The 72,089-nt window shown below is 39.6% G+C and overlaps 1 protein-coding gene and 3 long non-coding RNA genes across 5 annotated transcripts in view; 1 reads left to right on the top strand and 3 right to left on the bottom strand.

The window, feature by feature from the left end:
* LOC128910587 (uncharacterized) overlaps window positions 1-2,309 on the bottom strand; it is a 25,007-nt gene extending 22,698 nt beyond the window's left edge. Inside the window, exon 1 of the long non-coding RNA XR_008466778.1 lies at window positions 2,144-2,309. This is a non-coding gene — a long non-coding RNA (uncharacterized LOC128910587). The remainder of the gene's footprint in view (window positions 1-2,143) is intronic.
* Window positions 2,310-13,564: 11,255 nt separating this feature from the next.
* On the bottom strand, window positions 13,565-35,569 carry LOC128910586 (uncharacterized). The gene is made up of 9 exons (XR_008466777.1): window positions 35,368-35,569; window positions 35,151-35,252; window positions 27,478-28,897; window positions 26,938-26,977; window positions 26,207-26,300; window positions 25,469-25,564; window positions 20,867-21,076; window positions 17,708-17,797; window positions 13,565-14,305 (listed from the first exon to the last, which is right to left on the bottom strand). It is a non-coding gene; the product is annotated as an uncharacterized LOC128910586 (long non-coding RNA).
* Window positions 35,570-36,631: 1,062 nt separating this feature from the next.
* Window positions 36,632-50,802, bottom strand: LOC128910588 (uncharacterized). Its single transcript, XR_008466779.1, has 3 exons — window positions 50,605-50,802; window positions 40,536-40,614; window positions 36,632-36,741 (listed from the first exon to the last, which is right to left on the bottom strand). It is a non-coding gene; the product is annotated as an uncharacterized LOC128910588 (long non-coding RNA).
* LOC128910585 (uncharacterized) lies at window positions 50,245-66,726 on the top strand. 2 transcript variants are annotated; one of them, XR_008466776.1, is made up of 4 exons: window positions 50,245-50,358; window positions 62,134-62,176; window positions 64,802-64,965; window positions 65,669-66,726. XR_008466776.1 is itself a non-coding variant. In XM_054203998.1 (3 exons), the coding sequence occupies exon 3, from the start codon at window positions 65,691-65,693 to the stop codon at window positions 66,318-66,320; it is 630 nt and encodes a 209-aa protein (XP_054059973.1). In that variant the 5' UTR covers window positions 50,245-50,358; window positions 62,134-62,176; window positions 65,669-65,690; the 3' UTR covers window positions 66,321-66,726. The 2 variants fall into 2 exon arrangements, 1 of the variants encoding a protein (XP_054059973.1); XM_054203998.1 differs by lacking the exon at window positions 64,802-64,965.
* Window positions 66,727-72,089: the final 5,363 nt, after the last annotated feature.

Raw genomic sequence — 72,089 nt, 5'->3', positions numbered from 1 at the left:
CCCTCAAGGAAGAGACAGCTGAAAGACAATTTCACACAAACACAGCCCTTACTTGTAAGCAGCTCAAATCCAGTAATGTCATCTTTCACCTTCTATGCACTGTCCAGTCACTTGTGCGAAGTGATGAGTGGGGCTGTGGATAATATACACCCAGTTCTCTCCCCTTTTTGGCACCACCAGAAAAGAGAAGGAATTGCTTTTATTGGTTAACTCCTTTTGGTGAAACTCCCTTCTTCAAAGCGCCCCTCAGCTGTTAGCATCGTGTACAGCTACATTTTGTGGTAGACGAGCTTTCTAGTTTTCAATGTCCCATATGTACCTTTGGGAAATAACTGTAAAGAAGGTATTTACCAGGTATGGGTCTCACAACAGCTTTCAGAAAATGTAGCACCGAATTCATGCCTTACTATGCATTGTCGTGCTCAGACGAAGGAGCCAAAGAGGCTCCTTACTACAGAAAGGCTGGCAGGCTTTTAGGGAAACTTTTCCTTCCTCTGCCTCTCACTCCCTTTCTGTAAGATGAGAATCATGCTGCTATCCTGCTTTGTAAGACTTTTTGAGAGAAAACAGTCACGAGGACGATGGGGGAGGAAGAACATTAGAACATTTTCATTTTAAGTGACCCGCTATGAAATAAGTGCAGTGCTAGAGCAAGCAGGGAAAGGAGCCGGGTTTGTTATCCCTCCTTCCACTCCTCGCTGCTGCCAAACGAAACAAAAACAAGAGAAGGGGGAAGCTTAATGCTGAGAAAGAGTTTGCACACACTCGGTTTTCGAAAGCGTCCACTCCTTTCCTCTTCAGCATCAAGGCCCCGTGGATCAGCCCTCCCGGCTAGGTACGGAGAAGGTGCCCCGTGGGAGCCCAGGGCGCAGGTCTGGTGCGGGGTTTGCTGCCGCCCCATGCCAGGCACCGGCAGCCACGGGCTCTGCACGAAGGCTGGCTCCTCTGACATGAAAGCAAACACCTGCTGCTCGTATGCCCGACACCAAACCTTGATTCCTCAGCCCCTCTGCCACCCAACAAACAGAAGAATCCAAAAAAATCCCGTTTTCCTACATGGAGATAAAACAGTGGTGTAAAACAGGGGGTACAAAAAATCATTTAAATACCAAAGACCTGCCTTGTCCTTACCACATTTTCTAGGAGATGGAGCACAGATTGCCCCCTTATCTCCTGCCTTACCAGCAGTATTTTTCACAGCACAGAAAACTGTGAAGCACTGTGAAGGGCTGTTTTATTTAATCTTTCTTCATCTTAATGCTCTGTTTACTTTTTGGTGGTGGTGGGTTTTTTGTTGTATGTGCTCGGGCCAGGAGAGCATCACTGCTGAAGGCGTAATTTCCCCTACGCAGTGAGAGAGATCAGTAGGAGCGCTCTTGCTGTCAGTCCCCGGGCCTTGGCAAGAGGATTGTGTTGACAGGGGCCCCTTACCCTACGCACCACGGGAGCACTGGAGAAACTGCCAGTCCCAGATCCTGTTGGTGAGGCGGGGGAGCCAACAGCGCTGTGCAGGTGACTCATTTTAACGGGTGGCACAAGCAACACGCACGACAAATTACTTTCTGTTTGGTCTTGCCAGGGTCCACAAGCATCACGCCCGCCTCTGCTCCCCAGGAGCTCATTCAGCGCAGTGTTTTGACTACGTTAAATGACATTCTCAGGACAGGGAGAAAACTACAGCCAGTGGGAGCAGCAGGCAGCTGTGATGGGGAGCCCTGTCACCTTCTGGATGAAAGAAGGTCACAACAAAATATTTCATAACCCTGGGTATTATCAAATATGAATTTGGTTCAGTCCCCACGGGAGGGGAAGATTCGTGGGGTTCTCCTTTGAAAGCAAATGTTTATCCCCGATTGCAACGCATAAATTACTTTATGGGTCCAAAACCCTCAAGGGTGCATCTCAGAGTCATATAATGTTTCCATGGGCTTCTCAGATTTACAATAGCTGATAGATGTGTAAAATTCCAAGTAGCCAGAAACTCCCTCGAGAATCCAAATGTGCAGATGCCGTAAAGCAAAAATTATCTCTGCTAATGTTACCATTAATTTATACTCAGAATTTTCCCCTGCAGGTTTATCTTTTTTTTTTTTTTTCCTTTTTTTTTCTTACTGGCTCCCACGTTTGTGGAGGTTACACCTACTTTTAATTAATTCAGGCCAGTTTTGGTACTCTTCTCAAATGAATGTGGAGGACGTGAAGTGCCACACTCTCTGAAAAACTGAAGCATATCAGTGGGTTCTTAATCCAAAGGCCCTGAAAGAGGAAAATAAAACCAAAATTGAAGTGGTCTGTGAGGCTGATACAAAGGAATCATCTTGCCTAAATTTTATTATTTCCTTCAACAAAAATATTTGTAATCTAAATGAATATTTATGCAGAATTACACTTCGAATAAACTGCTCTGAAATAATGAAAATGCTATGCCGCTACTCCAGTCAGCAAAGCATAAGCAGCAAAGCCAAACTTCTTCCCTTACTACAGAGACCCATTTCTTGTTGGTCGATCAGATTCAGAGAGATAAACACGTGCTAATGTGTTGGTAGCTACAAACACAGATCAATGAAGCTCTTTCCTTGATTATTAAGAAAAAGGGGAACGTGCCCAGGAATCTTGCAGGAACATTACAAGCCCAACCATTTCGAAATGCGCCCTTTGGTGGGCCAGTCCCTGGGTGATGAGGGGCAGGGTTTCAAAATGAGGTTTTAACCGTGGTTCTTGGGCAGCTGCTGCTTGAGCCCATCACTTGTCCGCCTTGCTTGAGCCCTCCCCCTCCCTCGTCTGCCCAGCCCTGCTCCCCAGCGCAGGGGCAGCGCGGTCAACTCCTGGCCGCGGGAGCCAAGTCCATCACTGGGGGACTCTCCTGAACGTCTGTTTTCACAGCATGGAACCCATTTCACACCACCCCTCTCCTTCAGGTTTGCCTTCCCCTGGGCCCGAGTAACACTGCTGTGGCACTGGCTTCAATAAGTAACTTCTTATTGTGTCTAATCATGTGCAAATGTGTTAAAATTGGTAGTTTTTAGCAAACAGTTATGGAACATATTACCGTAAGGCATTTGTTCGTGGCGTGACAATGATTGGCCCCATGCCACTTAAATGTTTTATTTAATAATGTGGGAATTTCGGTGTGTTTTCCTTTCATTATTTTTAACTTGAAAACAGAAACAGAAAGCCCCTTCTTTAAAGTTAAAACTTTACCGCCTAGAGTCTGTCAAAAGCAATATAAGCATCTGGATTTTAAAAAGGGAGCTTTTGCAGGATGTTAATTTAATATACTGGCATATTTCATGCATACTTTTTATATTTTGTATGCTTGAAGCTATCTCCACAGTGACCACCCAGGAACAACAGACTTTTCAAAATTCAAAACTTACGAGCGAAAGATGATGTTCATGTAACATTGTGCATTTCAGGTAATATCTGCCAATCTTGGAAACCAAATGCTCTGTGTAACACTTCAGCTGTTCGCTGCAATGCATTTATATAAGGCATCAGGTAAAATAAAAGGGTTTACATTATAAACAAACTAACCTTTTGCTCCCAGAGGGCTACACTTCCCAAACATTCCACTTTTAATAAGGTATGCTACGAATAGAAACATTTTCAATCTTACATTAGTAAGAACTTTGCAAGGTAACATCTCAAGCCCACTTTTTTTTGGCTAAAATGCCACATTGCATTGTATGTCATGTGAGAGGAATTAATAACCAAGTATGGGTTGCTATTCTAAATCGGGGACTTCATTAGAATATGGAAAAACATGCATATATCTTCTCCTAGTTTCTTGAAAAAGTTCTGCTGAGCTCTTTTGCAGCAGCCCCTCAACTGGAAGAAACGCATTTCAGGAACACACACATTTCTTTAGAAACGCAGTCTAAAAATAAAATATGTTCAACATGAAGCAGTTCTGTTTGAGCAAGCCCATACGTTTCCGTAAATCAAGTTTGGAAGCAAAAAGGAAAAAACAAAGATTTTATTTTCAGCTAAACGCTTTCATTTCAGAACTTGATCCTTTTATTTTTTTATTTTTATTTTTTTCCCTTTTTTTTTTTTTTTTAAATTTGCCTGTCTACAACTATTCTGTAGTCTTTCTTTGGTTAACTACGTTAAAGCTCCCATTTCATACAATCAGCATGGCAAACCCATCTCGCATTCTCTGACTGACTGCCCCATAAAAGGCAGTTGGAGAGAAAAGTGAGAATATGTTGACAAATAAATGCTTCTAAGAATGGCCTGCCCTGACTTTTAAGGTGAATTTGAGTAACAAATACACAAGACAGCCCCAACACCCAAGTTACAAGAATAGAATAAAACAGAAGAAAAAAAGGGGTATTTAGCATATACAGACAGACCTAGAGTGAAATATGCAGCATTACATTTCATGCTTCATGACTGACATAGACAGAAATTTTTGTTAGTTAGTTTTCTTTTGGAACCTACTTTAATGGTTTTACTGTCGTTATTCAGCGTCTCTTGTTTACTACATCACATTTTATTTTATCTTTTCCCACTATCATCCTAACCATTCTCCTCAAAGAAGGACAAACTGTAATGCAAAAACCCTACTTTCAGAACGGCAGAGGGAAAGGCAGCATTAGGAAGAAAGACCTGGGGCTGCTGCCTATCCACCAAGTTTACCACCCTTTTACCTGACAAGTAGAAGGTATGCCAGCTCCGCCACAACCATTTCTGGGGTCAAATAAAGTAATTTTCAAGGCTCTTTCAGTTTCAGCGATGGAAGCATTAGCTGGAGAAACTGGGAGTATTTTGGAAGCTGGAGAATCAGGAAGTGGAAGGGTTACTTGATTTTTACATTTTCGTTTTATGTTTTAAACCCAATTTGAACTCAGGCACTGAGATTCATCCCACTTGAAATAACACAGTAGAAATAATTGCGCTTACTCGGAGCCACTACGGGTGCTGATGGCCACAATTTAAAGTACCTAATGACTGTGGTGGGTAGATTACCAGGGGGAGGACCACTCACTGCTTGTGCCAGAGTGACTCTTTGACCTTTTGTGGAGCACCTGAAGAGCCTTGGATGTTTCCTGCTTAATCAGCCAGTAACAGAGGACAAACAGAATAATTTTAAATTAATTACAATCACCATCGGTATGTTCATGTATTTGAACAAATTAGAGAAAAACAACTCCCTGCAGTTATTTCAAGTTTTAAAAGAGATTATTGTGGTACCTTAAAGAAAATAATTTAACATATATATTGTTTTAAAAAAACAATTATGTTATAAAATAAACATTGGCAGCAAAATGCTAAAGCAGAGGCATCCAGACTCTCTCTAAGCAAAGGCTGCATTAACAAGCTGCCAGGAGCCTGACAGCTGCATCTAATTTTCATAAAAGGGAGCAGATTGCTTTAGCTGCCCCCCCATAGGAAGGTGAGGCCCAGGCTTTATCCTAGCAGGCACGACTGCTGCCGCCCCAGCCATCCCACGCACAAGACGGAGCAACCTCACACCGCATCCTGTGGTCTACCGAGCCCCTCTCACATGGAGCGGTATGTTGGCATTTTCCTCCCCCCGTCCCACTAGCTTGGGAGTGAGGCTGGCACAGACATAAGGGCACTCCTAATCCACCCGTACTCCGTGGATACAATGGGATAGGATGGAAAATAATTATCAACTAACGCAAGCCCTTTTTATGCACTCTGAGGAGAACGGCTTCCCTAGATGTTAATAGGTCTGCTAGATATCAGTTTCAAAAGTCCACAGAACTCAGGCAAGAGGGCAAAAGTTTAGGCAAGTGGAACTGCAGTGCACATCTTTCAGAGGATTTATTTCTCACCCAAGTCTACAAAATATTATTTATGATTCCGCGACCGCTACCAGTTGCTGATGATGTCACACTTGGCTTTTTACATCTTTTCTGCCACCTGAATTTCAACTCCAAGAAATCCTACACTGCAGTGAAAGGCAGGAAGATGTCAAAAAGCATGTGCTATGACTTATCACGCCCCAAACATGCTGAGAACACAGACACTATGTAATGCCTGATAGAGTGCTTTCGCATCGGGACATCAACAGCTTTTCCTTTGTCAGTAGTGCTAAATGAATTGGAAGATTGCTGTGCTACAGCTTCTCAGTCAGAAGAGCTGTCAGCAGCTTTGCAATGGCCATCTGGGGAAAACAAACGCTTGGCCCAAAGCAAGATGACGTAACAGGCGAGGAGCACTGGCAGGGACATGGTGGATTATATTAAAAACCTATCTTATTTGTTAGCTAGCTGTGGATGACAGCATTGGAGCGCACAATAAAACGCTTTTATGATGCTCTGTAAATCCCTTGGGTTCACCACACTTGTGTACATCTTGAGCTCATCTATTGGCCAGGAATGAAACAGAAGTCAGTTATGTTTCATTCAAGATTAAAATTGTTATTTATGTATAACTGAAATAATAGCTGCTGCACAGTGCAGAAGCTTGTCAACTATATTTTGCATTTTTTTGTCGTGCACCTTTTCAACTCATTTTCCTCAGGCATTTGTTTGGTAAGAGATCATAAATGCTTTCCTTGCTGTGCTGTGGAAAACTAATGCTGCAAGTTAATGTGCAACATATATTACTTTTGTTCTACACAGAAGAAGAGAAAACCCACCACAGCAATGACACATGCCAAAACTCAAGTGTGTGCTACTCCAATTTTATGAAGAACAGAACATTCTTTGTGCTTGGCAAGATTTAATCGGATTAGTAACAAATTAATCTTATTGATTAACAAATAATGTAATAATTCCTACAAAATTACGATCAGCTCATGACTATTTCACAAGCACGCAAAGGTTATTCAGTTGCATGTCTTTTGCTGACGCTGTTAGGTCTTGGCCAACCTACAGTGGCAGACTGGGTGAGATTTGTATCTCACTTGGTAGCTAAAGCAAAATTACTTAGTTCAGTGGAGTTTTTCCTGATTTACATCAGGTTAATGGAGATCAGAAGCTGGCAAACACACACCCTCCCCAGCCCACCCCCCGATTTCTTTCTGGCAAAATCTACGGCACAATGGCAAAACAATATTGCTGAGGGTGCAGTGAATCAGCAGACCAATGTGACCGCATCCCTCTTTTAACCCAACGCTGAGAAGTTTGCACAGTTGTGGCCCAACCATGAGTCCAGAGTCCCTCTGAACTCAAAAACCAGCCTGCAGAGATGCAATAGGCGAAGGAGGCATAACCACGATCCTACTTGTATCTTCACTATTTAAAGAAGACTCAGAAATGGACAAGCAATACAGAGAGTGTTTACTACAGTCAGTGTTAGCCCACTCTCTGGGATGCGATAGTCTGTGCTGAAGAACCTCCGCTAATAGACTTTTCATCCTAGCAGTTTCCAATACATGTGCCACTTTAGTAATAAAATCATGTTAAGTTGTAATGTAGCTAGAGAGGAGAGGTACAGAAATCCAATGTGGGATTTATTTAGAAAAAGATGTTTGCCGTTGAAGTCTGCATTAGCAATCAAGCTTACATTCACTCAGAAAAAGAAGAAGAAAAGTACCTTGAATGGATTTCAGAGGATCACCTCTGTCAACCAGGACTTCAGCAGAGACCCAGATTTAATTTACAGTTTTCTCAACGGGAAGGTGAACAGTATGGCATGTTCTGGAAATTAATTTTTGATGATTAAAGACATTATTTATTACACATGAGCTTGCTCCTGGGCAATTAATGAACCTAATTTTGTATCTTTGTACATTTCAGTATGATTCACTGAAAAAGCTTCTGAAAAAAACACATTTGCATAGCTCTATTTGCTTCGTCTGTTTGCTTGCAGTCACCATAGTTTTCAAACACGTTCCTTTAAGGAATGGCAAAATCCAGGTAATAATTAGGAGCCACAAGTTCACCAAAAATTGCAGATGTCTACAAATAAAATAAAACCCAAAGCAAGTTGCAAAAGAAGCAGGTCTGGACCCTGGCTTCCAGCAGAAACCTGATTCTAAGAGATTACATATCAGGACCAGATCATGAACTTCTGTGCAAATCTGAAATCAAAGGTTTTGGGGTTTTTATTTGTACTCAAAAGAGAAAATAAGGTTAGTAGCAATATCACAGAATAGAGATATTGCATACGTAGCTGAAACAGCCAAGGTCTCAGAGACACACTGAAAGACAGCATCTCCCCTGCTTTCAGAGCAGGCAAGCAACAAGAATTATGTCTCTATCCCAACCTCAAATCAGCTTCCATAAAAAAAGAAGAAAGAACCAAACAAAATCAAACACAAACACCACATGCTGCTTCTCAGACAGTATTAAAAAGACTGAAAATATTTCATTGACAAAGTTGTGCCATTCTTTAGATACTCAGTTAAATTATTGAAAGGAGCATCTGAAGCTATGCATAGATATAGTTTCAGCTGTGTTCTCTATCCAGAAATTAATCATAAAAATACAGAAAACTTGCCTTTTAACATCAAAACTTCAAGTTGTATTTGATAAATGGGCTTACAGGTTCCCATTTGCATGTTCAAATGGTAGGTGATAGCTATAAAATTCATGAAAGGATCTCAGTTTGTATGTGGGTTGCTGAATAGTGATAAAGGGAAGAAGTGGGAGATGCAAAATTTTGCTCTCTTGGCATAGTATTTCACAACTTCCATAGAGCTGCAAAATGGAAACAAGAGAAACAGCACAAAAGTCATAGTTGAAGAGGCAGAAAGCTGTTTAAAAGTATGTATTTTGTGATTGCTCATGTGTTACTTAGAACTTTCCCATAGCTCTCAGTAGTAAATAATTCCTTTCTGCCTGCAAAGCAGGCATGTGATTTCAAAGAAGGCAGGAGACTTAATGCCCTGGTCTGGGACCCAGGTTAGCAAGGTTCTGCTACCGGTGACCTTAAACCACTCATTTCTTCCTCTCCCTTTACAGGCCTGTTCTCCTCCCTTTGCTTGTAACTTCTTGACCATTTATGGTGCTTTGTTCTTCCATTGAACAGCTGTCAGTTTGCTTGCATTCCTTCTCTCCCGTCATCGGGATGGTTCGTGGTTTTCTTCCTAATCGCACCTAATTGGCTGTTTAAAATGCATAATCCTCTTTAGAAGATTACTGTAGCAGAGGCTTTCAGGAAATGCATGCTCTTGTGTTATCGAAGGTCTTTGGCGTAAACGGCTTGTGGCTTTCTACCTGCCCCGCCCCCCCCGCCGCCACATCATTAGAGACATTTGGAAGAATGCACGAGCAGCTTCCAAAAGTCTTCTACAGCATTGCGTTTCCTCCGGGAAACAACAGCGGCTGAAGGGGGAGGTATAGGTTTGGGATGGTGCTTTGGAGTATGCGATGTAATATAAGAACAAACTGGATTAATTAACAGGCATTTTAGCTTAATGAACTGCATTCTGAGAAGCTCACAACATGCATAGTTTAAATAATTGAATTCTATAAAAAATAGAAATAAAATCAAGATTTACAATAAACTACTCATCTACTACCAGTGTTTTTTCCTACCCAAATTCTGAAAGATATGATACTACAATCTACTGAAGTCCTTAATCAATCAAGAGGAAGAGAAAAGGTGAGGAGAAAAGACAGAAAGAGAATTACAGAAGAATTAAGATTCCTAACCTGCTAAAGATCCAAGAGCCACTGTTGGAAAAGGGATATCTTCTATAATAACCACATTTATTATGCATTGCTAGTACAATCCTGACAGGTTTATCAAGTCATTATACAGAAACCCTACCACCAGTGCATGGTCACATACCAAAAGCCCACAATCTAAAATTACATGTTTGGGCATTCATTGGATAAAAATATTTCAGGGGGGAAGATGGGTAAAAAAAAAGAGAAGAGATAAAAAGAAAGAATCTCCTAATAACATGAGAGGAGTCAGGCATATCTGCAATTCTTGACAACTACATTTTTTCAACCATCATTATCTCAACGTTACCCTGTAAGCCCCCTGAAAATATCTTGGAAAAACTATACCTCAGAATCCACTGATCTTATGAAATGACGAGTTTTAATTGCCTAAACCAACGTCCTCCACCGCAATTTCTCTCTTTACAAAAGTTCCTAACAGACTCGAAGCGTCTACGACAGAAACGAGGCAATAGTATGGCACACAACAGCTTTAAACACAAATAGGTTAAAAAATACGCCAAAATACTACAAGTTTTCAAACCAACTTCCAAGGAGCTGGATGTTCTCACAGACCAGAAACAATATGGGTAGAAAGTGAGGTTGTTGTTTTGGAGGAAAGGTTATGATGACACTTAAGAGCAAAATCTGGTTTACCCAAGAATAAGTGCCAATAAATACCTTAAGATGGAGAATTGACCACAGGCCTCCGCAATCACGCTGGAGATGTGTGAAATTTATCGTAGGCCTCCCTGTTATTTACCTCGCTAGAAGAAGCACAGTGCTAAGAAGCGAAAACAAACAAACAAACAAACAAACCGACCAGTTTGGGAGGCCGTCAAACAAACTGAAGGAGGAGATGAAGGCGGCAAGACCTCCTTCAGCATCACGACACGGTCAGCGCAGTAGGCACAGTGGTCCCAGTTCACAGCTCACATATTTGACTTTATGTGGCCAAGTCAGTGGAGACCCTGCAACAGTAGCTCCCACTTTGCGATGCTTATTTATTTGATTTACACCAGAACAGCAGCGAAGAAAGCCAAAGCAATTCAGGGCTCATGCAGAGTTTGTTAATAAAGTGTGGATGGACGCCATTTCCAGGTCACATAATTCAAATCAGGTAGATCCACAATTAATTTTCTTGATAAATTTGCCCAAAGTCATTGTGCTCACCAGCAGCAACCTCCACTGCAGCTACAAGTTAGAAATCGCATAAGTATGTTATGAAAATGAAGTTCTAATGGAGGATTTGAATAAATTGACCTGAAGCAGAGTCACCCATACCTCTCTCAGGGAGTTTCTAAGCAATGTCAGAAGCAGGGAACTTTCTTTTTCATGATGTCTCTGTTACAAGTAAGAAAAAAGTTGCAGTACAGTCAAAAAAAAGGACAAGGTATCATCTGTAATCTTTGCTGCACAAAAGATAAGAAATATTAAAAAACTCCAAATGGCCAGGTGTGCTTAAGAGGCCTGAGAAGTGAGGCAAAGAATATCAGAAACTTTAAAATTTACACAGAGGGATCTGAGCAATGAAAGCACCAGAGGCAGGCATGATTGAAGCAGATTGAAGACAAACGGGGGCTGAACCCACACCACAACCTCAGGGCACCAGGTAAGGTCTTTCTATCAGATGCCAGGCTTTAACAAATATGCAAGCAGCAACAAACTGAGATATCAGACTTGTCACTCAGAATCTTCCAACTTTTCTGTGTTTCAAAACAAGTTTAAATTTTCACTGCAGCACGTCTGTTTTTTCTAGAGTTAGAACTAATCAATAGTTTAATAAGATGCTGTTTGCTCATTTTGTCTACCCCATCTGAACCAGGAAAGCCAGAGACCTCTTGAAAAAGCCTACCCTTAAAGCACTTTCCTAAAGAAATCTGGAAATGTGGAAAAGAAATTAAAATGCTCCTAGTTTTTAAATAAAAACAAACAAACAAACAAACAAAGCACTTGCTGAATGCTAGGACAGAGATTTTTGATTGGATTGACCAGGGAAAAATGATCCACGAAGAGGGTTTAGATATTGAGCCTTGATAGATGGTCACAATAACTCTAATAAAGCAGCTGTTGTTGGCACTACCAAAGTTTACATATCAATTTATGACAGTGTGATGTTTCAATATAGTATTGCTTAATAGCAATTAGTTTTATTTGGAGCGATTAGGTGTTCAGTTACTTACAGAGGCCCACGGTGTTAGGAACCATTCAGAGTTTGTTTGCAAATTTCTGCTTTGAAAAGTCTTTGAGTATTACAGATATTTCTTGCAACAGAAAATCCGGAAAAAAAAAATAATGATGGAAGCAATGCTTGCAATAAAAAATAATGTCAGGCAGTCTAGAATGTATAAGGCCAAGTTATCCAGAACCAAATCATCTAAATGTCAGTGCAGCTACCCACCTACCAGAGAGGAATCGGTTTCAGTCAGAGCTGCAGCACTGGCGCAGCTCCTCCCAAAGAGGGTTTCTGGGGCGTCTGCAGAGAGCAGGTCAGCGGCAAATAGACAAACATACAGTCACCTGGCTTTTCCTATGCACAAACTTCCTGCACCCCGACATCCTGGTCTGTTGGGAGAAAAATGATATGCCCTTCCAGATGAGGGTCTCTCTGTGCAGACAGATCAAAGTTCTGTGCTCGCAGGAACTGCACAGGTACAATGGGGTCAGCACTAGCATGGTATGTCCTGACCACCGCTCCAGGTCGGATCCTAGCCAAAATCCCTTTGGAACAACAGCAAGAGCATTACAATAATGTTACCTGTTGTACAAGAGGGCTGCACGTTTTCCTGTAGAGAACTCTAAATCTTATTCCTGGTTCCCCAACCAGGGGGTGTTTTAATTGTCCCATTAATAAAGCCTTAAATATCAATTGCTCAGATGCCAATGATGTTAAAAGAAACATAAATATGAACTGTCAAAGTTTTAATATCCCAGTGACCGTAAGATACTTTACTGCATATGCACATGCATTTTTGATGGAACTGTACCCGCTTCTGGAGCAGAGGCCCTTCCTTAGTTAAACAAGGTATGAATTAATAAGATTAACATGGTGCTACTCTAGTAATATTTGCCCTTGTGTACCACTCGTGGATAGTATACGGTATGTGATATACTCCAGTCCTCCATACGTTAATTCCGGGTCACAGTTTAATTAGCCCATGCATAATATATTTAAGGGATCTCTATTTGTGATGTGATTGCTTTTGTGTTTCCCGTATCTCTACTCCAGGCTGGGGAAGACCATGCTGGTGCTAGCAAAGGCACAGCAGCCTTTGGAAATCCTTTGCCAGCGACGGGGTGAGATGAGAAGCAGCAGTACCACAATCTTCCACATTAAACTCCCATCTCCCCAGAGCACTCTCGTAAGAGTCTCAGCCAGCCTGCGTTGCGTGCCTACGCATAGATACTGATCCCTAGTGATTTTAGCTACTTCTTTTCCAGCATGTAAACCCAAAATTGTTTCCAACACAAATGTCCATCTTTGGGCTACAGCTGAAGAGTGGCTGATTACTTTCCTATAAAAGTCAGACCTTGCGTGTTACACAGAAAACTATAAGTGCTGACACTGAAGCTTTAAAATGTTTCACAGAGAATATTTTCAAGAAGCAATCCTGTGAGGTCCTCTGGAGTCGTCACAAAAAGCTCACAAATGTAAAAATAGTATTCTACTGGTCTCCCTTCTTTAATTTGTATCTTTTGCCTTGTATAGAGACACGGTCTCTTGACTGTAGTAATTAGGATTATGATTTTAAATTATTCAAATTACTATTATTTGGGTTTATAAATCAAAAGTTGCTTATAGTCACAAAATATGAATTAATAACTCATAAGCATATGTGTAATACTGAAGTTTGTGTCAATGTTTAATTAAGGAATTACTGACGAAATTAAAGTCATCTAAACAGTATACATTAAGTATAGTCAAAGATACAAAGTATCACAAAAACAAAAATCTAAGGAGTTTGAGGGCATGATATCAAAAAGAGAAGTATATCCATATAATTATTCAACACCAAACACTAATCCAATGATAAAAGCACTAAGGGTTTAAAGTAATTTGGCCAGCACACAGAAATCGCTTTGCTACAATAATCACGCGCTCAGACTAATTGTGCACCTGATTCTAAAATAAACCTCACAGCTTAAAACATTAAGCAGAGGGTTAAGACACTGATTCTGAGGGTGATAAGATACAATTATGTGTTCATTGTGTTTTAGATAGGGTTGTTTCAAACCTCAGGCTAGCTTGGTCTACAGCAATCCAAGAGTCAGACGGAGAATGTTTATTGGACATACGGAGACAGACTTTTCTTTTCTGGTAGTACTACAATTTGCATACACAACATACTGACAGGGTAGCAGGGAAAGAAAGAAACAGAACGGTTAATTGATGTCATTCATACATACCTTAGGCTCATTCATTTCTTTAATATCATTTTAAGTTAGTCCCCACCACTTTTCTGTATTTCTGTGGTCACTGGTGGCGTTTCTTTCTCAGACAATATTGTCCTTTACACAACCTGTGCCTTGAAAAGGTCTGCAGGAAAAACCAAGCCATCTAGATTGCTGAAGATGTCCTGTCCCTCCTCACAATAACAAGTTGTATCCGAGCATACAATTTAAATCATGTACCTCCAATTATAAACCATAAACCATATCTTTGCTTCGCTGTTTTCAAATTCTTCTGTACTGTCTTCATTCCAAATGAGTGCCACCTGTTTCCAATAACAAAATACCTTATTAGTCAATTGCTATCAATTAACCTTCAGCAACCACACACTGCATTACAAAAGGATTATGAATGTAGATCAGATCACAGTCCATCACAGGAAGGGAATTAGGTGTATACATAATCAAAGTCCATTACACCATATACTGTGTGTAAATTACCACAGCAGGGCAGCATCAGTGTTTTCACTATATCAGAAAAACCCTTGGTGCATACTAATACTTGTTGGAGCTTCTCGTGTGATGAAGGGACCTGGCAGTAGTTAGTAATCTGACTGTGGTATTTGAATTTAACTGAATTTTATTCTCCTGTCTTTCATCCGCATCTCACGTCAGGACACATGATGCATTTCTTGTGCCTAAAGAGAAATATTCTTCCCCACAAACAAACAAACCAACCCACAATCTATTAATGCAGATTATTTACACTAGCATAAAGAATTACGAACCTGAGAACACAGAAGGAGTTATTTCACTACAGAAATTAATCCTACATATTTATACACTATACACGAAGAATTCCTAGGTTTCTCCTTAATTCTCATGTTTTCTTGGTATTCAGATGTCACATTTTCTTTCTGTTCTTGGGTCTGTCAGATCAGCAGATATGACTGAACTTGTGGTCCATCCTAATTCCAGTGCCATGATGAACCACCAGCACCAGTGGAGTCACAGCTGACAATTAAAAACATAACAACTTACTGTTGAGAACTGGCAAGCGATGCACTCAGCAATCTGACACTACTTTATTTCTAAAATGCTGCCTCAGCTCCTAAGCTTCGTGATCCCTGTTAACACCAGTACAGATTGGGAAGCTGAACTCAGACGTAATGACTGCAAGCTCTTAGAGATCATAGCCCTGTTACTAGACACCAAGCTGAATGGACTGCAGAAACAAGTGACAGCAAAAATGTTATTAACTGTTCCCAATAGTCACTGCTTTAAGATACAGATTCAGCCCAATATTCTCTTTCTCTGGTCCTTTGTCATAAAACAACATGCATGAGAAAAATCATCCTTTCTCTCCAGCTGTAGATTTTTGTGTCTACCATTGTCTTTTCTTGCTCTATTTCACTCCTGACATTCCTGTGTTTTCCCAAATATTTGTAGTGTTGGCTGGTTTAAGGAAAAATCAAAATCAAAGTTGATCTCCTAAGGACTAATTTTAAAGTAATACAGACTTCCTGTATTAATGAACTCCCTGCTTAAAGTCTAACCCAGACTCATGGAAGCCAGGGACAAAGGCCACTGAAACCAATGGGGCCTCGATCTGTCCTATATTCAGGAAACCCTACTGTGTCTTGAGGCAATACCAGCTGCTTAGATAATAATTGCTCTTTCACAGAGCCATGACCTGTAGACTTGTCTCAGAGGAACCTTTCTCCAGGATTCCCTGTTACGATTTGTGCATTTTAGAGTGGAAATATGTCTATGTTCTCACATCTACTATTGCCTCTTCATCTTCAAAAGCAAAACGAAACTGCATCATTGGACCTGATCCTGGCAGACTTAAGGCTAATACATTTTTCCATCCCACCACACACTTGTGGCTTCCGCAGTCATAACTTATGTGTAAGTATGCAAGTGCATGGAGACAAATGAACCAAATTATCACACCAACCACAATGACCTAACCCCAGATGAATGCAAGCCAGCGAGAGGAAAAGAACACTGTATTTCTTAGGAAAATGCTGTTTCTTAAGGATCAGTTTCATTTTATCAAGGCATTTTTGTTTCTGAAGGAAGAAGCAAAAATGCAATTAGAGGAAAAAGCCTAACATATGAATGTCATATGTATGGTGAAGCGCAGATAATATAGTGTTCCGTATTTCATCCTACTCCTCCTTAGCTTTCTGGTATAGTGCAAATGAGAAATTTAAACTTTGGCAAAACATCCACAAGCTTCATTAAGTTGTAGCACTGTTTAATTAATAGTAGATTTCAAAGTTGCATCGTTCTCTGGTCTCTTGTCATATCGTTTGTAACGGGATTTCCTAACAGGAGCTGAAGAAATAAGGTTAAAGAAATGCAATGACAACTCAGACTATGAATTTTGGCTTGTACTTTACAACCACTCGGTATAGGGGGGAAAAAAAGTATATTACATGCTTTCTATTGGTTTGCAGCTTTGTTCTTTCCCCAGTGCAAACCCATACAAAACCCAGTTCTCAAATCCTCTGCCTCTGGTTCTTGATCCCGTTCTTTACCTTGCGTAGTTCATGTTCCCTTTGCTTCCTCCACGGCATGGCCAATCCAACCTCTCACTGCCTCTTTCCTCCCAAAACCATTTCACCCTGGAGCCCTCCCTCCCTGTCCTGGTCCTTCCCATGAGCAGCTGAATGGAGGCTGGCACTTGAAAGCATCCTGATACGTTACGTCCCAATTTCAGAGTGCTTTCTTGCGACAGTGCTGAACACACCTGTGGCAGTCAACGGACTGCAAAGGTACATAACTGGAAGCAGACTTGTGGATTTCGGGAACCCAACATATGTTATGGAGGCTACTGTTTAACAGAGGTAGTTCCCGTGCCCCAACTGATGTCCCTGTGATCCATCACAATGCCCACCAAGAACCAGTAAAGTGATGTCCTTGCTGCTGCTGAAATCAAAGGCAAAGTTACCACATGTTTTGGGGGTGCCGGTTCAAGGCTGGGAATACAGTGTCTGCTTAATTAGCCCCCCATTTGCCAACTGCCTAAACACTTTTCCAGACCTGCATTCCCAATTTACACCACTGTAAATGAAGGAAGAGCTATGTACTCACTTAGTCATAGTAGACCTAGAAAGACTTTCTCCATAGTAGACCTACAAAAATAAATTACTAATACTGAAGAATTTGATCTATGTAAAACTAATTCAAATGCCAGGAAACATCATACGTGCAATATACCCAAAACTAGGCTTCAGCCTGCAAAGAAACTGGGCAGAAAATAACATTTGTCCCAAAGTCCCACCATGTGATGCACTTCCCATTGTCTGCACATGCGAGTACGTTGGTGTTTCCATCCCAAAGGCATAGATGACAAGAGAAAATATACAGGAGCCTGTACAATAATCCTGCTAAAAGCTCTGAAGAGAAATCTCACTGATCATGCAATGCTCTAGCTTATTGTTTGGCCATGGAAAAATACATTACAACTTTATTCCAGCATTAAAACCGCTAACTTACTTTGGACATAACCCTTTCCATAACCTGTCCCCATTAAATTATTTTACTACTACCTTGCTCAGAGCATTCATCTCTCTATTATCCATAATTATTTCAATGTGCTCCCTTTTGCCCTTTTGTTACCACTAAGACAGCTATAATTACAAAGCTGTTTCTTGTCCTAGACATCCTTGCATCACTAAGAGCAGTAGACCTCCATCAGGCCACGTTGTTAATCTTACCTATAATGACAGAACTTGTAATATTCTGGAATCAAATCCGTTTTACAGCTCGTTTTACAGCTCCGGGGTTAGTTGTAACAGTGACAGCTCCTGTGAGATGAGATTAATACATCTTTTACAAAACATGTAGAACATTTATTCTGATAAGGTTTTCTGGTAGTTTTAATGTCCTCCGCTACTTGATTTTTTTTTTTAAATATAACTACAGTATTCCACACAGTGCTGCAAAAAAATGTTAGTTTTCATACTGACATCTGAAAAAAAACAATTCTCCCCTTCACTCTCTCTTTTTTCTTTTTTTTTCTTTTTTTTTTTTTTTTTTAACTACTCAGAGACTTAGAGAGTCATTATGAAGGTTTCAGTTTTAATTCTTCTTAAATCTGGTCTACAAGAAGAGATGCCTCTTATAGATTTCCTGACATCTTAATGACATGGACTTTTAAAGATGTTTTTTCTTTATTAACTATACTGGAAAGGAAACCAACATCAACTGCTTCTAGGGGAGAAACAAAACAAAAGAAACCACCACCAAAACAGGGATTGGACATTAAGAATTTTGTAAGTCTGAATTTAATATGCTTGTTTCCAGTGGCAGGCGGCTTTAGGAACCAATTACACATACCGTAAGTACATTGAAATTGCTGCTGTGACTTACATTTATGGGGTGTGATACGAATAAAAGACCAGCCTGAATTTTGAGCAGACAGGTTCTCGGCAGCAGATCAGAATCTCTTTGAACTTTGGGGGAATTAGATGTGAGCTGACATTTGTGGCTTTGGTTCATCTCCACAAGGTTTCCCAAAACCAGAATATCAAACCCAATTTCCTCAGAAATTGAAGTTGGTCTGATCTACCTCTGAACTTCATGGAGGCAGTAAGTGAGTAAGGTTCAACAAGTGGTTTACTGAAGTTGAAGGATTTGAAAATTTGAAAACACCATCCCAAATGTGAAAAAAAACCATTTATGGTTACACAAGCAAGAAAGTTTGTGGTTTATACAGGGCAGAGTGCACGCAAACATTACAAACAGGTGTGGGAAAGCTCGTTTTAAATATCTTGTACTTTCTTTTTACCAAAATACTTCTGTGTGATTTTTTTTGTGTATCATAAACCAAATTAACAAGATTCAGATACTATTAGCTCTACTGGAACTTTTTATAGCTGCTGTATTTGAATACGCCAGTGCTAGTGCACTGATGCCAGCAATCTTTTTGACTCTGTTTCCTAGGACTATTCCCTTAATCAGCATAATAATATCATCGGACTGGTTATTATTCATCCCAAGAAAATCCTATTGATTTCACTGGGGTAGTATTAGACTTTGAACAGTTACAGATGCTGGATTATACTCCTGGCAGCTTCTTATGGATCTCTCCCATCCTCCTCTGGTTTCTGCCCTCCATGGAGCTTCCCTCAGTAGACCCGTGTCCTCTATAATGGTTTCACCCAGAAGCCTTCACCCTACCCATTAGAGACCAGGTGTTCTTTGGGATGTGAGTCAGGCCAAAAGACAATCAAAGGTTGTTCTAACATCTATTACTTGAAATTGTGCCTTGTTATGTTGAAGAGTCAATTAGCTGTCAGATATGCAATTAAATCAACCTATGTTGTGTCTCATTAAATCAGATATGAAGCGAGGAATGATTTTTTTTTTTTTTTTAAGACAAAGATTATCCTGGTCTGAAAAACACCTGAGCAGCTTCAGTGCATAAAATTTATCCTGGAGCTATTTGGAATAAGATTGCCAAAATGTCATGTGTCCTTTGACTCATTGACTTTAATGAGAGCTGAGTGGCTGAATCTTTATCTACTGCTTAGAAATTTGGGATCAAGGGAAAGGCATGTCTCAATTCCATGAAAGCATAGTATTGCATGTATTTTAATTGCTCTATTCGCACTTACTCATCAAGACAATGCTGAAACACAGGACTAAAAAAGGTAATCCCCCAGAGGAGTGATGGACAATTCCTTGTATCACTGCAGCAAAAGCAGTTTACAGAAACAGTCAAAACACACTTGACCAACAGCCTCCCAAGATGGAAACTGATACAGGAACGAAACATTTATGAAATTCAGAATTTTTACAAATTTCACAGGATCCAATTCAGAGGATCCTCAAGATTTCACTTTAACAAAATATCTGAAGTCTCACTGAATCCCATACCGTAATTCCTAAATACCATTTGAAACACTTTGTGTTTCCAGCGATTTCAAGCTCCAGCAGATGTAAGACCTAGTCAAGAAGCAGGTATCAAGAAACAGGGAATGCTCTCAGAGAAATGTGGAAGGCAGGCAATACTATAAATTATAATTTAACGTAAAAATAAGAAGAGAAATAATATTGGAAACGTAGATCTGCACTATTCTTCCCTCTTTATTTTCATTATTTAAAAAAAAGGGGGGGAAGGGGTGAAGACATCTAGAAGTCTCTCTTGCCTGCCAGTTACTTCTAATAGTTTCTGATTATTGGCTTAACAAGCCCCAGCTGACTGATAAGGACTGAAAACAAATAGCTACCGCAAGTAATTAACAATGGCTAACTGGGCTTGTTTGGACACTTGTTTGTTGTGGATGTCTCTTTTTCACTATTTTTGTTGTAAAAACACATATTTGAGAGCCAAGAAGTCTGCCAGGGTGACTGACAGGGTCCAACTAGTCAAAGAGGTCTCCATGTGCCAGACATTTTTCAAGACTTATTTTAACCCATATCAATTTCAGTATTGAGTCATCTGCAATTGGCTGTTAATGAAAATCACAGAATCATAGACTCGCCTAGGTTGGAAGGGACCTTTCATATCATGTAGTCCAACCATCAACCTAACTCTAACCTCAAATTCTGCTATAAAAGGCAACTTCTCAGGAAACAAACATAAACCAAAGACAGGGATCTGGGAGTGAGCAAGGAGTACAGCAATGTGAGGTATGAGCACCACATCCCTCTGGTGGGAGGGAGCCAGGGGTTTGGGGAGGTTGGTTGCCTCCCACATTGCTTCAGGGGCAACATAAAAACGCCCTGACCCTTACCCTCAAGAAGGTTGTAAGGTTGTCATCTAGCCCTCAAGGTTTAATTCAGACTAATTTAGCTCCCGCTGTGCTCAGAGGGGCTCATAGTTGTTCCTGATGTGCTGTCTTAATGCCATGAAATAGCATTTACATCACCTGTATGTTGCAGCTCCTCAGTGGTTCCAGGGGAGTCACAGCAGCGGAATGCAAGTCTTCGTTGCTGTGCTGGATTGCTGGCTTCCCACCAGAGGATATCCAACAAGCAGTCGGGATTGTCTTCTCCAACATAAGAGGCAGAAATGCCAATTTGGGAGGCTTTTCCTTTCTCTAACAGGAATCCTCAGTCTGACAGTCATGTTAAGAGAGCTGTAAATACATGATATAATAATATGATATTTCTGCAGGTAACTGAAGCATTACAATAGACTTTGTTATCTGATGGTGGTTGATGCAAGTCTCCTGTAAAACCGTGCTCAGGCAGGTCACTTGGATCATCATGTTTTTCCATTTTGGGCTTTAGCCAACCTATCTAGCAAAATGTTTTCTGACAGGCTCCTTGGCACATAAAACTTACCAGTTCGTGGTATATCGGTGGAGAGTTACATCTAGGATAAACACAATGCCTTTGTGAGCTTTTAAAAAGAAGGGCTAAGACAAACACATGGGTCACCTGCAGGAGGTTACCAACACCAGAGCTTTCCATCTGAAGCCCACAGCTTTTTAGTGTGCCCAGTGCATGTGGTCACAGGAGATTCCTGGGATCCCTGTTCTCAAGAGAAAAGCAGGAGGTTTATAGGTCTTGGAGTGAACACAGCAGAATAAGAAACATGGGTGGTATGATTTCAAACCATTGGTGCACTGGTTTGCTAGGTACGGCACCAATAATGTCATACAGCTGAATTAGTGCCTTCCCAGACACAGGCATGGGCTGTGAAGCTGATCAAGAGTGCGGTAAGTAGCTAAGGGATTGGGAAAACATGGGTCTATACAAATGCTCCCAAATCCCAGGTGCAAGTCAGATTGTTGTGGTTTGTTGGGTTTTTTTTAAATAAAACATGGTTAACTTTTAAAATTGGAGGACTCTGGTTCCCACTGTTGGAGGTAGACATTGGAATTTCATGAAAGATGATTACAGAAATTACAGGGAAAAACTCTCCCTCCCAAACTGAATTGGACTGGTACGAGTAAAAAAAAAATGAATCTTGCATTTCCCCTCCTGCTTGTGAACAGCGGAGGCTGCTTTTGCCCCTCCGGCCCAAATCTGCAGCTACCCATTTATCCTAGGGTTGACTGAGGCTCAGAGAAGGGTTAAATCTGTGTGAAACCTCCCAGCATCCTCCCCCCGCATCTCCTTTCCAAAATGTGTTTCACTTCTGTATATTTCTAGTCATACTAAAATCAAACAGCTCTTTAGCTCCATTAGAAAGACAAATTCAGAGAGAAACCCAGCTCAATTTTAAGACTGGGGATTTAGACAGACTCACATCAGACATTCAGATGAGCTTAATTCAACTTAAAATGCATGTAATTTGGCCATAATATTTCTTCCTCTTTTTAGCTCATCCTTATATGATGTCAAGAAAAATTTAGAAGACACACAGCAGACTCTAATGATGTGTTCCTCAGTTCGTGGTCTCTGCTAGTATGAAATCTCTCACAAGCTATTACTCTGTTTAGCACGCCCAAGAGTTTCTCGTGTACCTTTGGTAAGTCACTACATTATTTTCAACCTTGTATGACTCGGGTTTCTAAATGCAAATGTCTTAGTAAACTTTGCAGTTGTCTTAACCTATCCTCAAAGTAATCTTCAGATTAAGAGTGAAATGAAAATTCAAGAAACAAACTGTCCCTCATTTGCTAAAAAGTAAGCCTTTCACTGCTAAGATCGTAACTTTTAATTAGGCAAGAAATAAATAAATGAGAGTTGGGCAGACTATAAAACTGTAATTACCTTTTAAAATTACTGCTAACAAGCAAATTAGCCACAGCACGGAATAGCAGCAGATCAATAACAACAGTAAAAGTAAAAAGATTTTGCTGATCGTGTATTGTCTGTGGATGCAAACTGTAAAAGAGGTCCCCGCAGGCCTCACAACAATAACCTACAAAAGAATGAGACACAAAGGGTATCGAGCTCAAAGATGCTTCAATTTCCCTAGGTGGTGAGCACTCGTCCCATCAAACCACCTATTAGTCACAAACTCATACAACCAAGAACTCTCAAGCCTCTTGAGGTCTCCTGTCATCTTGAAAGAGGTAATACCAATGAGAGGCACTAGTTCCTCTTGAAGCATGTTTAGTTTATTGTTTTTCAATGGCTCAAGCAATTTACGATGGTGATGCTGCCAACACATATAAATAAGTTTGCACATCCACTCTTCAGCAAAGGTCTGGACGCTCAGTGCAAATTAGTTAACTCTGAGAATTAAAAACAGTAAGTGGGCAGAATCACAAGATTTTGCCACAGAACAACAGAAAATGTGTCTTTTCTTCACTTGCTTTAAAAGTTGTTGGCTGACATATTGCAGCAATTGTACATTTACAAATGTTTTGTATTGCTGTATATTTCATTAAAATAATTATAACTTTTCTGTATCTGACTTTGCTACAGCACACTTTTAATTCTTTCTGAAAACCCTGAATGATACAGCTATGTTTTGTAAAAAAGTCCATTTTTCAATACTGAATACTGATTTGTATTTGAAAAGTGAAAAATGTTTCTTTTAGATATCTGACAGTAGGATTTCCTTTTTTTCTTTTACTCACTATACATTGTACCCCAAATAATGGAAAGAAATTATCTCACTGAAAATAACCTGTTTAGGTATCCGATGCCATTGGTACATTTTCAAGAGCTATGTTTGTATGTTTGCATACGTATACATTTTAAGCTTTATACAAACCATAACGATAGGTTAATTTTGAAATAAGTTAAGCACATATAACACAAAATACCCTCTGTCAAAATGTTTGCTTATCAGCAAAGCAATAAACAGGCTTAGGAAATCTTTCAGATAGGATATTAACTGTATTTAACAGTGCATATAAACAGTTACACGGTTTACCATCAGAAACTGCACGTACAGACCATCATTTTAAGGGTAAAGATGTGTTGTACGGCAATGGGTTACAGCCTACCTATTATGTAGCCATTGTGTATGTGAAGGCTGAAAGGTAGGAATAAAGTTGATATCCATGATGATATATAAGGTCTGTTCTACTATTCTAATTATTCATTACAGCCATCCTGCTTATTGTTATGCCATTAATTAGTCAGAGTACGTTTTAAGTGGCTGTTCTATTAGTTGTCTTTTCTTGTCCAATTTACAGCAATAGCAATCAATGTTTCTTCCATACAAAGCCCAACCAGCATTCAAAAAACTCCTTTTAATTACCTTGAGTTGCGAGTTGCATTCCAGAACACCAGAAATACTAAATGCTTTCAGCTTCACCAGATACATTTAAAGATGATTCACTGTAAATAGCTTTTAGGCGATTTATCACTCCAGTATTTGAAGTCACGCACTAAATGGGAATTGCGTAGAAAAAAAGTAGTGCATGGTCACATATTTAAAGACAGCGGTCGTATATTTTAAGATATTTTTTCTGGTGACATACAAGGAAACCTTAATTCTGCTACTGCTACATTTTGAGCACTTGACTTTGCAAACAAAACAGACTGTACATGTATTTGCATGTTTTATGTGTTTTAGGAGGAAAAACAGTACAGTACATTAGCTGCAGTCAGAAAAGAGACTGTAATTTTTAGATGACACATACCCTGTGGAAAGCTGCCCACACGAACACAGCAAGAAATAGCTTCAGTCCACTGATCCCCTCTTTTACTCTGGATAAAGCCCTGTGCAGAACTGATGTGGACAAGATGGGTCTGTTCCTGATGGGATTAACTCTGCCCCCCATGCTACCAGCCAGGGGGGTGGTGGAGCAGCCTCCCCAGCAAGGGATGCTGCAGGACCAGCTAACGCAGCAGCCAAACTCGGGACATGGCACTGGGGGAGAGTCCCCAGGCATCCACAGACACCGTGGGCTGGAGGAGAGCCCTTAAAGCCTGGTCAGGCAGACAAGAACCTGCTAAAATTCATGGTGAGGGGAGAGGTGGATGAACTAGAGGAGCACAAATGTCCTCTAGATATGAAAAATGTTCACTAGGTCTCAGTCAGTGGGGCAAATAATAATTGTGAATCAGAGGCTGGTATTGCCTCCACCGCATTATTCAAGGTATGCTTCATTTCATTTTTAATATAAATATCTGTGTTACTCTGTGTGCCTGTGGTTTCATATTCCCAAGAGTGAAACTGGGGAAGAAATACCTGTAAAGGTGACTACAGGGCTTAAATTTTAAGTCCCTAAAGCCTGGGAGCTTTAGGTATAGGCTTGAACCATATGTTTTATTTATTTTAGGAAGGGTCCCCTAGACATATTATTGAACCAGCCTTGGTTACTGTTATTGATATCTGACATAAGGTTATACTTAATCACTAACATTTAGTACCACTGCTATGAGGAATCTGAAAAATCCAGTCTGACCAGCCAATCTACCATTATGGGAAATCCTTTCCAGACCCCAACAGGCAACTGCATAAATAAAGCACACAGCAAAATATCAAACCAATGAATAAGCTGTCATATAAACAAGCCAAACAAGCTAGTAAAAACCACACTAGCATGTAAAGCAGGAGAACAGAGATCTCTGCCATCAGAATGAGACATATGAACCAGGACAGCAAATGTACGTACTTGCAAGGGATGAGGCGATGGAGGGGCAGGCAGAACAGCTGAATTGGAGCTCTGACTCCCACTCGGTGGCCACACACTGGAAGCAATAAGCAGCACCTTTTTAAAAACAGGAAAAGAACAAATATATGTTTGTAGTATAGGACTTGGAAATGTGTGAGAAAACGGACAATGGCCTTTCTTGACTATTAAAGTTTGGTGAAGGGAGTTTTTCACTATTTCTGTGCTGGACCCACGCATGACCCATTCGGCAAGCAGGGTTTCATCTTTATAAAATTAATCTGAGTGCAGATTTCAAAAGCTGGCAAACGTTTCCATGGATTTGTAACTACTGAACCTATACCTTTCAGTGCAGTAAGGGAGATTTTAGGGGAAATCCTAACCCATCATAGCCAGCTGAATATTACATTTTACTTTTTCATTCCTTCAGGAGAGACAAGCACACTCTTTATAAAAAGAGGAACTGAACTGAACAGATAAGTGGCCAGTTCAGCAAGTGCTACAACTCTTACACAACTTGTGACAATTAAGCTCAGTTTAGGTTATACTGGATTCACATTTTCAAATTTTAAAAAGACAAGGAATTTTACATTGCCGGAGAACAACTGATCCTTAAGTCACTAAGGTGAAGTTGAGTCCACACACATTTACACCAAGAACGTGCTTAGCCCAGCCCTGTATCTATTCAGTCCCACCATGTAAGTTCCAAATTAGCTCATTTCCAATAGCTGTATTAAATACCATTTATTTCTCTTCCAGCTTCAATGTTGCTGAATCTGCATTCCAGCTGAGACTCAATAGACATTATATCCAGTTTAGCCTTTTTTTAGCCTTTCTGCAAACATGAGAGAAGTAAAAATCATGCTGATCATGTACACCACAGTTACATTAAAAAAAATTAACAGACTAGTAACAGATGCTTTAATCACAGTGTTGCACACAGTAACCATCCCCTTTTCCCACAAGCTAAGTCTGTAATTACTATGTATTTGCATGGGGGACTCAGACATGTGGCTGTAATGACAGTTTTTTGCCTTATTCTTCCCCATTAGTGTTGCTACATTTTTATTTTTAAAGTAGAAAAAAGAATACACACAATGTCTAAAAAAACACACATTGAGTATTTTCTAAGAAATTAGTGGGCAAATCTGTCAATGGAAAGTTATTATGTGCCACTGAGTGTGGTTTTAAAAAATAAAACCGTCTATGAGATTTGTGATATTGCTCATGTGTACTCTACTCCTCCAAAAGGAAGCTAGCTAAATTTTTTAAGAATAAGTTTCACAAGAGTATTTTTTTTCTTCTCACTCAGAAACATGTTTAATTTGGGAATAAAAAATGTTATTTGACCTGTTGTGATGGATCAGATGTCTGAGTCACTACACGAACCTCATTTCAGTTAAAATCGAGTCTCTGCAAAAAGGGGGAAATACCAGTTTAAATCCATGGCTCCTGGTTGACGATTTCCTTACCTTATTTCCACCAGGAGGCAGCGGCAAGAGTTGCACGGCACTGCAGAGAGACAGAAAACAAAGATTGTCTCTTTGTAGTTCTGCCATCAAGTTTTATGCTCTTCTTCCCCATTCATCTTTAACCCAAATTCCCAAATGCCCGTCTGATTGCCCAATGATAGTTAGAAGCCTAGATAAGCTCTAAAAGTACCTTCTGAGCATTTAATTTTCATCCTTACATCATGTAAAATTCCTAGACTCAGTTCAAGACCAGTATGTGGAAAACAGGGTGAATACAAGTTGATTAAATGGCTAGTTGATGAGTCAATTATGGAGAAAAGGATTTCATGAGGGAATGGACAGAAGTTGTAATGAGAAAATAAAAGGGAAAGATGTGGGGTGGATGCCAAATATTGAGAAAATAATAACCTCTTGTGGCATTTAATTATTGTGCTTTGGTATTATTTTTTTCTATTTCGACACTGGGATAAAATAGGGGAGACAATATCTACCCTTGTCAAAATCAGTTCTTGTGGCTTATGGTAGATTACAGCCACCTACCTCTATTTGAACTCTTTGCCAATCACAGTTGGAAGTAATAGGATATTACAATCGCAGAAGTAAGTTGAAAGCATCGCAGAGATGACTTTGATTTATACTGGTCAGCATAGGTCCCCGACACCTGTACCAGCAAGGAGTTTGGTATCATCTGTTCACACAGCTTGGCTGCTTGTCAATGTATGAATATCCTTGAAGAGTCATAAACGAGGTCAGGTAAGTGACTTCCTACACGTGTTGTGGAACTTGTGTATTGCAGCTGTTAATGTTTCCCAGCCCAATCTTGGACGCAGCAAGATGTCACCAACTGTTCAGCTTTTGATTCCATTGATCCTGAGCAATTCTTCTGCCCTTCTAGCTTTTGTGCCTCCTCTGTACCTGGTTCTTTTATCTCTTTGGTTTTTTTCCTTTGGTTGTCCTCCTTGGCAGGAGCTTTCTCATCCTTTTTCACAGCTTTCTGTGGAGAGCCTCGTTAAACCTTTCCTCGAGTCTCATTTTCTCTATATTTCACACCTTATCACTGGCTGATCTTATCCTTCCATTTAAAATAAATGCATGTAATCTCTCCAGGCTGTTGGCACACATCTACCTTTCTGCTTCAGAGCTGCCAGCCAAACTGAAATTTAACTCTGTTATTCTGACATTGTCTCTGATATGACAAGCCATCATCTCAATACGGCTAAAATCAAGATCCCCCTTTCTATTTTTTTCACCTCTTAGCTTTGAGCAGGGTATTTTATCCTAGATATCTCTTCTTTACATTCAAGTCTTATACTTGCTTTCTGTGATGCATAGTTAGGATGCAGTCTTCACCATCTGCCTGTACAATGAAACTTGGGTATCAACCATATCCTTGGACAAAGCAAATGCAAGTTTGACCAACAAATATCCATCCAGAAGAGTATTACTGCTAAGATAATTTTCCTAGCTCAATGCTTTGCCAATGGCTGCTTTCTCTGTGCATTCACCTTCTCTGCAGTGTCAGACATAAGCTCTTTGACTTTGCTTTCAGAACTCTTCACCATCACCCATGTCCATTCATTATCAAATGATTGACTTCTGCCTTGGGTCTTCAGTCTGCTCCCAGCTCCAGCCTCTCTCGTATTCCTGTTAGCCATAGAAATACCTATCTTCATACTTTCTACCATGCTGCACGTAGAGTTACCCATAACTGCCTGTGAAATTACTTCCTTAACCTCCTTCCAATCCATCTTTAAATCTCTCCTTGACAACAGTTATTTTGGGGGTATGCTCTACAACTGCACAGGGTGCTGATCCTTGTTTCCCAGTGCTTCCTCCTCTGCATCTGCCCTGCATCCACCCATTTTCTCTCTTCTAGTATTTGGGAAATGTTCGACTGCAGGGATTCGTTCTCTATTGGTACAGCAAGTAGTCAAACAGGTTCCTGGCCCATGATTGGTCTCTGATTCATGATGGTAGCAAAAAGAAATAACAATAACAGTAATAAACAATAATAATAGGAACAACAATAATAAAAGAACCTAAGAAGGCTTTAGATATTTCATATTAAACATGCTTCATTGCAGTTTTCTGGAACATGACATAAAAAAAGCACAAGCAACAGCAAGGAAGTATGGGGGGTAAGGGGAGAAACAAAGCCAAGTGAAATAAAAATCATGTCTTAAGATGGTATTTTATACTTTCTTTGTAAACTAATTCTGGTCACTGAAAAAAAAAAAACCAAACCCAACCCCCAAACCCCTGCAATCTAAACAAACAAGCAAGAGCTAAAAGCAGGAAGGAAAAGAAACAGTCATAGGAAATGAGAGGGAGACATACAGATGACACACAGCATGTCAGACAGAAATAATAATACAAAGCCAGGAAATTGTTGTCCCCTAGTGATGACTTTGGCCCACAGTCATGCATAACACTGCTTACCCCACCTACCCATATCGTTTGGAGAGTTAACTATAATGCATGCTTTTATATTTATATTTACTCATTTTTATATGAATTCCACTTGCAGAGCTTAAGGAAAACACATCTTTCTGCAGTTACTTATTTAAGGTGGATGCTGTCTCAGTGCAGAACTAGCTCACTTTTATTGCCTTTTACCTCCTCATCTCTGACATCAATGGGAAATCACCTCCTGTGTAACTACCTAAACACATCTGTGAGAAAAAATTTATGCCAGAAAATAATATTACACTCCTGACCAACGTCCCCCTAAGAAAGGAAGTTTGGTGACGCAGACATTACTTTGTCCCTCCTCTCTGCGCCCACACAAGAGAGACGGATGAGAACCTGGCTTTGAATGCTTGACTTGCACGAGGCTCCTTCTGCTTTGCTGGCACCTTTGTCTTTGGTGGTTACCAGGCAGCTTGTTGCGTCCCTTGTATCTGTCTCTTGGAGCAGATGTTACGAGATTTTTTTATGACAAAGTCCTGTGGAATTTGTACTCATTTTTGAACGCATGAATTTTGAAGAACTCAACTGTTCTTCTATTGAGTTTTTGGTATACTTGGCTATTACAAAAAGCAAGGAAAAGATTAAAATAATAAATAAAAAAAACGTTAGGCTCACTAGCAGATTTCTGGAATAATGTATTGCCTTTAGTTTTAAAACTGGAATGTTTCACAGTAGCATTAGTACGACAAACAAAAGCAAACCCAAACAATTCAAAGGACATTAATTGTTGATGTTCAAACACACATTTAAGAAACAGAAGGAATTTTGGACTAAATAAAAGCAGAAGCAAGGAGAGACAGCTGGGAGAGGGGAACAAGAAGGCTTGAAACTCTGTGCCAACAAATGATAAAGTACAGTTTTTACAAGCCTACTTTCTTTATTCTCTATTCAAATAAAAAAAGCATTTTGCTACTGTCAGTAACGTTTATGCACTGACTAAAGCTAAAAGCACACTGTGTGAAGTTCAGTTTTTTATTCAGCACAGCCTGTGTAAAATATATGCAAAAAAACCCAGTGCATTGTACTCAAACTTAAGTTTCTTTTCAAAAAAAAATAAAAGACGCTGACCTTGCAACCTTTCTGCACATGAGTAGTCACTTTAGGTCAATACTAACCATCCAGGTATTTCAAAGCACTGTACATGCATTCATTTATCAATGGGAAAATTAAGGCACATAAAGACAAGTCCAGCAAATAAGGATTTACAGGATGAGGTCCTAATTTTTGTCTGTCATATTTAAACTGATTTAAAACTAAATACCTTCAAAAGCCTGAGGTAAAATACAGTACATATAAGTTAAACAGGCTTTAGAAAGCACAGAAGATAAGAAGGCTAGAACAGTAAGTTCAGTGCCTGTTTATAAGCTTTGGGTTAAGCATTCATTTATTTTACAACTGCCGAGCCTTTTTCAGCATTCTCTGGCTTCCAAAAAATACATTTTAAACACACTTTGAAAGAAAACACTGACATAGTTGTACGTGTACAAGTACATGTGATTGTATTATATATAAAAAAACTAAATATTTCTGTACAGGGTGGCAAAACTGATATAATTTCATTGAAATCACAAGCCATGGATTAGAATTTAGTCATATCATTAGGTAAAACATAAAAGGTTCAGAAAGACACATTTTAAACATAGTTTTCCTGGCCACAGGCAATGAAGACAGTCTTCCTTCTAGTACCCCTGTACTAAGGAAAGTGTATTTCTTTCTTTAGGTCTTCTTATGCCAACAGTTTTTGAGCAGAAGTTGAAATCAGTGATTTGCTCTGCCTAAAAAATCGATGGCTTGTGCATTACATGCTACAGAGGGGTCCAAGACACACACATGGAGCTGCATCTAAGAAAGCCATCACAGTAGCCCAGAACAATTCCACAATTTTATTTCCATGAATTACACCCCTCCTTTGTTGTGGTTCCCAATAGTCCAGATCCCTACAGAAAACCATTCCTCTTTTGCAATGAAGTGGCACACGCAAAGAAACCTTTTCCTGGTCCAAATATGTGCATTTGTAAGCTTTTAGTGCAAGCACCATGAATCTTGGGTGCTTTGGCTGGAGCAGTAGAAAAGGTAACTTTGTACTAGGGAAAAAAAAAATCCCTCCACAAGCCAAAAGCTGAAGCAGCACGGAGCCAAGCTGGGCAAACGAACAAGTGGAGATGGATCTTACGCGGGGCTGTCAATGCAGTAATGAGGAGAACATTCCAACGGTAAATTAAATCATATTGAAGCTGTATTGCAAATGGCATGTTAAAAGCATGGAAGGAAGGAAGGAAAAACAATCACTATTGGTGCAAGATGGTAAAGCAGCACCAAAAAATGACATGCATTTCACAAAAAAATGGGTTCTATTATTAGCACAGGATTTTCGTACACTTTAAATCAAAACTGGCAGCTCAATATGGGCAATATCAGCCTAAGTTTTGTCCCAGCTAGTAAGCAGAACCAGTACAGATCAAACCAAATTCCTTGTGTTGGGAATGAATGCTGCTCGTCAGAAAAGCATCGTGATGAGCTGCTACAGGGAGACAGCCCTACAATAATCAATCATCAATCAGTCATAGAAAGTGCTTATTCTGCCATTATACAAGGATCTTCATTACTGTATGTGCACTGTTCTCAAGAGAGAAGAGATGAAGGTTTCTTTCAATGATTAAAGCAATAGTTTTCATGCAGTAAAACACATTTAATTCTAGGGAAACAAAAAACAAAAAACAAAAACAACAAAAAAACAGCAAACCAAACCTAAAACGGGAAAAAAGTACCAAACGAGTAGATACAAGCAGTAGTATTAATGAAGGATCCGTGTTCTTCTATTTCTTACTTCATTTAAAAAATGCAAAATTATAACTTTTCCAGTTTAGTAAAGGGGGAAAGGATATTATAATCCACAGAAAAATATTCTTGAAGAATTTAGAACTTAATATTCCCTTTCAAAATGACAGGGAATACTGCACTGATCCAAATTTTGACAGTGGAAACTGACCCAGTGAAATGTGTGCCCCTTCAGAGTAAGCTATTTTAAGCTCCATGGAAAAAATATTGAATTATATTAGAAGGTTGATAATAATATTATTTTAAGGTAAAGGTTAAGTATCTAAATAAAACGTGTACAATCCTGAGTACAAATGCAAAATCAGAGTGCAAAAATGGTTTGAATCTGCAGAAGTCTTTTATATTATAATTCATAACTCTTGAGATCTGCAGATAATAATATTAAATCCCCTGGAAAAGAGGGGTGGAAGGAGAAAAAACATTTCTGCTGTTTATTTTTGAAACATAGGCATTTTCTTTCCCTTAAGTGAGCCTACAACCACCCTGGCACCTATTCTGCACCACTAAATAACAACTGGATGCTCATGCTTGGAAAGCTGGGTGAGGGAAGCAATTTAAAATTTATTTTCATAGTGGAAAATAGGTTTTGCCAAAATAGTTTCAGTTTATGAAAGGAGAGAACAGCTGTATTTGGTTTATAATAAATCTTTCACAAATCAGTAAAAGCAAATAGACAGCACAACTGTAACCCATAAAAGTGGAAAATATTAAACAACAGACAGTGAAGTTGTTAAACTTTCCCACAGATGCTGTTGGTAAAAAGCCTCTGCAGAATACATACATGAAACGCGCGTGAAAAGCGAACCTGAAGGCAAGGGGCATTGGAATGAGGCAGAATTACTTATAGAGGAATATCCTGTTAAGGTGGCTATTCTGGGTAAAGAGGAAGGTGTCTCCCGCAGTTTCCTACTCCCATTACTGAATGTTAGTGCAGAATAATTACTTGCTTGCCAAAAATGACAGGACGTTGACCCTGCAGACTTATTGAATTCGTACTGCTTGCCTCCAGGCCATGTCGGGGGTTATTCAATTTTGCCCGAGGAGGACAATCTATTATGAGAGATGAGTCAAGAAGGCATCTTCTCTGATTGCCCACCAAAACCATTATCTCAGCGTGGAGGGGGCATGAGCAGCGAGCGGACGGACAAGGCAGCGCTGATCCCGATTACCGGGGGACCGGATACAATTTGCATTACGAGCAGCAGTAGAGCTCAGGGCAATCAGCCGGGGACGGAGCCACCGGCCGCGTGAGCGCCGCGCAGCTAATTGCTTGTGCTTGGCCTGGCAACCTTCACCCTCGCGAGGAGGAGGCTGATTGGCTTGATCTGCAACCGGGGGAATATTTTTACACTGACAAAACCGCACGAGTTTTCCCCAAAGGGAAAACCAAATGTTTTAGGTGCGGTATGTTTTTACATCTCTGACACCGCCTCTTGTTACAGCATAATTGTTTGATGTTGGCGTTTTTCAGACACTTAATGAGAGACAGTCGAGGCACAGCTTCATTTAAAAGAAACAGACTAACAAAACCAGCAGAAATGTTCCCGTGGAGGTAAAAAACAAAACAGGGAAAAAAAAACCCACAACCAAAACACCACAAATAGAGGACTAATTTTTGTTGAAATATAAATATGTGATCCTTTGCAACAAACTCGCCCCAACATCAATGGGAATCTTTCCAGTGGCTTTTAATCACTTTAAAGCAAGCACCTTTTTCAAATGAAGGTCCTGTTCTTACAAGGTTTTTACAGGTTCCTCAGCTTTGAAAGGAGCAGTGCTGTATTACATACCTGAACACAGTTGTTTAATTTATGGAACTAATTGGACATGTAAAATAAATCAATGTTTTCCAGTTCTCAAAGCATATGGTCTTCCCAACATTGTCTGGTGCTAGGGAAATTGATCTGACACCTGACTCAAAGCAAAATGAAACCATTGGAAATGTTATGTGGCTCATTTCAATGAGTTGGGTTTTATCTGAACCACATTAAACTCTTTGCTTGTGAGAAAACAGAAACTTAGTGCAGGAATTAATGTGAAAACACAGGTACCAACATTGAAAAATGCAATGAAAAATGCAACAAAACCACCAATAGTTTCCTCAGTTCTGTTCCTAGAAAAGGGGGGAATCATCCTCCTAGCCTTGCACCCGATTTTCCAATATTTTGGATAGTCTAGAAGTGTAAAACTGTGATGGGAAGCTGTTATCTCAACAAAACAATTTTACAGATTCTAACATCCAAGAAAGCCTGAAATTTCTTTGTCTAGATTTGAAAGTTAGTTAAAACCTATGGCCAGTATGCTTACAAGATTAAAGTCAAACATGTATTTCAACACATCCTAGTAAACCTTAAAAAACCACTTTGCACTGTTTTGCTGTCCGCGTTAGCATAAATTATCAGTTTTAAAAAGAGAACAGAAAATTCTAATATTAACCATGGATCACCAAACCCAAGAGCAAGGCAAAGTGGGTATAAACACAAACTAATTTATTCTGCCATGGTGACTGGTCTGTCACTAGCCTGTGGGACAGCTGGATGGGTACAGTGTGTATGTATCTACAAGTTACCAAACTGATTCCTCTTGAAACCACATCTTTGATTACAGTGAGGGGAAACAAAGGAAGATGAAGACATTGTGTCAATCTTGTTTGCAGTGTATAAGAGCAGCCCATATTTAAGGGCTTGGTTTAAGACCTCTCGGTTTATTCAGACCGATAAAGTGAGTCCTTTCCTTGTGAAAACTCAATCCCATAGTTAAGCGCTCCCCTTAAAACAAACAAACACACACAAAACCTGTTCATAGTAACTTTGTCCATTCACACATTCCTTTCACGAAGCAGAACAGTAATCATCAGAGTAGCAACAAGGCACATGAACACAGATATTGAGTGTCACTTGGGCTACCTGGGACATCCCCTTCGTCCAGTTGTTGCAGAAGGGCTCTGATCTCCTACCCGTCCTGAGTCATCTGTACCAGCCTCACATCGATCTCTCCACTTGGGCTATCTATCATGACACAAGGTAGCTCTGTTCAGGCACTTGATTCACATCATACAGAACTAATACAGAACTATTATAAAGCATTATATAATATTAAGCAACCATCAAAAAACATTCAAACCTTGCTCTGAAGATAGTTTTCTTAATTTTCTTCCTGGCTTTTCTGGAGTGAGCATTCTTGTAACATCACACAGCTTCAAAGCACTGGTGCAACTTCTGCCTGAAGTGAACCAAGGGACCTCTGGCCAAGATTCTCCTTGTCACATTTTCCATGTCCCAGAGCGCAGTATATCCCACACATTGCATGAGGAAATGTTCTTGAGCAACATATTACTATAATGAGATAACGATAATAATAACATTTTGCATTCTCAATTGGTGTTTATTCAGTTGAAAGTTAAATCCCCAGTTACATGCATGAAAGAGCTGAATTAAAGAAGACTCCATTTTAATATTTACTAACTTCTTAGTGCCTGACTTGGCAACCGTCATAACATTTTTTCAACCATAGGGGTTTTTGAAGGCTTTGTGTTCTTTGAGCAGGACTGGGGAAAGCTCCGGATGGATTTCCTTTGTTTTGCTTTCAAGCACGCTAATGAAAGAAATTGCTCTGTGGAGCCTCAAACTGACATCCAAAGGCTTCCCTCACCCATGCTGGGCTTCAAGGTACCTTGTCCACAATGGGAGGCAATGTACAGGTAAGGACAGGGGATAGGCTGCCTCTTTTTTCCCAAATCATGCGGAGCAAGACAAGAAGCGATTGGCTGGCCATTGCATTTTGCAATTAATTGCTAACAGCAGTGGAGCGGTGACAGCCAAGAATCTTCCTTGTCAGCAGGGAAGAGCAGCACAAAAAGGCGACCTTCCTGTCATCCCACTCTTCCTCGTTTGGCTTCTTTTGGTCTGCCGGGAGGGCAGGATGCACTACTTGAGGAAAGGAATGGTGCTAAAATGGCTCTGTGCTTTGCCAAAGTAAAGATTACCTTCTTAGCATATTTAGCACAACCTGCTAGTGTTAAATATTAAACCCCAACTATTTTGTGTAGTCTCCACACAAACACCATCTATCCACCCTTTCCACAGAGACCACAGCAATTCACATCTCAGGATCATGTCAGCATCCCTCTCATCTTTACAGGTACTTGAAGATTATTCCCCAGATTAAATACATTTTTAATAATTCATCCCCCATTGCCAGCCTGGCCCACCCTAGAGAGAGATCAAAATGCTTCAGCTAAATCTGGTTTCAGTTCTATTAGAAAATATGACTAATAGACAATATTAGTCTAATATCTAATAGAAAATATTAGAAAATATGCCTTCCAAACTTGTTCTAAAGAAAGATATTTAAATGCAGCTTGTCTTACAAAATAGGTACTATGGGAGAACGACAGCATTTCTGTGGCCCCAGTGGCTTCACTGTAGATGCAGGTATTTTTCAGGTGATATTGACAGTCCGCGGTCCCTGGGGAACATACTCTAGCACAAGATGGATCTGCACAAACCACAGAAAAGAAAAACTGCAGGATAATCACGTACCTTCCAAAGGGCTGTTTACCAGCAATATATGGCTGTTTATGTCCAGAAAGACAAGGCTTTAATGAATCAGGAAGAAGTGCTCCCACTTGTTAAATCCCTGACATGGATATTTTAGAAGTAGGTGCACCAGATAGATTTCTCTTTTCCTTGCTTTTTTTGCTTTCTTTCCTACTAGGGGACCAGCCTTACTAATATCCCCAGCACTGGATTTCTGAAAATTAGTATTTTGTAATATTTCCTTTATGAGAGTCAGATTAACCAGAAATGACAGGACAGAGAACAGACACATTGCTCAACTCTACCCTTTTACTCACAGCTCTCTCATGAAATCATCAACCATTTCGCGTGTGGGAAGATTTGGCTGATGCTGCTGAGCTCCATCCTGCACTGTGAACATACAGCCAGTCCTCCACATTTTGCCGCAGCAGAAAACGGCTCTTTTAGCATTTTGCATAAAATAAAGTTACTCCTCTGAGGAGATTGGTCCTTTTTTTTCCAAAGCAACCTCCCTCCTACCACTGGAAGCGCCTGGAACTCAATCAGCACCTCATCTGGAAGGATTGACTTGAGACATTGATTCTTGAGGTGCTGGATTAAGGCAGCAGGAGTGAGGCAGATTGATCCCATTTGTAGATTTGTCTCTCAGCTTTTACGCTATAGAAACCACTTTTACATTTTTCAACTCCTTGTCTGTGTAGCTTTTAAGAGAGAAAATGCTTTTCCCTGAGGTCGCTTTAGGCTTGCAGATATAAAAACGTATCTGTAGCCATTTCAAGCAGCTGATCAACTTAAAATGGAGTAGAATTTGATAATTCAATGAATTCACTAATTGTATCCAATGCTTCAGTTTTATATGTGGTTTCATACTAAATAAGGATTTTGTTTAACCATATTTTGGAAACAAGCTCTTTTGGGCCACCAACATATTCTACTACATAAATTACTGTTTAGACGTGCTCTTGTGTAAAAAAAGTTGCTTATCTGATGCAGTGCAACAAATCAAAAAAAGCTGTTAAATTTTGCTATATAAAATAATTAGCATGTCTTATTCTTTAAAGAATGTTAAAGCTCTAAAAAGAAAACTTTTCTCCCAGACTCCAAGTTTTACAGAGACCTTTTTGTACCAACCCACAAGAGCAAGTTACCAGAAACTCAGTGGGCCCAGTAAATGAAAAATACCTGGGAGAAATGATCAGCAGCACAGGACAGCAAAGTGTCCTTCTTCAGTGTTTCTCTGCTAGGGAGAATTTGGCTAAAATAAAAAAGAGGTTTGCTTCCCAGCAATCCCTGAGTGCCAATGCAGTCTTCTTTTGGGGCCATCAGCAGTTCAAGAAAAGCATAAACATGTTAAACCTGCCTCTGTAATGAATAAGGTTCTCTGGCACCACAAATGTTACTTCTGGTCATGGATCATAATTCTGAGCTCAGCAGCGTTCACATATATACCTCCATTTGGGACAGCGGCAGTAAAAACTTAAAGGTCTCTGGTTTCCATATGATATTTTCTGGCGTAGATGGATTTTGCTCTGCATTGGAGAATTAGGATTAGAGTACAGACATAATAAAATTTCATGGCTTCTTTCCCAACCTGGGTTCTTCTTATTAGAATCACATGGGGACATGAACTCATCATAAAAATAGTAAATCTGTTATTATTTCAGTAATATTTATTATTCGTACATGGGATATATTGTGAGAAAAATAAATTCTAAAGATCTACCGGCAAAGTGATATTAATAAATCAATCACCCACACCAAGTTTCTCAGACACAAGAATTGCTTAAGCAAATAACAAACTTTAAAAAACAGCTTTTGATTGGCTTGCACTATTCTACACAGCACATCAAAACCTGGTGTGTAAGGTGAAGGCATTTCTATGACAGTGCTGTCAAGGTTTTTATGCATAAAAGGTAGGAGCACATGTAGCTAGAAAAGAAGGCCATCAAACTGACAGATGAAGAGAACCTCAATGAGAACTAAATCTGGGTAGGTGGATGAGTGAAGGAAAGAGCCCAGTTTATAACATCAGGAAGAATATTATCTCGTGGGTTTAGACATAGCTTGGGTGAGAGGACCTAGAGAGAAGCTGGTCAAAGCTGGGTGGGGTGAACAGACCTGACCAACAGGCCGCTATAGGCAAGTCGGGTTCACCCGACTTGCCTGTAGTGACTGAAACAGGAGGCACTGGCAAGAGGAAATAGAAGTCATTGTAAATCTTCAAACCAGAGGCGATGACAAAATGCGTGAGAGGAAATGGCAGAGAAACTGGCCAAGGTACTACTTGAGTAGAAGAAAACAGATCTAGGGTAATGATGTAGAGGTGGTAGTTTGCTTAAATAAAGTTGTCACTCAAAAGAGAGAAATAAAGACAAGAATAAGGTCCTCTGAGTGCGAATATGCACTTCTGGCCTGACTGCAACCACAAGTATTGTAATAGAAAATCAGCTCAGCAGCCTTGATTCGAAACAGAATAACCAGCTTCAGTACAACAGGGAACAAACCTTTTGAGCTCTTTTCCTCTCCTTAACTGGTTTCTTTGACAGTGTTTTCACTCTGCCCATAGCAATTCTCTGATGTTTTCTCACAGAAGTTTTCTCTGGGTTCTTGCAGCACCACTGAAGCACATAAAGTAAGACTGCTGAGCCAAATCATCTCTCAAAACTAGCTGTCCAGCCTTGGTTCCCAAGGAACTATTAATTTCAAGGACATGACACAACAGGTTAGCACCTTGCACTAAGATAACCACAACTCAGTAGATTTCTGGAGGATGCGATTGACTTTTCTTAGTCAGACATGTGGGAGAAAATAAAAACATCACTCTGTGTTGTTTTCAAGACAAAAACTGCAGACTTGTTTCTGTGGATTCCCACGTGATGCCTCTGAAGGTGCCAAATAACGCAGTGACATGTCAGGCTGTACACACTGACTGTTGTGTTTAGACTTTCCATGTTGTGATCAGGTCTGAAACGAGTGGCATGACACTCAGTAGCCTCTAGCTATTGGACAACCATAGACGAACTTGCAAGAACAAACACTAGTCTTCGGACAAAGAGAGACATTATCTAACTCTTCCTAGGGAGTATGAACTGTACACAGGAAAGGATGCTCAGAGTGATAAGCAGAAATAAGAAGGGAGGCAAAGTATTCTAAAACGTGTTTTAAACTGAGACCCCACAGGGCAGTGGCCCACAGCTTAAACATCAACGGTGGGAAAACGTGATGGGGAAGGCGAGTGTGCTCTGTTATCTGCGGGTCATTTGCAGATGCTACAACAACATGCAGGCTGCTACCTTCCCAAATAAGTGTGCATGGATGGGGGCAGGGGTGCACCCTCCAGCCTTGCAAATGCTGTGTCCTACGTCCTCCAGCGTGCCCGACACCTGTCAGAGTCCGGAAAGGAGGTCACCTCCCTTTTCTGCCACTGGCAGGTCTCAGAGGTCCATGCTGCATGGTGGGTTGTGGCCCTGCTGCAGCCCCTGCATCAGCCCCGGCCTGACTCTGGGAGCCCGGAGCGGAGCAAAACTGCTCCCAGCACTGCCTCTGCTGGAGCATCCACTACAGCCAGGGTCAGCTCCTAATTCATGTTTGTCTCCCAGGGCCCAACATACTTTCCATTTCAAAATTTATTTGCTACAAGCTTTCAACCTTCTGCTACCGTACAGACCCTCAGTACATTTGCCATATCTTACTATGAATTTTGAATGGAGTTGAATTAGTCTAAAGCACTATTTTCTGCGTTGTTTCTCTCACCTTTGTCAAGAAGCTGTACAAATTCTCACCTCACCGTCGGAAATATTCTTCTCTTCAGGCTGACCATTTCTCAAAGAACCTTTTAAAGAAAAGAAAAATTAGAAATAAAAATTCTGTATTGTGATCTAGCAGATATTTTCCTTTTCAACATGGGAGCACCAGCATCACTTGCTCAGTTGTTGTTGCCTAATGTTCATTTAAGCATATGTGTGAGAAAGCTGGCGTATACGACATTACGCTAACATTTGGCATCTGGAACAGTGTTGCAGAAATTAATAGCTCCAGCTTGCAGATAACATTCATATTGACCACTGACCTATTGAACTGTTATATTTAGAAAGATCATTTAAAGGAAAATCTCATAGGCTATTGAATTTGAAGCTGTTCCAGCTACTCTGTGAGGCTTTTTTTTTTCCTTCCTCTTCTCTCCCCTGCAGTGGAATTCTCCAAGGCAAATGGAGTAAAATATTTTGCTGGAGGGGATACTTTACTTTCAAGATTTATTCCTTTGCACCACAAATATATCAAGGAAAAAAAAATCAAAGACAATAGCAAAAATGTTGAAAGAATTGGAAAGTTTATTTTCAGTCTCAGCATGAGAGTTTGACAGTCAAGCAGGGATTGTTTGTTTTATCATGTGAGGGGAGTTAATTTTTATGCTAGGCAGCTACGATCAAACTGAAATAACTCACATTATTTTATTTTAATATTAGTTGTTTCTCCTTTGATGCCATGTCAAGGGAAGGACTGTCCTTCCTACTTATCTCAGACATCTGCTACAGAGGAATTGTCTGTTAATTATCTTGACAGATACAACCTGCAAGCTTGTTTTGATGAGCTGTGATCTATACGATGTAAAATATATCAAAGCATTATGTGTACGAGCCTGTTTAGCATGCTAGCAGCATGTATTTATAGATGCTTGGTCTCTACTTTCCTCCTACCAATAGTTTGTATGTTGAGCTAACACTTGCCTTATTTGCAATACGATGGTCAGACCACCATACGCACACCCTATTACCATCTGCTTTTCTCCGAGGGTAGAAATATGTATTAGGCTATTCAATAGTCTGTAAAATCTAAACCTGAGGGAATATTTTGCTGGTCATTTCACCTCGTTCATTCTCCCCCTCTTTATTCTCTTCTTAAAGCATCGTGTGCAACTTTTCTGCCCTTATCAAATGTTGATATTGAAAACAAACAAATACATGCTATTATTAAAGAGATTCTTGCCAGGAGGTAAAAGAAAGATGTGCTCCTATGAGATTTGCTTACATATTCTGCAGATTGTAGCTAGTATAGCTTTACATTTATTGAAATTGTCTTTTCCCTCGAGTTCTAAGAAAATGTGCCTAAAGCTATTATCGCATCTATCGACTCTGTGGGATTTAACGGACGTGGCTCCTGCTCCCAAGTGGTTGGAAAATGACCTCTATGAAGCAAAGTTCAAGCAGAGTGAAAGCTCTGAGACTGAGATTAGAGACCTGTCAGTTGCCTGGTAGGATAAAAGTGTAAAATTATATGTGACGCTCAGTTCAGTCACATCAAACAGCTCAGAAATGTTTACTGAATGAACTACACAGTTGCTAATTACACTTTCCCCTTAAGTATTCACATTATCATGGGCAACAAATACCCAGAGAATCTGGAAAGGGAAAGCTTCTAATAAGTATGCAACAATTACAGCAGGCATGGTTTTGCACCTTAATTTTCTTACAGTGATTATTTATAGTGAAGAGGCAAATTTGGCCTGTCATCGCATACAGTATCTCTGTATCAGATCTTCTGAGAAAAAGATATTGTAAGTTTTAAACCAAAATACAGCACCAGGAGCATATCTACTAACACTAAAATAAACACAGCTTTCCTCACAACATGGTACAAAACATTGCCTTAACCTACTGACCTTTAGTGACCAAGCTGTTCGGTCTGGCCAGATATATAATGTCTAATGATTACAGCAGCAATTAAAAAACTGATGAATCAAAGCATGTTGAAATTGCTCTTCCACTTCTTCCTGGAGGAAGTGCATTAACATTGTATACTGTGGATTTTTTTCATTATTGCAACTTCCCCGTGTTAGAAAACAACCTTCTCTTGATATTCACTAATTCCAAATTTTGTAACATAATACAGAAAACACAATAATGAAAAGTCCTCTTTCCACAGGCAAGGTCCCTGCTCTACACTTCAAATAATGCCCACAAAAATCTCTGGCCACAGACATGATCGAGAGAGCAAAAGCAAGATGCGGGAGGGGCCCAGGGACTCCTGAGCTGAGTTTTGTGGGACAGCTGTGGTACATGGGACACTTCAGGCAAGAAGGGAAGACAAGGCCAGGGGAGGCTCTGCTGCTGGTGTCCACATGCTAGAAGACATGCTCCACCCCATCTGCTTACAAGGCCATTTACCCCAGGCCAAGGCACCAAGGTCATTAATAAAACCACAGAGAGAGAAACCTGGGATGATCCGCTTCCACGGGCACGCAGGCAATGCAGCCCTCGAGCACGTGGCCACACAGAAAGAGAGGTAACTCCTCAGCCTGCTGCCATTTGCACTCCCTAGGTGGACAATTTATGGTTCCTGTTGTTTTGGGTTTTTTTCCTTTCTTTCTTTGAAAATGCATTTTACACAATGGGAGTTTTTTTTTTTTTTTTTTTCTTCTCAGTGATTTTTTGGAGTCATTCTATACTTTGGCCAGGAAAGGATGAACCAATTTGTTTGATGTAATAACTACAGCGGATAAAAACACAATAAAACTCACAGTTATACTAAACTACTGAGCCAGTCTGGAAGAAACTACTGTTTTGCCATCTGAGTACTTCCACTGTCTTCTTAAAGTACAGTTTAGTTAAACTGCTTTATGTTAGCAAGTTTAGACAACAAATTATTTCACAGAAAGATATTTGCTGCAACAGTTATCATCGAACAAATCTAGCTTTATCTCTGTCTCGGAATTTAATGTATACCTTTGATTTCTTTATTCTTGTAATTTTTCTCAGATAAAAATTAGCTTTTTCCTGATCTTTGTTAATTCCAAATTCCGTAACATCATAAAAAAGCCTAATTAACAAAAGCAGAACCTTAATCTTCTACAATATATTCAATAACCTCGTAGCAAAAAAAAATATGACTTTTTTTTCTCTCCACTTTTATATGATCTCTAAAACATGTGCTTAATTAAAATTGATCTCCCTTACTTGAAATCTTTACAGAGTGAATTAGAGAAACATGGCCTCAAACACAGTTATTTGAATTTACATTAGCAGAAGATCTAACCGATAATATGTAATTGCTGTTACATAGTGTCATTTACGCTTAATGCTACTGTCTCAAGCATTTTAATCACAATAAAGCACATGTCGTTTCCTGCTGATTTTTACAGACTGCTTGATTAAACCCCCATAATGTATAAATCATTGTACCCGGCACGATGGTCAGCAGGCAGGACAGGTTAGTTAAAGTTTTAAAGGGGGAGGGGTTTTGCTCTATATGGGTATTCTGGAGTGGTGGGAGTCTGGTGCCGAGTTCTGGGGTCCAGTTCACAGTTAGAGGTCACAAGGGGCACATCCCACAGTATTTTCCCTGTTAGCTGAATTAGCCACACCATCAACTCCGAAGAATTAACCCAAGATGGCAGTGGCGGGGGTGTGTGTACAATATTCTGCTTTTTAAGACTGCCTATTTTAAGGCTCTCTAAACATCCTTGAGAAATCTAGTGTAACCAAAAAAACACATTAAAAAAAAGATATCTTTCATTTTAATTTCTACCTGTCTAACTCTAAATAGGCAGTAGCCTCACTGATTCATTACTTTCCCTAACCTCATGTGAAATGCCTATTTTATTTTTGGCCATTCACCAAACTTTACAAACTTTCCTGTTTCATTGACAGAGATGTTAGTTCTACCAGGAAAATCCAGAAATGGATGCCAGAGAGATTAAACCTGTACTGCAGCCAAAACAGGTTAAGGGCACAAGGACATGTTCCAAGGCACCCAAAGTTGCTCAGACAAATTTGCTCATGTGGAAAAAAAAATTGTAAATACGTGAAAAAGAAAAGGAGCACCTTTTCCACAGTGCTTTGCCAGAAGGAATAATCCCACAGCCCTGCCATTCTCCAAATTTTTACCTTTACTGTCTCGAGGTATTTTGAAGGTAGATGCCTCAAAGGCAGTCTAACATGAGAAGTGCAGCTCAGGTGACTTAGCAAAGACGCCAAGAAGCAAACACAAACCACGCTTTGGACTGGCTGATGTACAAAAAAATACCTCAAGTCTCTCTCACGTGTGATCTGTTAACAAATGGTGGAATTCTAATATTAAACCAAATCAAATTTTGGGTGAGGAGTGTGATCAAGATAGAACGGATAATTGGTTTACTAAAAAGGTTGGGAAATCATGATAAAATAAAACAGTTTTTAAAAGTTATGCACATATTCCACATCCGAAATTCTAAATCCATGAGGAAAGAAGCCCTTTTGGAGGAGGTGATTTCTTGCAAACTCTGCCCTTCATGGACAACTGGCAGAGCTACCTGTCCTCAAAGGTTACGCAGTCCTGAATCTCTTCATAACTTTCCTATTCTTGACTGCAGAGATAACAAAAAAACCCGACACTCTATTATTTGAAAATGAATATCCAGGTCTTCCTCTCCGTTTTTCTTGTTTTCTCCCTTCCCCATATTTGGAGGGTATTAGCAATAATAGTGAAGAATGGCTTTTGAGGCTCCTGCTAATTGCAGGGCGATGGCAAGCAAGGGAGAAGGCGAGGGAGTGCAGCAGTGACAGATATGCAAGTAGGTGCTGACAGGAAATTCTTGCTTCGGCGCACATTTTCTGATACATGCCACTGTATCAGACAGCATGACCCGAGGTAGTTATAGTCTGGAACTGGATCCCAAAAAAACAAGTCTAGCTTTTGTTTCTGGAAACTTTTCCTTTTTGACTTCGACAATTCCTGCCCTCTGCAATGACCGTTATGAAAAAGGCATTTCCAATTTTCCCCCTCCCCCCCCCCAAAAAAAAAAGTCAAAAGTCAATTTAAAAGACAGAAAGCGTTTTCAGATGTTTTAAACTTTTTTTCTTTTTTTTTTTTTGTAGAAATGATTTTCAAAAAACATAGACAGGAAGGATATGCCCTGGGCTTGACTTTCTGTGGACTAGGAATGGAATAAATTATGTCTTCACCTTGTAAACAGTGATCTTTCCTCCCTACCCGTGCTATCGGCATCTACAGGTCTATATCCACAGGGAACAATTAATTTTTTCCCAAATAAGTTTGCTTATTAGAGTATCTGACTACTACTTTATTTCCTATAGATGGTGCCCTCTTTTCTTTTTGTAGCAGGTGTTGAAATTGAAAATAAGTTCCTTAAACGGATGCTGTTATGATTGGGGAATGCCAAGCGTAGCCTGTCTCCCGTTTGTGCTGGAACCAGTATGAAGCACAGGCAGTACACTGGTACTCAGTGGGAAGTTGTAACCGTCTACTTGACGACCTGGGAAAGGACAGGTTGAATCTTCAACAAGTATTTCCTTTATATCAAACATGAATTATAGACTGAAGTCAAAAATCAAGTGATGAAAACAAACCCAGATAAAAAACATATTCCCTTCACAGATGCTCAGGCTTCTCTCTCCCCTCCTGGTAGCACCATGGTGACTTAGCAGTGCTCTTTTGGCCCAGACAGGGCCTCGATGTACAAAGAAAACGGCAACTTGCAATACCCTCTCTTGCCTACTTCATCTAGGTTTTTTTCCCTTCAAAAAATCAGATCCGATCTTCTTTCCCCATTCTAAAAATATTTTGCAAAATATTATTTTTCTTTGAAATTCACCTGTAATAATTCACATCCTTTTGCTCTTGCCCCACGCGGTACCTCTGGATGGCCGAGTTGATTGCTCGTACCATCAGAAGAGAGGGCACAGCAACCTCACGGCTTCCCTCATCATGGTCAGGTTGAGACAGTCCTCCAGGCAATTTAACAATGGCTTCCCCCCGTCACAATAAACCACTTTATAGCACTCTTGTCCGATTCAAATTGACCTGCAGGGCATATTTCAGTAGCAGCTTAATTCACTTTCTCCCTTCCCTCGAGTTGAAAATGGTAGGGCATTAGTTGCCGTATAATGTGACGTCTATGTCGTGTTTCTCCTATTATCTAGACTAAGTAAATCATAACAACAGCAATATAGTTGTGTGTTGATTCAAATGAAGAAATATGGTTCGATGTTAAAATAATTCCTCTAATTTATATATAGCAAAGCCTCACGCAACATCTTCTGTCAATGGCATCCCAAATCAAGATGTGCAGTCTTGAGAAATTGTTTGATTAACTTCTGTCTTGTAAAACATCTTCTTGTGGCAAGTGCTTAAGCCTCTAAGAGCTGCCAAGTTCAAGCCAGTGTGGCTCATGCTATAAGTCTTTCTGCAGTCCTTTGGGCCGCTCCGTAACAAGAGCGACCATTTTGCTGTCACTGTCCCTTCGCATAGCCAGTCTCTAAAGCTCTGTTTGTTGTTTCATTCTGTTCTATGTCTCCCTTAGGAACTTCTTCATTTTAATATAAATAGAGCGCTTCATCATGCAGTGCCAAAGACTCGTGGAAGGTACAACTCTCAATATTACTGAAGACGATGCATACAGATGAATTTGGCAGCGGATCACAAACAAAGGGCCCTAATGGAAAGGGGCAAACTTCTAAAGGTACGGAAGGGAAGAGTTTGAAAATAATAGAGGAAAGGGGAAATGAACACCTCCTTCTGCTAACCATCGGTTCAATTGTTATTCACAAACATCACCGGAAGCAGATAATTATGCCCTTTTGCCATAAGTCAAGAATACAGTATACATATTTTTAAAGTTCATTTTGAATGGGATTTTTCTTTTAACACAGAAATTAATTTTCCTTCTGAACTGGCATGATTTTTAAAAAGCCCATAATACTTCTAAGCAAAAAACCTATATTTGTTTTAGAAAACTATGTTTTAGCAAAATGTTCATTTTGGAAATTTTAATACGTGGTTTTTTATGTTATTTAAAACTTTGCATACTTTTTAATTTTGCCTTTTTGTATCCACCCATTTATATGATATGATCAAGGATATAATAAGAAAATACGACACAATAACATGAAAATAGGAAAATTAGGATAGTATAGGATAATAGGACTAAGGATGCCCAGGCAGAGGCATGAAACCTGATGTGTTATGTGCTGAGAAAACACAAAATAAAAAGACAGTTTCTAACACTTTCATAGTAACAGCAAGTTGTTAATAATATTAGTAATAATAATAATAAATAATAACAATGTGCTACAACCACTGCATGTCACTATGTGACAAGACAGCTGTGATATGTTACGTTCTGGTCACCTAATACTTAGTACCAGGATAACTTCTCATATTTTTAGAAGAAAGTGTCTCCTATAAAAGTGACACTTGAGACATTTCAGATGAGATGATTGAAATCAGGGTTTATTTTAGTTCTGCAAATTTTACCTCTCACACATTGGCATACAATCCCGGGACCACTGACAGGTTGGATGCCATCCCATTCTGCGTGACGAGGGAGTCAAATAAAAGTTGGGTTTTGCCCTAGCAATAGTTTCACATCACTTAATTACGTTTAAACCATCTTGTCCAAAACTCGTTGGCTTTAGCCTCTTACTTGGACAATGTAACTGTTTCTATCATATCCATATGGAAATGCTCTGGGAATCATATCAGCTCATGCTTGCATATTTAATGTGGTTGTGCCAGTTTAATAGCTTACTGCATGACAGTTCTTAGCATTTCTGTTTCCTTTTGTCTCCTCTGCAGTGAATACGTGGGTTATCTCTTATATTTACTACACTTTTTCAAATACTACGTGTGCACAAACATCCCAGCCATTTGGAAATTGCTAATATCCAGTTACAAATTCACAAGTGGCAAATATTCAACCGTGAAATTCAGTAGTTACAAAGGAGAACATTTGTACATTGTAAATTCCTGTACATTTCTTAAGTTGCATGATGGGGAGCAGCAGGTGACATTATCCAGTTTTATGTGCACTTTACCTTTCTCTAACGCCCCTCTTGCTCCCTTCCCTCCTACCGATGCTGCTGAAGTATAGAGTTTCATTCATACACTTTAATGCCAAAACCCACCGTGCTGGAAAAAAAAAAATCATTTCAGAGAATTCAATAGGACCATAGCTGATGCAGACTTTTATCTGGTTAGGCGTATTTGTATGGTTATGTCTGTGCTCATGTATGTAGATGAGAGAGAGCACAGAGGGAGGATGGATGTCACATTACAGTATTTAATGGATGTTTGGCACTTACCCTTTCTGCCATCTACCCTCTCTCTCCATTATCACAGAGTACGAGCACCTCAGAGGTATTAGCATATCTAAACTTCTGACACTTCTGCAAGGCAGAGGACTTTTATATTCCCTTTTTTAGAAACCAAAAATTCAGCCTGGAGTCAGCCGGTCAGGCCAGCGTCTCCCACTTTTGTCTCCCAGCAGCAGAGCTCTAGGCCTGCAGGTTGCGCTTCTGCAGCCTTTCCTGCTAAAAGGGAAAGTTTAGCAAGACTTTAAAACTAAACACGACTAAGGTTAGGGCAACTCAGTTCATTGGTAGAGGTGGTGAGTGGGGGTTTCAATGTCAGGCACCCCCCCACCCCAGGGACAGGTCTCCATCAGGCTGTTTCTCTTCCTGCAGAACTCGGCAGGTGGGAAGCACACTGTGGAAATGTGTGGAGTAGTACAAAACAAAAATTAAATTTATTTTTATCCACCATGGAAGTGCTCCTAGACACATGTAAGGACTTTTCCTATAGAAGTAACTTCTCTGGTATATTAGGCCTATGTTCTTTTTACTGTAGCTGCAACTTCCGCTCTTTTAAAAACAAACGAATTACTAAAATGTTAGTAGTAGTAGTACTAAAATGTTAGATATCATAGGAGTGTAAATCAGGCAAATGCCAAGTCTTGCAAAACAGACATGAACAGAAAGGAAGAATGAGGCTACTCTCTAATGCCTTTTTATACATTTTTCACATAATGATCTGCTCCCAAGTCACACTGAAAAAGCTGTGTAGTAGATCTAGTAATCATATCTCAAACAACAATAATAGAAAAAACATGCTTGATAATCTCTAAATAGCCTTTCACCAGGCCAATAAAACAGAGAGCTATATAATTATTATTTTCAAAACCACAATATTCTGTTTCCTAAGTAGCCCAGTGTAACTTCAGCCATACCACTCATGGAGTGAGATGCTACTTGGTGAATAAAGGGGGATGGACTCTGCCTCATAGTTATAAAAGATAGTCTTATGGTGGGACATAAGCAAAGGTTGGTATTTAATCGTCTTATACCATAATTGTTACCTTCTGATGAAGCAGAGCAGCAGACACAAGCATATTTAGTCAGAAGGCAAAGACTAGTGGAAATCCTCAAATAACAGTAGTCAAATTCTGCTGTCACACTGCAAAATTAATTGGTGGCAGAACTTACTTTCAAGAGTCTGAGAAAAGTCTTTTCTTATGACATTTTTGGTGTATAAATAATATGTGGTACTTTTGTACGGAAATAGTTGTGTAACTCGTATCTTCACTCTGTGCTTGGAGGTTTTTGCCTCACCTGTGTCAAAACATCATAATCTTACAGCTGCTAATTGCAGCAGCGTGGCGCCTTGAGTTATTTTTGTGGTCAGCATGAGATGGCATGTGACATTAGATGTTATAGTAACCCTCAATGAGGCCTTTCTATCATAAAGATTTTAATGCAGAAGCCGGGGGGGGTGGGGGGGAAATCTCCCAACATCACTTTAATCTGTAAGTACATTTTCCTTTGTCATTATGCAAAATTAAGCTGATTAGACTATTTGTCAGATTTACTACTTTAATACTAATGCACTAGTGGTCTAGCACGTTAACTGGCTAATGCTTTTAAGGCAGTTTGTCAAAATAAGTGCATATTAGTTCAGTTTCAACTATGCTGGGCTTTTGCACGAGCAGAAAATGAGCAAAAAAAAAGAATAATTTAACATGATGAGTCATCCCATCATTTTAAAAACTTACCTTTTAGGGAACACATTAGGTGATATCCACAGCCCACATTTAGTAACCTTCTGATTGACACTGGCAAGAATTTTGCTGCGTAGGAGCCATGTAGGGACTCTGGATTTTGGCTTGCTCTGTCTTTAAAACGCCAACAGATCAGATGTGTTCCGAGAACCACAAACAACTGATTTTTTTAAAAGAGCATTTTCTAATCGCTACCGGTTTCTTAACAGCCTACGAATAGGCATACGCTCTTTCAGCTGAGAACGTGTATCAGGTTTCCTGGAAACCATCCCACTAGGGCATGACTATAGCTACAATATAAGCAGTGGAGCACTTAAAAGGGGGCTAATTAGCTATTTGCTGTACTTGACAGATAAAAGATGTATGCAAGCACAGAGAAAAGACTGCAAATATAGATATCCCTGATTATGTTATTGTCCAACATTTTAATTAGTTTCTTAGACCATCTTTGTGTAATGTAAAAAGGTTTTAAAAGATGTGATAGTAACAAGGCTGTGATGTTTCTTTAACTAATCACCATCACCGCAGGGTGCTGGAAATTTTAAAGCACGTTTTATATGCTCAGTTCATTGAAGAATTACTTTTACTTCTACTGGCCTTAATTTTTCCTTTATTTGCAGAGTAGCGATGAGAAAGGTGTGATTGGATTCAACTAGTGTGCTGACCAGATGCCATTTTGGCATGTAAATCGTCTACCGAGGAGACAGACTGGCTGGTAACTACAAATAGGGACAGATGATAAAACCTTTGGGCTCCATCTGCAACTCTCCAACTCATTCACTGGGGGAGGAAGTAACGCAGCTTCTCTGAGACTCGTTTTAGCTACCCATAAAATTGGGGAATCCTATATATCTGTCACTTGTGAGTTCTCTGAAAGCCTCAGATGAAATTTCCTAATAACATATTCTTGCTTCTAATTTTAGCCAAAACCAAAGGCGAAGTTGTATACAGTATGAGGCCATCCGAGCAAATGAATACGTTAACCAAACCTTCTAACATAAAAAAACTTTGGACCAGGTTTTAGATTCCATCAGGAATTAGGGCTCCTTCCTGGTTTACTGATACAGTTTCACAGGTTCACAACGACACGCAGTCATCTTGGCTATAAATCATTTTGATGTGTTTCCACCAGTGTCGCAGGCTGGAAGGATTTGGCCCACACCACGACACAGTAATGAGGTATGTGGGTAAGCAGATAGGTACCAACAGAGTAAGCAGCAGTACAGAAACCAGCAGTGTTTTAAGCTTTGTTAATAGCGCGGGGTCAGGTACATTAAAGCAGCAGATAATTTGTTTGATAAGCAATTGGTATTTGACAGGCCAGTGACAGCCTTGTTGTCAGGAGATCACTGCTCCAGTCTCAGTATGTGACTTTAAAAACTTCACTAGGGGAAAAATTACAGTCAGGCAAGCGGCAGCAAGGCATAGCCTAAGGCGCTATCTGCCAATAACTAAGTCCTAGGGAAAACTGATTTGTGGCTTCTGATCACATGAACCCATAGCCTTCACTATTGACTAATTGTGGTTCATCTGGATGTAGATCTATCTCGGCTAACAAGAAAGCACTAGAGGTCTTCATTTAGCCATTGAGCTGAGTCTCTGGAGACGTGTGTGCAGCTGTCTTTACCTTCTTACCAATCAACACATCAAAAGCTGCAGAATATATTTCCACTTTCAGAAATGCAAACTGCAAGTGAGATAAAGTTGCCAAACTAGACTTGAAAAAGAGTGAATGATTATGACTCTGCTCCAAATACAAAAGATAAATCATTTATGACCTGCAGAACTTTGCTAGCTATATAAATTTAGAACAGATACAATGGAGTCAATTTATCAGCTGGACAGCCACATCATTTTAATGTAACTGTAAAGGATTAAAACAATTTTAGGTTCTTTTTTTTCTCCATCAAACCGGGGAGAACACAAGCAGACCAGGTGAATGCACATTCCCTTACACTAAATGACCACTGAATGATGCCATTTTGATTTGTTTGATTTCAGTGAAGAGGGCATAGTTAAAAATAATCTACCTGGTGCCATGAAAATCAGCTGTTAATTACTAAGCAAAGCATTCTACCTAGTCCAAGCATTATGCTAAAATTGGGAAAAAAAAAATCAAACACTATTATGGAAGTATTTGAAGCTAAAGCTACAGAAGAGACAGTGTCAGCAATTTTGACCTAAATCCCTTTCTTGGCTTCTGCTCAGGTTAGCAATTCATTCAACTAAAGGCAGTATTGGCAAGACATGGAACACCACCACTGAAGGAGCTGAGCTCCCCCATACTCCGTCAATGCTATCAGAGTTTAAAAGTCCACAGCAATTTTAGGGCTCACTTATAGTTTGACTTAAAGTCCAGATTTAGGTCACATTGGACTTACCAGGCAAACAATTTGCTTCAGTCCAAAATGAACAAGAATTTTGTGATGTCCATTAATCAAGGCAGGATCAGCAAGTGCTGGATCTTACTCTCAGTCTGGTAATACAAGGCATACCCAAACAACTACTGCTTTTCCTTGTTTGTACTGTCTTGTTAAGTCAAGAGAAAAGTTTTTCTTGTGAGATTTCTGTTTCCTCCCAGTCCAGAAGAATGAGAGCACAGACTGATGCAGAGTCCTTGTAGGATTTCAGTATCTCTGCATGTCAGCTTGGCTGCAGAAGGGAAACGGCAAATATTTTTGCCATTTAACATTCTGCCCAGTTAAACTGGGGTTTGCAGCCTGGCAGAGAAGAGCAAATTGAGCAACGTAAAGATCCCCTTAGAATGTCAATCCTGAAGATAACTTTGCGCATTTTCAGTTATATGAATGGACACCTGTTTCTGGATTGGCTATCTTGACTGAGACCAAAGAGGAAACTGAAAATATTTGAGCAGATTGGGATTAGAAATTATTAGAAATTTAGAGGGAGAGATGACTTAATTTAAAGCATGTACTTCAGGGCAGAATGTTGCATATAGGTAAAGCAGAAAAACTTGTGTGTTTTCAAAGTTCTTAGGTTTTAACAAAATACATTTCTGCATCTACGGAGGTTTACCTATTGCTGCTTATTATTATTACTAACAATTTTGATCTAGCACGCAGATGTGCTTTTAAATTTTTTTTTTAAATTAATATGTGTATCTCATATTTCTTTTTGTTGGACTTCCACTGTGAAGCTTTTGCCCAATAGACTTATGATAAATGACAAAAGTTCTTACAGGTGGGGCAAGCGGTTCAGCCTGTTCCCAAAGCTGCCACATCCTCCTTATTACAAGACCCTCTTTTCACATTGCTTAGAATTTTGCAGAATTAACTCCCAAGGATAATATTTTCCATGTTGACATAGTTACTCTGGAAAATATTCCAAGGTCTAGCCTCTTGTCTTTGAAATACAGGAATGGCTCTACACTCAAAGCAGGGATGGCTTGTTACCACTTCCTCAAAAATGCCTTCAGTTGGACAAATTGTAAGACTTCATGAAGAAAAATAAAAGAAAGAATAAGAAACTTCAAGAGAAAAGAAAAAATAAACAAAAGAAAAGAAAATCTCACTTAAGTACACGCTCAGTAAAAACAGCTTTCACTTTTAAGAGCTTTTTCAAAGTGAAAACTCTGACGATTTCACCTTACTGAACTCACTCTGGCCCCTACAAAAGACAGGCTGAGTGCAAACCCAGGGCAAGGGTGACCTGGAAGCATTTCTCAAATTTTCTCTCCAAGGGCTGCTCCTCTCCAGAGCTGCTGCTGGGTACCGTACCTGGGAGCAGGGCATCACCAGCATTTCTTGTGCTCCTTATTATTGCTCCCTGTGCAGGCTGGGAGAAGTCACTGGAGCTAGAAGCCAATGCAATGGAAAACTACGAGGACTGAAATGTGGGGATTTCGAAAAGGAGCCTGGTGGGCATACGAGCAGAGAGATGAGAGGAAAACAGCAATGACTATTTTATAGAGAATGGGGTAGGGGGAGGATAGATGAGATTTAATGAGAAATTTGGAGCTAAATATGTTTTTATTGGGAAAAACTACTTTATCAAGCCTGTAACTTTCCTCTAGAAATTACGGTTTTCCTATTACATTTCATTCAGGCAAGGGTTCTCACCTCCCAAATGGAAATTTTGGAAGGAGAAAAAGTCTGGGGGGAGAGAAGGGAAGAGGAAGAGAAAACATCCCAGAATAGCTCAGTGCTTCAAATGTTTGCCTAAGCACTTTGAGACTCCCCTCAAGGGCCTAATTCAGACCTGGACTTGAACCTCAGCCTTCTACTTTCCACAGAAATATCCTAATAACCAGTGCACTGGTTGCTCTAAGGAGAGAGTTTTTTCCAAATGCTTCCACACAATAAACTACTCTCTAATTAGAAAATGCCAACGTGCAAAATCCCTTACTTATTCCAGTCCCCCATTCCCCTGTCCCCCATGCCTTATAATTCAGCTTTTAATGATACAAACATGCCCTGTTTTCTCAAATCTCCTTCTCCTTGCTCAATGTGCAAGACCAAGCTGCTCTGGAGATGGATCCAAACTTTGAAGGCAACAGCTGTAATACCCTTGTTTCATCCATCGCAAAAGTTACCAAGTCTGCAGAAAAGGAAGTTGACCACTTCTGAAAATGACGAGGCGATCTCATCTCATCTCATCATCAGAGCAGTTCAGCATCACAGTCGAGAATTAACTGCTTCTGAAATATGCGTCTCTGAAAGAAAACCTTTTACAGATGAACACTAACTCGGCATTTCTACTTAGGCACCTGAATACAAGCTGAAGGTGCTGATCTGCAGAATACACCACTCCTGAGTAGGCTTTGTATATTTTAAATACATGCCATAAACTCTGGGGGGAAAAAAAGAAAAGAAAAAAAAAAAAAAGAGTAAAACAAGTTCTGGATGAGGAGGCACAGGACTTCTTTAACCCTGAAATGTCAAGTCTAAATAAAAGGTTGTTTTCCCTAAGAAGCAGGAGCTGATGATGGAACTGTTTGCTTACAAAGAAGTACACACGAAACAAGGAGAGAAGTTATTGTGTTTTCTCCTCCTAACCCCTCTCAAATTTCTTGGTCCTTGTTTTGCAGACTGGATAGCTGATTTGTGAACAAATTGCCTTTCTTCCCATTTGGAATTTGAACTCTCCAACTTACTGGAGGAAACACCCTGAATCACTCTGGTATTCTGTGACAACTTAAAAGCAACTGAAGGAAATACTTGGCACATCATAACATTCGTGATATGCCTCATTTCTGAAAATACCTACGCATAGAAGCCAGACTCTTGAGACAGAGTCTGTGCAAAGTGCCTTTTTTTTTTTTTAACTACCTTTGCAGCAATTTGAGAATTGGTTGGATAAAATGACCTTTTCTACTCCTACAAGTTGCACATTTTTAAATTACTAGGGCAATAATTTCCATAATAAAGACATAAAATTATACATATAATATAAACCAAAATAATTCTTTAAAAAAATCTATTTGCAGAACTCTGAAACTCCAGAGACATAAAACCCACATAAGCAATAGGAGTAAACTAAAAAGTAAAACACAGCTAATTTCACCGTGCTAGAAACGAGGTTGCACAGTTTTGCTAAACCCTTAGATTTCATTGAGGGAGAGTCTTCAGAATTAGAAGATGCGGCTGCAGGCTGGCACATACCGATGCCAGCCCCCTGGAGGATAGCTATAACGAGGCGGACTGGCAAACTTTTGAAAATGGCAAGAAGCTCTTTAGCTCTAGTGGGTCAGGTGTCCTCCACCTTTTTTTTTCCAAAGAGTCTTTAGGAGGCTGAAGGCACCTGTAAATTGCCTTTGCAGCCACACACCTCCTCAGTGGGCACAGTTTACGCTTAGCTAATGAGTACAGCTGCAGCTTGAAATGGCAGCCTAGCAATCAACCCATTTTCTCCGGAGCTAGTGCCATCCTTTTGCAGGAAGCCAAATAAGCAAAGTCTAATGTGCTTTAGGACTTCCCCTTTTATGTGCTAAGGAAGACACAGAATGATATCAGGCTCCACTTGCAATAACTAGGGCGTGCACGAGGTTTCGCACGCAGACGTGTGTTCCCAATAACTCCTTCTCTCTCTCTTCTTTTGCTATCCCAATAGCACAGCTAAACCACTCCCCCCATAGGTATTACTTTTTTTTTCATTAATAACAAGGTAACTCCAACACTTTCAGCCTGGCAGACTAACCATAACATGAGAATGATTACTCTAAGATGTGCCATGATTGATAAAAGCTGAAGGTGTTACCTCATGTATTGTTTCTAGAAAATGAGTGAGCCCTACCTATAGTAACCCCAAACAAAAGCCGATTAAATGGGATTGCCCCAAAGCTCTGTGGCAGGGCACGTCCCTCACACCTGTGTGGTCAGAGGAACCGGGCGCCACTGGTTCACGTGTCTCCATCTGCATAACACACTGCCACCGTGTCTCAGCCAGCCTCATGAAATCCAGAGCCTTGAGAAAAAAAAATTGGTCCAATGCACAGAAATTGTTTCTTTGACCAGTACTGATAACGCTGTTTAGAATACATCAGCTGATTTAGTGAGGCCACTACTAAGCGTTGCAACCAAAGAGATTATTTTGAGGACTGGTACAAGCGTACCAGATACACACCAGATAAGATACACACTCAGCACGTGTGTATCACCTACCTCATTTTTATGTGCTTCTCTCCTTTTTCCTTAACTCTGTTTACCAAGAAACACTACATTCCCCCCCAGGTACAGTTTTCCAATTATTTTCTGCCTTATGGATTAAGCACTATATAATAACAAAAAAGACACCACCTTGTTTAGTGAAGGAGACCTGTCTTACACTTTGCTAACATTATAGCGGGATTTCACGGTCATGGGAAAACAAAACACCCCAAATGGAGCAGTTATTAATTCAATAAATCCAGCTGCTCTCAGTGCTCTGGGCAAAAGGCAAAGTTAAAAGCAGCTGCTCATTGACGACATGTGCGACCTGACCAGGGGAAGGTAGCTGTTTTAGCACATCATCCACCACTTTGAAGGCTGACTGCACTCAATTTCTTAGACAATCTACACACCATTTTCAGTTCTGTACCTCCATAATTTATCACAACAATACCTCAATCATACAGATGGGGGTGGGGGGTGGGGGAAATGAAAGCAATTTACAGTATCAAGATGAAAGAAGCTGGACGGCTCAAGAAGACCTACTATGTAAATCATATCCACAACTTAAAGGAATGTCGCCATAATATTCTGGAATTAATTTTTCCAGCATTCCTATATAGGTCACACAAAGGTAAATGTAGTTTCCTCCTCCCCCTACCACTATATCTGGAGTTGTTTATCAATATGTTAAAGAGGAAATTGATTCTACCTCCCCTATTCTACATGGACAATAAGAACCTTATGTATAAAAACTTCTGATAAAAATAACAGCAATCAGTAAAAAATTAGCATGCAATCTGTCTATATATCTTCCCTTCAGATTTTTGGACACATCCTTCAAAAGCGTCTCGTCATGATACTCAAGATTAAGAAAGGAAAATAACCTTTTCCCACCAACAGGCTAGATCACACACAGTGCATCTCATTCAGACATATCTCACCAATCCTAGCTAACTTTAAAAGCGCAAAAGTTATGTGCGGCCTTCATAACATTTCTAACAAATTAAACATGTGATTTTAAAACCATTATTTTTAAATTGATTTCAAACACAGATCTATATTTTCAGACAGTTTTCTAAATTATAAGTGCTAAATATGTCTGATTAATCAAAGGTGTGTTCTCCAATGGGAAAATACTAATTTTCCATTATAAGATTATTTGCAGATACAACTTTGCTTTTTTTATTGATGGTTGGGTCACCATCGTTTGCACATAAGTTTATTTTTTCTTTTTTCATCAGGTGCACCATGTATCCCTAGGAGAGTCAAAACCGTATGTGCAAATCTCCTTACACAGTTTTACCTCTTCTCTCATTTATCGATGTCATATTTATATAAGAAACCTCTGAATTTAACTAATTTATTGTGCACTTCTGAGCACTTGAACTGCAATCTGCCTCTCAGTCTCTCTTTCCCCCAGGATTAACTTTTAAAGGTACAAGCATGTTAACAGTTTCAAACAGCTGCTATGGAAAAAAATCATCATGAATGTTTCCTTCTTCCTCATCAATTGAGGATTTAAATCTCAAAATACACTGATGCTGAGTTGCAAGAAGCAGTTGCAGTTACAGGATTAACTCCAGACACCTCCTGCTCCAGCAGGCTCAAAGTTGGGGCTTACGCCAGTGGAAAGGTGATACAAGAGATATTCATCTCTTGCTTTTCACACTGGTGGGTCCTGACATTTTGGGTCAAGCAAACTTTTAACGAATGGGAAAACTATTTGAAGTTATATTTAAATATTTCTAAATATATTCCATGTTTTTCTTTCCTTCCGAGGAATATACTTTTGGACTTAAGATAGGCAGTTTTAAAGACAATAGGCTTCTGAAAAGAACACAAACTAAGACTGTATTTCAGCAGAATAAGTTCTACATTTGTAATATGTGGTTTCGTGCAGAAAGTGTAACCCATTTCCATAAAAAGGAAACAGGGGATAACATATTGAACGCTTAATCTCCATGTCTCAAACCATGCTTCACCTGAAATTGCTAGGTAACCTTCAGTGTGCACAGCAGTCATACCCCCACCGAATGTCTAAACATTGTATTTCTAATACCATCCTTCCCATAGGCACATGTGTAGACCCCATTGCGTGTACGTTGGACACAGGCTATTCAGTGTAACATTACCATTACCTCATCATTCATTTAGCAAAGGAGCATATAAAACTGTGCTTGCAATACTATGACTCCTTGCTGAAATCACCCACTCCTTGTTTGACTCCACCCTACCACAGAAACTAGCTTAAAGTTACCATTTAATTTTTATTGTCTACTTCTAACGTGTCACTTTGAATCTTCGGCTCATTTTCCCAGGGCAGATGCCCTCTGTGAGACCCTGGCAATCTTGCCACTACTTAACTGTTAGCCATTGGGCTACATGTAACAGTACCGTTGTATTTTGGGGACTGCTCATCACATCCCATTTTCCACTGAGGCTCCCCTGGAATACACAGTGAGTGAACCGCCAGATTTAAGGCTCATGATGTCACAAACAAGCACGTGCCACTCTGCCTGGCTAAAGGATGTTGGCCAGAGTACACAGATTGAGCAGGGAGTATTTCACAGTTCTTGTTGAAACATTAAACTTTGCTCAGACAATGTTTTTGTTCTTCTAAAAATCCCAGACAGTCCAACGTGCCTCCTTGGTCTTTACAACCATGCAAGTGTAAAGGGTTTTAAAAGAACATATTTTTAAAAGCAGTTGATAACAACTTACAATACTGTAACATAGTATGGTATCTACCAGATCCCCTCACTAAATAATAAAGATCCTTCCATAAGTAAGTAGTCCTGTACTAGCAAGTGACTGAGTCAACACCATTATTCATAGAGAAGTGGACTAACTGGTATGAATAAGGATGAAATTGTGCCTCAGCATTCAACTTCCAAAAGTGCATCGGTGTCAGCATTTTACTAATAAAACCACTATGATTTAGCCAAGGTTTTGTAAATGGACACGTTCTGCTGCTATAAAGAAATAAATTCTCACCTGATTGTCCCCATAGGGCTAGTATATAGTCTTAGCTTGAACAACTGGTGGGCTGGGAAATGGTTTTAGTCACTTTCTTTACAAGAGAAGGTTATGCTTCATGATCCATCACCTGCTGTATGTCCATGTAGACTGGCTGGATGAATCAGCATACCTAGTGCACAGGGAGAAGGAGAGGGAGGAGCTGGCAGATCTGCCAGCACCAGGAGTCCAAAGAGAAGCAGGTCAAGACGCATGTGTTAGATTTACAGCACTTGCACTAAATTTGCACCCTGTCTATCCAGGTATGAAGGACACTTGGACAGTCATCTCTGAAGAGGGGAGGAGCTGGCTGTATAGGTACAATGAATCTGATCAACACCAAGTCAAACACAGCTCAGGGGCTTGAAATTCCCTCTGTATTAGCAATGCCTATGTCTGCAGGGTTTCCAGACAGTGCAGAAAAGCTGACTTCACCTCTGGTATTTCAGCTACATGAAGATATCTTGCTCAAGCTGGCAGCAACAAACACGTTGTTTTCTGCAAGAAACATGGCACCTCTTGTTCTGTACTGTGTCACCTTACCTGTTTGAGTGCTAAGGGGGCTGTAAAGCTGCTCAAGTGAGATGTTAAAACACGACAAACTTTATGATATGGGGAAAGGCAATCAAGGGGGGAGAGAGGAGAAACAAGAGCTCGCAGCAGTCACTGGAGTAGGACGCAAAGGTTTGTGGCACTGGACTCAGAACTTCTGTTGAAGAGATGGAGCCAAACAAAAAAGTTGGTACCACACTCTACCTAACTTCACATCACTCATTGAAGTGCCGTGAATCTGTTTCTCCCTGTTTCAAATCAACAAAGATCGAAAAGGAAGAAAATGAGTTTAGGGTTGCAAGGCAGATCCTCAGGCCACCAGGGCGCTGAGACAGTAGGAGCTTCCCCTGCAACACTGCAGGAGCCGGGAGGGAATGATGGCTGCTGCTCCCAGCTCCTGGTCGAGTCTAAGCAGAAGGGACAAGAGGCATCCCACAGGCTCTCATAGGAGGCTGGTTCACTGCTGCCCCAGCGTTTTTAATTTCTACAGCTGCAAAGCAGAAAGCCAGAAAACACGCACACAGTGTAACTCTTGTACCGCGATCTCCTTTAGGAGCTCTTCTGCTGCAATACCATTCAGAAGGGAGGGAAATACATTCCTTTCTTCTTAGCTTGTTTTCCCATGTGGTGATTATAACCACTCATTTTCCATGTTTTTGGGCTTTTTTCCTCTTTCACAATACTGTGTATTTTGGATATTCCTTGTCTCAATCTGGAAAGAGTAGCAGAAAAGTCTTTGTTGCTCATAAACTTCTCAAGTTCTTCTTATATGATTCACAGCAAAGATATGTGTATAATTTGTATTAAAATTATTGGCAAATAATCACACCATGACTGTTGCATTCCTGCTGTCTTAGGATATCTGTCAAAACTTAAAGAAGGGAAAACAACAAGGAATAGAATAAAACCCCCACAATCATTTGTGCACCTTAAGTACTAGCTGTTGTAGAAAATCTCCGGTTGCAGTAGGTTTGTAATATAAAAGTTTCTTGTGCAAGTTCAGAAAAGAGAGCTTCTGCTCAGGCAATTTAATAAAATTATTAATCAGTGCTCCATGTCTACAATCTGGAACCTGCTTGTAGGACAAATGTATCTCATTATCACAGCAACATGTACTTTTATTTCTAATTACTCCTCTTCTTACAAATGCAATCAAATGGCTAAGTGTCAGCTTTGGTTTTGTTCTTCTGTTGTATCAGCCATTGTAGTACAAGAGGAAGGAAGCTGTGACACTCATGCAATCTCACTTTTGAGGGATGGATCCTTCTAGGGATGAGGAAAGAAAAATATGGCTGCATTTGATGGCATATATGGTACTAACATGAAAAATAATCTGTTTTTTCTACAGCTGACTGAATTCTGTGCGGAATCCTGAGCAGATAAAGACTGGAGTATGTATTTGTACTTTATAATTACTGACAAATAACTCCCATTAGTTCACGACAGCTGATGGGCAGAGTCACAGTAAATGACAAGGCTTGACTCCTCTATTACCATCAGTTTAAATTTGGTGGTTTTTCCTGTGTGAGCTCTAAAAAATTTTCGAAGTGTTTAAATTATGTTTAATCTGATATATTGAATGTCCCTGAAGACTTACTCTATAATAGCTTTCTTTAGAATGATACACTAACTCCTTCCCCCCCACACACCATTTTTCCTTTTCTTTTAAATAACAAATTTCTTTAAAAAATAAAATAGAGCGTGAGACAGAAAGCTTATATTTCAGGGAAGAACAGCGCGTGGGGCCAGGGAGGCCACGTAATTGGGTGTGATATGTCAGTTTCTCTAGTGACTGTAGGGACTATTCTGTCATCACTTCCGCAGCGCGTAAGCGAGAGGACTGCACAAATCCCCACGTCTCCCGTGACTTAACCAAACACTGGAGTCTCTTCTAAAAGAAAGTTAGTCAGGAGGTGTGCAGGTGGTTTATACATTAGCAAAGGAAGCAAGGGGGGGATGCAAGAGAAAGGCAAAGGATGAGATAATGTGACATGAAAAGAAGAGGGGCTTGCCAAAACGAGCATATTCATACTAGTTTTGCTAAGCAAATTACACTCCTAAAAATAAAATAATTAAAAATTTATAAAAACCTAACATTCTAAAGCTACCGTAGCTAAAGGTATCTATAGCTTACTTTACAGATTTGGGCTACTCTGGAAACACATCTCTCTCATCATTTCTCTGAGTTGATTTCTCTTCCTTAAGGAGAAAACAGAAAAAACTAACAACACATCACACTTCACCTAGCTTCTGAGCGAGCAGATAAACATAGCTGGTAGTTAAGAGACACTGCAGCTGCAGTCCTTTCTCCCTAAACTGTCCTAAGAGGTATTCTATTAGTCACAACGGGCAGGATTCATATCCTCTGCCTTAGGTGGTAGAAATACAGACCTTCAGATCGCAGCAGGTCAGCTCTTTATATTCAAAGGAAAGAAATAGGCAGATTTACAGGTTGGTTCATATGACAAATTTTAGATATCAGTCTTAAAAGAAATGCACCCTAGAAGAGCCATTTTCTTTCCATGGATTACAAAAGAGTATAGACTCATAGTTCAGGTGCGGACATCTACATATACAATGCATATAGTCTCACCATATGGCAATGACTTAACAGCTTCTTGTATGAGAGAATGAAGCACCAGCATTCAAAGAAGCAAATAATGAAATCTCCAGGTTTGTTTATTTCTGTTCTAAAAAATTCACAGTCAAACCATGCCTAGTTCTGTAGAGGAAAAGGATCGATCATATACCATACTTTGGTTTTGCTACACTCCTCCTCTGCACTTCTGCTGCGCTCAGTTAAACTGGAGTCCTCAACTGTAAGCCATGGTCATGATCCTTCCCCTTTCTGGTTCTGGAGGCCTAAAGGTCTGAAAAATGAAAAAATCACAAAATTAAATTAAGTTCACAGCATGCCTACTGGAATGAACTCAGTTACATAGATCTTCTCGTATAAATGTTGTTTCTTTGTCTTTGGAAACTGTGCCACATCAGAAGGAGTGATATTAATTAATAAAATCCCAACTTTATTTCAGGAACACAGATGTGTTCCAACCTGTATCAAATCAAGGACCAGAAATGCTTTTTTGCCAATTTCCCATGTACCTGGACAACTTCTGATTTGTATAGTAAACTGGACACAAACTAAAAGTTTATACTTGGGCCCCGTGAGTAGATCAACAAAGCAAATCTCTCCCATGTTAGGCTTCACTGCTTTGTTCTACCAGTGAAGTTGGCACTGCAGAAGTTCACCCATACCGTACAAGCTGTTTCAGAGCCCTTGCACCTGAAACAAGAATTCTGCTTACTAGTGCCTAATGCTGCCATGATACTGCACATACATGCAGTAAATCCCTCAGGTGTCCAAAACAGAGAAAATTAGGAATGTACTACCATCTTTGCAGGGCCAAGTTGTTATATAAACTTATGCTCTGTGGACAGACAGTATTTTTCACAGGGATCTAGGAGCAGGATTTCAGGGCACCATCTGCTTTCTCCGATTCCCATCCCTCGCACACAAAGGCAACTGCACAATTAAAGATCTCAGATTTACAGATTACAAGGTCAATTGAACATTTTAACCTGTAACAAACCAAGACTCAGTGTAAAGAAAAAAAAAAGAAAGAAAAAAGCATGATAGAAAGCCATAGAAAGAAAATAAAAATACATCGCCAATACTTGAGATCTTTGAAATAAGAGAAAATGTGTAAAAGAAAACAACAGAATGTGTGTACGGTGTGGGTCACATCGCAGACTTGTTTCAAGGCAGAGTAATCTCCATTGTTTGAAAACCTTTCATGTTAAGGCTGGGGGAAAAAAGCATACCTGAAAAATGTATCCGAAAATCAGACTCCTAATAAATTTACCATATGTAAATTATTTCAGATACTATTAGAAATGACCTGAAAAAGCACTGGAAGCTTAGAACTAAAGCTAGCCTGAAAGTTCTGGTTTGAAACAGGCAGATTAATTTGGTTTACGATCCTTATTGTGTGTGTGTGTGTTTTTATTATTAGGATGGGAACCAGGGATACAAAACACCAAAAGGAAAAACTTTTGCAGTAATAATCCTTTGATCAGAACCAGGAAGCATAAGGAATCTTACAAGAAAGCTTGTTCTTGGGAGAGGAACTCTATCTTTGTTGGAGCAAACAGCATCCAGACACGAAAGCTAAAGCAGGTACATGAGAAACACCACAATGAGCACAGCCTTGTATCTTGCAGTATTTGAAAGGCTTGCATTTGAAGAGCATGCAAAAACAGAAACAGATTTTCCTTCTACTCTCTCTGCATTATATATTAGATTATTATTGCCATACGTGAGACCTGTGGAATTTGGGAAAGAGCTTTCTTTATGGGCATGACAATGAATAGGATGAGCTCCAGAAATACTATGCCGTAGGGTACATGTTCTGGGACAGGTGTCCCAACCAAAGAAAATTTCTTATTTGACTTTGCTAGTCTGAAATGTACATTAATCACCTAACAGGGTCACTGCAGAGATCATAGGATTTATTAGTTCAAACATCCAACATTTATTAGTTCAAACATTTCACACACAATAGGGCAGAAAATTATTAATTTCATATTATATAAATGACTAAAAGTGTCCTATTTGGCTTGCAAGTCTGCAGCCACAATGGAATTGAGAAGTAAAAAAAAAAAAAACCCTGAGAGCAATAATGCCTTAAAACACATTATATATGGGAGATTTTCCATTTTGGGGAGAAAAAACACCAAAAATAGAGAACACAATCAAATCTTTGTTTTAAATGCCATAATTACTGATTTCACTACAAGATGCCTTTAAGTGAATTTCTATTAGAACCATAAGGATTTATTCACTTAGCAATTTTTTACTTGTAAATTCTACATATCTACAGATCTACACTGGTATTGGGACCAATGCTGTTTAACATCTTTGTTGGCAACATAGAGACACGGATTGAGTGCACCCTCAGCAAGTTTGCCAATGACACCAACCTGTGTGGTGTGGTCAACATGCTGGAAGGAAGGGATGCCATCCAGAGGGACCTGGACAAGCCTGAGAGGTGGGACAGTGCAAACCTCATGAAGTTCAACAAGGCCAAGTGCAAGGTCCTGCACCTGGGTCAGGGCAACCCCAAGCACAAATACAGGCTGTGTGGAGAATGGATTGAGAGCAGCCCTGAGGAGAAGGACATGGGGGTGTTGGTGAATGAGAAGCTCAACATGAGCCAGCAATGTGTGCTCACAGCCCAGAAAGCCAACCGCATCCTGGGCTGCATCAAAAGAGGCATGGCCAGCAGGTCAAGGGAGGTGATTCTGCCCCTCTATTCCATGCTCGTGAGACCCCACCTGGAGTACTGCATCCAGCTCTGGAGCCCCCAACATAAGAAGGACGTGGACCTGTTGGAGCAGGTCCAGAGGAGGGCCACGAAGACGATCAGAGGGCTGGAGCACCTCTCCTATGAAGACAGGCTGAGAGAGTTGGGGTTGTTCAGCCTGGAGAAGAGAAGGCTCCCGGGAGACCTTACAGCAGCCTTCTACACCTAAAGGGGACCTACAGGAAAGATGGGGAGGGATTCTTTATCGGGTAGTGGAGCGATAGGATGAGGGGTAATGGTTTTAAACTGCAAGAGGGTAGATTTAAATTAGATATTAGGAAGAAATTCCGTACTGTGAGGGTGATGAGGCACTGGAACAGGTTGCCCAGGGAAGTTGTGGATGCCCCGTCCCTGGAAGTGTTCAAGGCCAGGCTGGATGGGGCTTTGAGCAACCTGGTCTAATGGGAGGTGTCCCTGCCCATGGCAGGGGGGTTGGAACTAGATGATCTTTAACGTCCCTTCCATTCTATGATTCTATGATATAATGATTTCATTTCTGTGTTTAACAGGACAGAAATCTGCTTGACTATACTTCATTCATTGTCACATTGTGCTTAACAGAAAAACTCTGTGTGAAGGGACTGTGAAGAAGCTATAATTCATCACTATTAATACAGAACAAGGAAACAGAAGAGAACTATTTGAAATTTTTTTTAACTAAAACTATAGAGCATGTCTGGCTGTGTTTCCTTTCATTAAATTTCTATTTTACATATATATTTACATCTATAAAATGTAGTTTCAGTCATTTTACCATTTAGAGCAGAAAAGGGTTTGTCTTGAGTAATAGTATTTTAGAAGCTTATACTTCATTTTTAAAATATAAATATATATGTACTTATCTACTAATGTTTATGTTGTTACCCCTCTTGTTTAGACTGGGGATTTCCAGTTTCCACAGATTTAATGCAGGAAATATTTAAAAAAAAAACCCATGCTGGAATAATGACTTTTGATAGACACTCTTTTCTAAAAACCTATCCCAGTAATGAGAATTTAGCGATCAATCTTGTGAGGCTGAGTCCAAGTAATGCAGGAGTGAAGAAATAGCAATCAAAACATGCAGTTAAATAAATACATTGAAATTACTCTTAGTTTCTTAACCAAGGCTATTGAATTGCATATAGAGGAGATACTGATGATAGAGAGCTTCAGGGAGAACGCAGTACTGTTCAACACCCTTAACAAGACAAGGATTTCCAATTCTGAGGAACGAAATTCCCATATATTTTATTATTCTTGCTGAAGCAGCAGCCAAACAAAACAGAAGCCAATCTGACATACTGCCCACAACTCAAACCAAATGTAAGGTCTGATCCTCCAACTTAGAAAGATCTGGGGCAAAAGTAAAAGTTTATCTGAGCAAGATGAGTAATGACTGCAAAGCAAAGCTGCATGCAGTTTGACCAACCTTTTTAATTAAACGTCTCTGTGTGCTCAGCTAGAGAAGAAGTAGAAATGGAACTTTGGGCCAGGTAAACTGGCTAGAAATACCTTAATTTAAAAAAACCCATAAATATACGTTCCTTGCCAACAGTGTTTAAAGTAATCTTTTGCAGAATAAGATATAAGGCCATGTCATTGGGGAAAAAAAAAGTTTGAATTTGAAATAGGAAAACATACTTTAAAAGAAACCCAGCTTTCACAATGGAGGGCAGCGGTCAGTGGGTTCCCGTGCAAACCTGTGCAGTTCTACTGCCTCATAAATGACCTTGAAAAAGAATAAATTTTGAGATGACAAAGATGCTTGACATCACAAAAATTAATTATTTGATTGTAGAAAGACTTCATGATGATGTGATCAGGAAAAAAATAATTACTGTCAATGAATATGAAGTAAAATGCACGCAGGAAAGGCAATCCCAACTATACTTACATAATGATGGCTACTAAAGTCAAATTTCAGGAAAGCAACTGTGGACAGTAAGCACCAGCTCAATGTCTGTCAAAAGAAAAAAGCAACAAACAAAATGTTCACAAAATAATAGAGGACAAACAAAAAAATTATACCAATATAAGTCATTCGTGTAGCAGCCACATCTTGAATACTGGATGCTATTCTGACCTCCATAAAAATAAAGCCAAGCTTCAAAAAAATACAAAGAAATGTACCCAGGATGACCAAGAATGAAAAAAGATACATGAGCCACTCTGTAGATGGAGAAATTAATTGAACTGGGACCCTTCAACACAGCAAAAAGAGGTAGGTGAGAGAGAATTTGTTCCCTGTTTATGTTCTCAAGTAAAAATTTCCACTATGTCTCACAACAGAAGAACTAGGGAATATCAAATTAAAATGTTAGGCAGTCCATTTAAAATAAGCACTTTACCAGGAATTCTTGTTTTTCAGATAATTCATAATTAAATTCGTTGTTTAAACTAACTCGTTGCTACATCATGCCACAAGTGTAAGTAGAATTAAAATGCAACTGGGCAAATTTGTTGGAGAGAGGACTAGTAAGGGCACAACAATATGGTAAAGCCTATAAAAAGAAATCTCTAAAACTGATATCATTAGAAGATGGAAAATATTCTTTACTGGACACGTTCTTGTACTCTTTTCCCTAATGTACCAGCCACTGTCAGAAATACGCTAATGGACAAAATGTACCTCTGGTGTGATTCAACACAGTCACTCTTATGTTCTTATACCAAAAGGCCAAGGAAACAGGATTATTTTTGTCTAGTGAGATTGAAGAACTAGGAAGTAGAAGAGACTGACAAAAGCATTTATATTTATATTATTTATTTAAATGTTCAATTCCCTTTGAACTACTTTTAAACACAAGTAAAATTCCTCTTTCTCTGAAACTGAAAATCTCTGTTGGGTTACAATAATAGATTAGCTGTGACTAATCTGCACTGGTTTCATGGTTGTCCTTAGGTACCTACTTCTTTCTTAATTGTCCATGGTCAGTAAATTACCGTCCTGTCTCAGAACAAGAGAAATTCTAACATTGATTTCTGTATTATTTTATAATACTTCATAAAAATCTGAAACACTGGTTGAAGCTGGTTGATGCATGTTGAACATGCAAGTAAGTAGGTAAGATTTAAAGTCATTACAAGAATTGTTTTATTCTTGAACTACCTTTTCTGGTACACTAATGGAAGTTACAGAAGATCATAATTTTAGCTTAAAAACCCACTAATCCTGGAAAATTAGAGAAAACAGCCAAGGCTTTTTCCATTGACGTATGGTTTCCAGATCTCAGAGAGGCTGAACACGGAAGCAATCTGTCCACCCTGTAGCAATACTCAGCCCGATTCATCAGAAACTCTTTTCCTATTCCCTGAGCTTCTCGGGATCATCACTACTCAAAAAGACTGACAGGGTTTGGTCATCATTCAACACTGAAGCTGCTTTAAAGTGATAAATGTCGCATTTTTACCAGTTTCCTCTGAGTAAAACCTCCTATCTTCTGTGACTATTTGCAATTGATGTTTAAATTATTTCATTAGTTCTCCATTACTTCTGATAGGTCTAGTTACAGTATCGCCTTTTTTTTTTTTTTTTTTAAATCCCTAATACATAAGCGATTTGAAGCTATGCAAAGAACCCAAAGTCATAGATATTGGCACAAAGTTGACTATGGTCTTTGACACTACAAATACTCTCATGGGATTTTCTCTTTTTCTCCAACACATTTAATGTACTGCTATTTCTTTTTTTATATCACCGAGCTTCTGATTTTTTTAAAACTTTCAAAGTTTTTACTAGTCTTACTATTTTCTTTGTTACAGCAAGCACCATTATTGTTTATTTTCATTGTGTATCAATAATGACATTTCCATGATATTCCATGGCTGAGAAAGTTAACTATCTACCAGTCTACCCCTGTAAAATGCAGGAGGAGCCAAAAGTGCTCAACTATAAGCATAAAATTTCATTTTCATCCTAACTCATCTATTTCACTAAGGAAAACTGCACCCCTGCTTCTATCCAAATGACGCCTCCTCTGCAGCTCCAACCCTGAAGAGACATTTTGCCTTATTAACCATTTTTTGCGTGTTAATATTTTCAGAGTCAGGATGTGCATGAGCAATTCTACTGTTTAGTTCTTATTGCCCTTTTTACTGAGGGAATTTCTCCTACTTACCTCTTTCTTGCTATAATGTAAGAATCTCTGTGTTACAACAGACCAGTGCTCCCTTCAGTATCACTCACAAAAAGCCTTTGTTGAAAGGTGTGGGGAAACTGCTATACGCCCTTGTAACAAGCTATCAAGTAGGGAAGTTTCTTACTCGCCTACTTTAATTAAGGGTTGATTTATATTCTGAAGCTTGAAGACTTAAATCCTTGCCCTAAAATCTTTTCTGAAGTAATTCTGGAAATTTTTACTAGTGACATACATTTCCATGAAACATTTTAAAGGCAGAGACTCTAGGATGCAGGAGAACACAACAGTTATATACACACAAATCCATAACGTATATGTGGCATCACAAATAATGTAACACTTTCGTATGATGCTCTGCGTAACTTTTATTACAAACAACACTTGTGAATGTTATGCCTCTTGTAGAATTTACTTTTAACACATCAACAAATATAAACATTACCTAAAGCCCCTTCCAAGTAAAAGTAACGCTATTCTAACAATAGTTAAAAAAAGATGGTAGTGAGTTAAGTGTAAAAAGGTTTAAAAACAGGAATGAGTCTTATTGAGATATACTTTATTAAAAATACAGAAATGAACTTTAAAGAATTTTAATTATTCACAGAGAAGATTCTAGCTCAAGTGTGTATTAAAGTACTTTCCTCTTATTAGCTTTTGCATTCCATTAATTACTTTCTTAACTATTTCCTCACCTTAGCCATGCATAAACGAAGGCTGCTTCCAGTTTTCCAGTAAGGATGAAGGAGATCTGCACAAATATATCCCTGCAGAATAAATGCACGTAATTTATTACAAAAATTGAATAGGAGGAAAAAATGCCTTTACCTTATTTTCCATTTGGCCTGAAACGGTGATACAGACTGGACCATGCAATTAAATTATCTGCTGAGACCAAACGTTTCCTGCACTGTTTTTCAAGAAATGACCTGTCTTTCACCCTCTTCTCTCTCTTTCAGCAGTGTTATTCCCAATAAGTAACCATTGGCATTCAAGAGTCTGTATTTACGAAGAGTTGCCACACATACTGTCATCTGAGCTGTCACTATTATGTCCATTTCTATAAACAGGGAAAGGTCTGAAATGTCAAGTACTTTCTGCATGTATCTGCTCATAGTATGTGCGAATACATGCATATCCCACTTCTAATGCTACTTTCCCTGCATTCCAAGTGAATTTGTTTTGATTTGGTCTTGTTTACTTACAACAGTTTTCCAAAAGCTGTGCAGATTCACAGAAAACCACAGCTTCCCAGAAAACCACAGCTGCAAACGTTATCCTTACATAGACACATATTTTATGCTTTTTAAAATAATAATTAGTAATAATACAAAATAACGGTATAAACTAAAATAGAGAAAGTAAATATTGTTTCTCTTTTACCTTTCAATTGGCTAATTTTTGTAATTGAGTACCTACACCATTGTACAGTACGACTGTCTGCAGACACACTGAACATTTCAAACGGGGAATACAAAGAAATACGTTTAACAGCACAGAGAAGTAATCATCGAGCAAATCACTCCACGTAACTGTTACCATCTATTTTCCATGAAGCACAGGGTAAAGCATGTTAATGTAAAGCACAGATATTGCAACACAGTGTAGGATTACACTGTGCAGAGAGAGCCCAGCAGTCTGCCTCTGAGCTGCGGCAGGCTGAAACCGTGCACAAGTGCTTACAGCTGCAGTGACATGGTGCTAAGCATGTTTTAAGACTAGTCCCAGTCGAGCGGCATCTTATCCAACCAGAAACAATCCCACAATCCAGCTCTTTTTAAGTGATCATCCTTGTATCATAACAGATTAAGGTTGCAGCT

This window comes from Rissa tridactyla, chromosome 5 (assembly GCF_028500815.1).
Source record: "Rissa tridactyla isolate bRisTri1 chromosome 5, bRisTri1.patW.cur.20221130, whole genome shotgun sequence".
Classification (NCBI taxonomy): domain Eukaryota; kingdom Metazoa; phylum Chordata; class Aves; order Charadriiformes; family Laridae; genus Rissa; species Rissa tridactyla.
This window is presented reverse-complemented; position numbering and strand designations above follow the sequence as displayed.

Bases quoted from the DNA above. Each gene is read 5' to 3' on its own strand.
- LOC128910585 (XM_054203998.1), top strand. From the start codon at position 65,691: ATGCTGTTTAACATCTTTGTTGGCAACATAGAGACACGGATTGAGTGC.